At 38.4% G+C, this 72,089-nt stretch overlaps 3 protein-coding genes across 4 annotated transcripts; 1 reads left to right on the top strand and 2 right to left on the bottom strand.

Annotated features, from left to right (window-relative positions):
* Positions 1-14,869: 14,869 nt before the first annotated feature.
* On the bottom strand, positions 14,870-17,156 carry LOC136223808 (tubby-like protein 8). Its single transcript, XM_066011981.1, has 9 exons — positions 16,606-17,156; positions 16,401-16,518; positions 16,077-16,253; positions 15,927-15,982; positions 15,737-15,833; positions 15,558-15,647; positions 15,369-15,467; positions 15,224-15,291; positions 14,870-15,132 (listed from the first exon to the last, which is right to left on the bottom strand). The coding sequence occupies exons 1-9, from the start codon at positions 17,022-17,024 to the stop codon at positions 15,057-15,059; spliced, it is 1,200 nt and encodes a 399-aa protein (XP_065868053.1). The 5' UTR covers positions 17,025-17,156; the 3' UTR covers positions 14,870-15,056.
* Positions 17,157-37,013: 19,857 nt separating this feature from the next.
* On the top strand, positions 37,014-38,545 carry LOC136221744 (uncharacterized). 2 transcript variants are annotated; one of them, XM_066009179.1, is made up of 5 exons: positions 37,014-37,429; positions 37,491-37,708; positions 37,778-37,906; positions 38,062-38,193; positions 38,268-38,545. In XM_066009179.1, the coding sequence occupies exons 1-5, from the start codon at positions 37,105-37,107 to the stop codon at positions 38,379-38,381; spliced, it is 918 nt and encodes a 305-aa protein (XP_065865251.1). In that variant the 5' UTR covers positions 37,014-37,104; the 3' UTR covers positions 38,382-38,545. The 2 variants fall into 2 exon arrangements, with proteins under 2 accessions (XP_065865251.1, XP_065865252.1); XM_066009180.1 differs by having other exon boundaries at positions 37,230-37,429; positions 37,508-37,708.
* Positions 38,546-39,146: 601 nt separating this feature from the next.
* LOC136222089 (nudix hydrolase 3) lies at positions 39,147-59,465 on the bottom strand. Its single transcript, XM_066009562.1, has 21 exons — positions 59,233-59,465; positions 58,629-58,808; positions 58,157-58,234; positions 57,061-57,157; positions 56,558-56,691; positions 56,059-56,140; positions 54,825-54,911; positions 53,847-53,953; positions 52,196-52,367; positions 51,820-52,070; positions 51,660-51,741; positions 45,802-45,867; positions 42,836-42,913; positions 42,630-42,725; positions 42,435-42,541; positions 42,166-42,334; positions 41,810-41,893; positions 40,048-40,142; positions 39,878-39,968; positions 39,658-39,804; positions 39,147-39,459 (listed from the first exon to the last, which is right to left on the bottom strand). The coding sequence occupies exons 1-21, from the start codon at positions 59,316-59,318 to the stop codon at positions 39,409-39,411; spliced, it is 2,340 nt and encodes a 779-aa protein (XP_065865634.1). The 5' UTR covers positions 59,319-59,465; the 3' UTR covers positions 39,147-39,408.
* Positions 59,466-72,089: the final 12,624 nt, after the last annotated feature.

The following is a 72,089-nucleotide window of genomic DNA, read 5'->3' on the forward strand; positions in this document are numbered from 1 at the left end:
TTCAGCTTTCCGATTTGTTTGCTCCTGCGAAGAGTACGTTCAAGTTCAAGGTTAAGAGGGACACACGGTATTTTCGCTGATCTCGTAGGCATACGCTGAGAAGAGATAAATACAAGAAATAAATGAAAGCGGAAGGAAAATCATACACATCATACAAGGTTGCACAGTTTTGTACAAGTATTGGTTTATATTGATATTGACAAATATGGGTTGATGTACATGGCATAGTTTATTAGAGATAAACAAGTATGCATATGAACAAATATAAATGTAAGAGTGTACTAGTATAAAAACGGTATAAACAAACACATATAGACACGTATAGATGAAGTTGTCAAGTATAAATACACGTTCGTACAAACGAATATAAACAAGCGTAAGTATAAACAAGTATGACTATTATAAACAAGTATATATGAACAAGTATATGAAAACAAGTATAAACGATATAGATACGTATAAACAAGTATCATGATTATAAACAAGTATATAAACAGACAATGATATGAACAAGTATAAGTATGAATAAGTATAGTTATTATTGACAAGTATATGCTATAGGCAAGTATGAATGATATAAACAAAGATATATTCACAAAGAATGCCTAAACTAACAAATCGACCTTTGGTTCGATATTGCAGAAGAAATAAATCCCCGGCAACGGCGCCAAAAACTTGACGCGGCCTCGCGCGGTTGTGGAGCGAGGCCGATCTTAGGGATAAGTGTACCCCGTCGTTATCAAGTAATAAATTTCTGGTTTAGTCCAGGTTATCGTCCACAGGATTTATTTCTGCAAGTATCGAGTTACTTGGTTTCAGGTGTTATCTAGGCTTAAGGGGTTTTGAGTTGGTTTTTCTAAGTTAATCTACTCCTAGGTTGAATTATACTATTCCTAGCTAAGTTATCTGATTCTAACTAAGTTATTCTATGCCTAATTAAGTTACTCTACCCCTAATTAAGTTAAACTACTCCTAAGTGATCTTTTACCAATGCAATTATCCGAAGGAACATGAAGGGATACGATGATAATGAAAATAGATTGTTTAAGCAATTGAATTAAAACTTAAGTCACTTGTGTCCGAGGCGATTAACCCGACCTATCCTCCTAAAGTCCCTAGTTCGTGATTCCCTTGTAAGGCCGAAACTAGCTCTAAGGCTCAGTAATTTGGGCTTAATCTTCTATAGGGTCGTCAATCCTATAGGCATTGACTAGGTCAGATTCAGCTCGCAATATGTGCCAACTTGATTTTGGGATTATCGAATGAGTTAAACTAATCAGACAAAGCGTAAGACAAAGATTAAAGCATTAAAACAATTGAATGAACAAGAACTATAATATATATCAAAGATGAAAGTATTGTCACGAAGTTACAATGAGCCTAGGATTCATAACATGTATCAGAGGCTAGACAGAATATAAAAGAAGAAAAATCCCTTTCAGGGAACCTGTCTACCAATGCAGGCGTCTTCCTAGGACTTAAGGATGGGGCTTGAGCAATCCTCGGTGAACGGAGCTTCGGAGGTGTCTTCAATGGAGGTTTGAAGGATATGGAGGAGGTGGAGAGGATTTCTCAAGATGAAAAGCTAAGAAAATTACAAAGATAAAAGATACTAATTTACATTGGAAAAACTCTATTTATAGGCGTGGCTCGGCCCTCTTTTTGACCTATTTTCGTGTCCTTATGCAGGTAGGAATTCGTGGGGTCCGTCGTGGCATCGTGGGGGCGGAATTGGTCTTTTTGACCAATTCCCGCAGGTCTGCACGCCGAGCAGGGCGAGCTGCTCGGCGAGCAGGCGCTGCTCGCGGCGAGCAGCGCCCTGCTCGGCGAGCAGGCCTCCAAGGGCCTGCTCGGCGAGCAGGCATGGCCTATGGAGTCCCGCTCGTCGAGCATTCTTGCCTAGTATGCCCCCGCGTGCTTGCCGACTGCTGTCGATGCCTTTTTCATCCGAACTTATACCTACACATGTACAGAAACTCCAGATAACATTAGTCCAAAGGCTAAATTGACCCGCCAATCACTTATTTTGAGCAAACGCTTCGTTTGGTGCGACTTTTGACGGACCAATTAGCTTCAAAAGATAACGGAATTATACTATGCATGCTATTTTGGCCGTAATTGCCTAAATTGGTCATAAAACGAGGCTAAACAACGAAAAATAAATAAAACGTTTCCAATTCCTAACTAACTCACACAAAAGCATTTAAATGCGAGAAATGCTCGCTTATTAACTAAATAATGCTAAAACCCATCCTAAAACCGTACCCAAAGATAGGGGTTTTTGACCCCTATCACTCATCATGGGCGGTTCTGTAAGAAACCGTTTGATCCCCTCGAAAGCCTTTTCACAATCCTCATTCCACTCGAATTCCTTTTGCTTCTTGATGACCTCATAAAAGGGTTGACATCTACGAGCTGAATAGGAGATAAACCTGCCCAAGGCCATGATCCGCCCGTTGAGGCGTTGCACTTCCCTGATGTTCCGTGGTGCCTGCATTTCCAGAACAGCCTTAAGCTTGTCGGGATTTGGGCTCACTCCTTTTTCACTAATCATGAATCCCAAGAACTTTCCATATGTCGCACCAAAGGTACATTTTTCCGGATTTAGCTTAATATTGTGGCGTCGGAGTACGGCCAGTACCTCCCTTACATCATCTGCATGCTTCTCCACAGTGGTGCTTTTGATGATCATGTCATCTACATAGACAGAGTAGTTATCACCTTTGTTCTCTGCGAATATTTTGTTCATCATCCGCTGATAGGTGGCACCTGGGTTCTTAAGCCCAAAGGGCATGACTTTGAAGTAATAAGTGGCTTGGTGAGTCACGAACGAGGTCTTGATTCTATCTGAAGGCTCCATGGGGATTTGATGATAACTCGATTTTACGTCTGTAAAGGAGTACATAGCATGTCCAGCGGTTCCATCTACGAGTATGTCAATACACGGCAAAGGATAGTTATCTTTGGGACAAGCTTTGTTGAGATCCGTAAAGTCAATGCACATGCGGTAGGATCCACCTGCCTTCTTCACCAAAACGACATTCGCCAACCATTGCGTATAAAACACCTCTTCAATGGCATCCGCCCGTTGGAGCTTGGTGATCTCTTCCTCTATCACCTTCTGCCTTTCAAGGCCATGGTTTCTCCGTTTCTGAGCTACAGGAACTGCATCTTTGTCGATGTTAAGTTTGTGAGTGATCACGTCTGGACTGATCCCTGGGAGGATCTCATCCTTCCATGCAAAGACGTCTTCTGCTTCATGGAGAACCTTGGTGATTGCTTCCTTAACTTCACTTTTGAGCCCTTTAGCCATTCGCACCTGCTTTTCATCCGCCATGAGGTACATTTCTGTCTCGCCCAAGGCCATTGTGACGAGTTCCTCTTCATCTTCGTCTTTAGATTGAGGGCGAATCATTAGTGATGCCGAATACGTCTCTTGAGCCACCTTTTGGCTCCCTCTGATCATTACACCTCCCTTGGCCGTGGGGATGTAAAGAGTTAAGTGGCGTATGGAGATAAGGGCTGCTGCTTCGGAGATAAAGGGCCGTCCGAGGATAATATTGTAGGCCAACTGACCATCCAAGATAGAAAATTCCAGATCGCCTTTCCATACCTGATCCTCATCTGTTAACTCACAATCCAACGTTACCTGGCCTTTTGTTTGGATGGTATGTCCTGTCACTCCTAGGATATCCACTACGGTTGGTTCTACTTGGACTGGATCAACCCTGAGTTTGGCGAAAGCTCCTCTTGTGATGACATTGCACGAGCTCCCAGTATCGATCATCACTCTTTTCATCTCCTAGCCTTCTACCATCATAGTAATGACCAAGGCATCTGCATGAGGAGAGATCTCTGGACCTACGTCTGCAAAGGGGCGATTCAACGATGTCCTGTCAAGAGCAGTGGTCTTTGCCTTTTTCAGTACTGGTTGGTACCCAGGTCTGCCTGCTATGACATTGATAGTCCCCTTTCCTTTCTTCTTTGGGTCATCCCTGGATCTATCACCCTCTCCCTTTTTGCCATCATTTTGGATGAACCGATCCAATTTGCCCCTCTCAATGAGACGCTCTATTTCTCAAGCTAACTCCCAGCATGCATCTGTGTCGTGACCATTTTTCCTGTGATATTTACAATAATTTTTAGGATTTTTACCAGTATTGGTGTACTCCCCCCTTTTGGTTCGGGGTATGAAATGCTCCGTTTGTGTTGACTGTTCTCGATCCACATAAGCACTTCACTTTTAGAAGCATTGAGAGGTGTGAAGGAGGTGACAAATGCCAATTTGTTCTTAGAACCCCTTCGCCGGCTTCTAGAGGAGGAATCCTGGTGCTTGTCCTTTTCTTTATCCTGATGGCGAGATTCGCTTTTGTCTCTTCTAGGCGGAGATGGTGATTCACGGCAAATGTCATCTACCTCCATAAAGTCTTTGCAGCGCTCCATCAGTTCTGCCATGTTGGTGGGCTTCTTTCGAATTAGATCCTCCTATAAACTCTTACAAGTGGTGTTCTTTACCAGAGATTCTACTCCCATGGAGATATCCACATCAACAATTTGTATACACAATTTGTTGAAAGAGTTTACATACTCTCGAAGGGATTCGTTCGCCTTCTGTTTTAATTCAAAAAGCTTCCTTGACTTGACCACTGGAGGGATACAGCCGGCGAATTTAGCATAAAATTCTCTGCTTAGTTGGTCCCAACTGTCTATCGAGCCAGGAGGTAGAGATTGGAACCAGCCATAAGCGGGACCTCCTAACATGGTGACAAACATTTTGCAGAGCACGGGTTTAGTTGCACGGTTGAGGCGAAGCAGTATTCGGTATTTTCTGACGTGGGCCTCTGGATTGTCAGCACCCGTGTATATAGCGAGATTAGGTATTTTAAAATGCCTATCCATTTCCTCTGCCTTGATCCAAGCCGTGAAGGGCGAATCTCGATTGGCGAACGGGTTATGCCTTGCATTCTCCTCATTCATGCGGAGCACCGCAGCTCGAACTCTGTCGTCAAAATTCTCCGGACCCGCCCTTGGGCGGCCCCTCCGTGGAGATCTGCTTGGAGAAGATGATGAGTTGGATCCCGAAGACGGATCCGAGGGTGATCGTCCGCCTCCACTTCCGTGTCCGCCTCCGTTTCCACGCCCGCCTCCTCCTCCACCTCCACCTCCACCTCCTCCGCCCGGGGGAGCTTGACCGCTACCCCCCCAGAGCCTCTTGAAGGAGTATGCCCATCATTCCCTTGGTGTGGTGGTGGTGGTGGTGGTCCACTTGAATGTGGTGTCTCTACTGGCCTTTTGCTCCGTCTACGTCCAGTAGATGGGGGTGATCTGCCTTTGCGGGAGGATCTCGGTCTTCGGGGCGAAGGTGATTCAGACCGCCTACTTTTCTCTTTTCTACGCTTTTTGTGTTTTCGCCCTTCCGATCCACCCAAGGAGAGATTCGACCGTGGTCGCCTTGGGATATCTGATCCGCCTAGATTGATCCCATGGTTTGCAGATCCGCCAGGAAGAGTTTGATTGTTCCTTTGACTTCCTCCTGCGCCAGCAGAGAATAACTCTCGATTGATCGGTCGTTCTCCCAACGCCGCTGTGGTAGTTACCATGGATTCCGTATTGTGGGCTTAGAGAAATGAAGAATTGTGGGCGTTTGGTCCTAGAGTCATATGGGGCCAAAAAGATATCGTAGATGTAGGCGCTAAGCTCCAAAACGGAGGATGGTCATGAACGACCGTAGGCGATCACCTGTTTCAGGGCCAAACTTTTCCCCTATTGCTTATGTACACATGTTGATGAATGCGTCCAGGGGCATACTACTTTCAGCTTGTGTTGTGGGAGCATTTGGATCAGTGCGGCCAACACTAGTTATTGGTTGACTCGATGGTGTTATTAGTGGTGTTTCAACCCCTGAGGAGGGGTTATGTTCTCCATTTGTCATATTCCTTTTAACGTGAATGGAAACCCTTTATTTGTTTAAGGATTCCACGCTCACCGCACCAATTGATGACACGTGGAGAAATTTTGATTAACTTCCGTCCCTGTGGGGGCGTCGTTGGGTTCGACGGGGGGAAGCTCCGATGCCAAAGTCAGTAAGGAAGAACAAGAGAGCAAACTGAATTGACAAAGGGTAAGTGAATGTGTACCTTGATAGCCTGAGACGTAGGCTATATATAGCTAGAAAGTTGTAACTTACAGTAACTAGAAAGTCTCCATTAATGTTCCATTAATGGCGGTTACAAGTTACCTTTAAACCGGCGGTTAGCTAATTGATAGCTCATTAATGGTCTTTATGGCCAGGTCGTCCCAGCCGTTCTAATGGCGAATGAGTGTTCAAGGAGATTCGCCTCATAGGTTCTCTGACGGGTCTCTTTTGATGGGACCTTGGTGATCCGGTGATCCGCCAGTCGGATCTCTTTGGAGGATCAATACGTGGTGTTCTTTAGGTGAATATCCCTCTTGGTCCTCGGGATAATATCTCAATGTTATCAATTGTGTTATATGTTTATATGAAAGTTATATAGATAGTAATAAAATCATACATGGGGCTAATTTTTTCTGAAAGTCTATTGATAAAAAAGAATTAAAAGGCCTATCAAACCTTTATACTTTAGTTAGTAAATTTTATATTAAAGAGACCTTTATTGCTTATTTTGCTTAGGGCCCCTAAATTATCAGGACCGATCTTATATGCATGTCATGTGTCAAAAATTGTGACATATGGCAAGAATTAATAATTCGGTTAACTTTTCATCCAAAACGAATTAAATATCACATATTAGAATATCTCAAAAGTCAAATGTTATTAAATGATTTACCACAAGGGACAAACAAAATTTTGAATACTGCAAACGCCAAGAACCCTTTATGCCTAAAAATGAAATATAGAAAAGACAATTGGTTTTTTTTTTTTTTGAGATAAAGATACTTGCTTATATTAGAATGAATGAATCAATGAATTACAAATAAATGGAGGTGGAGAATGATACCATTCCCCCCTACATAACGGATTAGACACTGATCTAGTTAGGAAATGAGCCAAAGAATTGGCCGATCTCCGCACATGACTCAAAGAGCAATGACCAAGAATATGTAACAGTGAGATACTGTTATTTATAAGGATTTCGAAAGGAGATGACAGACCAGTTGTCGGTGCTATCGATAGTACCACAATCTGAGAATCTGTTTCCAGCAGCACATGATTCCAACCATTGAGCCGAACCCATCTCAACGCTTCTTGAAGGGCCAGGGCTTCCGCCATATTAGCTTCCATCAGGCAATCGGATACCCCCGCTTTGGCAGCCACAAATTTACCCGCGGCATCGCGTAGGATGAGGCCAAATCCTATTAGCTGGATGCCCTCAAAGATAGCTGCGTCGATGTTGAGCTTCAGGAACCCCAGGGGAGGAGGAGACCAGGACTGACTGCTGCTATTATGAGGAGCATCAGCAGGACCACGATGCAATTGAGCATCCCGCCAACTTCGGAAGAAAGAGCCCGCACTCTCAATAATTGTTTGTGCCCCTGAGATGCGATTATTCCAAATCTTATCGTTGCGATTCAACCATAACTGCCAGCAGAGCATGGCTGAACATTCCCTGATGTGTTGTTGCTGGCTAAGGACAAAAGCCCAGAAATCCCCAAAGCAGGTGTAATTGGCGCTGATATCGCCTAGAGGGGAGAGAAGCCAGACGCGTCGCGCCATACGACAGCCGACGATCGCATGATACGCATCTTCCGTGGAGTTTGAGCATTGAGGACAAAGGTCCGACATAGGGACGTGACGATCGACAAGTGCCTGATTTGATGGTAAGCACCCTGCAAGAATTCTCCACAGGAAATTAGAAACTTTTGGCAGTACCTGTATATTCTATGTAGCTCACCACATAGTAGTGAGTTGTCCCGGGCCCAGTTGCGCAGAGAAATTCTGTAACCACCGATAGCCGCTCTTTACCGAGTATAACCCGCAGCGTTCTTTACTCCAATACCACGTATCTGCTACCACTTCTTGGCTGAGCGGTATCTGAAGGATCAAGTTCTGATCCCGGGGGGAAAAGAGGCCCTTGATCAAATTAACATCCCAAGAGCAACCATCCTCCAGAATTAAATCCGATACCTGGTTTATATCCATATCCGCCAGCTCTGTACTTTCCACATACGGGTGAGAGTTGTCCGGGAGCCATGGGTCATGCCAGATATTTATCTGTTGTCCCGTACCCACCAAGCGTCGAACCGAGGCCTGAAGAAGAGGCTGTGATGCATGGATACTGCGCCAAATGAAGTTGGGGTTGTCCTGGATAGGAGCCTCCAGAAATGAGCAATCCGGATAATAGCGGGCCTTGTACACCCGGGCAACCAGTGATGAGGGATTAGATAGCAGGCGCCATCCCTGCTTAGCTAATAAAGCTAGGTTGAATTGGTGTAGTCGACGGAATCCCAAGCCCCCAAATTTCTTAGGCGCACATAGTTTGTCCCAAGACTTCCAATGGATACTGCTTCTGTCACTCCCATTTGAACCCCACCAAAAGGAATTCATACGTTTCTCCAGATCAGCACATAGAGTTTCAGGGAGCAGGAAGAGACTCATCGCATAGGATGGTAGGGCCTGAATGACTGCTTTGATCATAACTTCTTTACCCGCTCGTGAAAGAAACCGGGCCTTCCAACTCCGCAGCCTTGTCATTATCATTTGTTCAAGGTAATTAAATACTTCAGTTTTGTTACGCCCAATGACAGAGGGGAGACCCAGATACTTAGCAGGTAGGCTTACCGAGTTTACACCAAGAATCGCAGCAGTTAGGGAGCAAGCCTGACCACTGCAGAATTTGCTGAATGAGATAGATGATTTTGCAAAATTGACCTGTTGACCCGACGCTCTCTCATAATCGGTTAGGCACTGTTTAATTGCAATTGCTTCCTGTCGGTTAGCCCTGAAGAATAAATAGCTGTCATCTGCAAAAAAAATAAGTGTGAGATGGAGGGAGCAGTACGCGCGACCTGACAGCCGTGAATAGTGCCTTGTGTTTCTAGCTGAGACAAATACAGGGAGAGACCTTCAGCACAGATAATAAAGAGGTATGGCGAGATAGGGTCACCTTGTCTAAGACCCCGTTGGGGAATCACTGTGCCAATGTTATGGCAACCACTCACAATGTTATATTTCACCTTGCTAACACATTGCATTATCAACTGAACCCATTTAGTATCAAAGCCTAGTCGTAACAACATCTCCTTGAGAAAATCCCATTCGACCCGGTCATAGCCCTTCGCCATGTCTAACTTCAAAGCCGCCACACCCGACTTCCGCTTTGATTTCTTGTGAATATAGTGGTTCACTTCGTATGCTAACATCACATTGTCAGAAATTAATCTTCCTGGGATGAAAGCACTTTGTGAAGGAGAAATAATAGAGTTCAGAACCTGTTTGAGCCGATTTGCCAGAACTTTTGAAACAATTTTATAAACAACATTGCAGAGCGCAATAGGACGCATGTCAGAAACGAACTCTGGGCGGGATTTCTTCGGTATAAGAATCAATGTTGTATCATGTATGTTGTCGGGTAAATTACCTCCATTTAGCCAGCTGAGGCATGCCTGCCCTACCTGATAGCCCACAATATCCCAGTGTCTTTGGTAAAAACCAGGATTAAAACCGTCCGGACCCGGACTTTTATTGGGATGCATAGCAAAGACTGCCGCTTTGACCTCAGCCATATTAAACTCCTTTAGCAGCTCTTCATTCTGGGTCGGGGTAATTTTTGGAGCTACATTTGATAGAATCGAGTTAACCTCACAGCCCTGCGAAGTGAACAGATCTTGATAATATCCCTGAATCAGTGGGCTCAGACCCGAATTCCAATCGACCCAATCTCCAGCGCTATTTTTCAGTCGATCAAGGCTATTCTTCTTCCTCCTATTGTTTGCCGCGGCATGAAAGAAGCGGGAATTTAGATCCCCACCTTGTAACCAAAGTTTCTTCGCACGTTGTTGCCAATACTGTTCCTACTGTAGTAAAAGAGAATCCATCTGTTTTCGTACTTCTAGAAGCTGAGCCTGTGCTCTATTGTCCGAGAAGCCTTTTAGGCGATGCAGTTGACCTGCGCACGACCTGATATTCCTCCTAAAATGCCCCCTTATTTCCTCGCCCCACTCAAACAGTTTTAGCCCGCAGCTTTTCTGTCGTTGAACCAGCTCAACCCCTGCCGGAGCTTCCCAAGCCTCCCTCACTTTATCTCGACAGTCCGCCTCTCCTAACCAGGCATTCTCAAAACGAAAACGACGCTTCCAGGCAAAACCAACTTGGGCTAGGGAAAAAAATAGCGCCGAATGATCGGAGCAGTGTGCCTCTTCATTGATCACTTTAGCTTGAGGGAATAGATCATGCCATGCTGAGTTGGCTAATGCTCGATCCAACTTTTCTTCAATACACTGGGCAGTCCCTCTACTTTTCTCCCAAGTGAAGCCGTGCCCTATCATGCGCACTTCAAACAGACTACAATGTTGAACCACTCTGTTAAAACCCAATACCAGACCCGGGGGGTGGCTACGACCTCCACGCTTTTCATTTTGAGAGAGGATATCATTAAAATCACCTATAGTTACCCAGGGGAGGGTTGAACCATTATGAAGAGCCTGTAACATATCCCATGATGCCGAGCGCCTTGACCGTTCGGGGAACCCATAGAAACTGGTTAATCGATACTCCGGCAAACCTGAAATGTTAACTTTTGCGTTAATAAAATTCCAAGAATAGCCAATTAGATTCACAGAATTGCTAGCCTTCCAAAGCAGAGCCAAGCCCCCTCCACAGTTCACAGGATCAACAAAAAACAAGTTGGCGAAACCAAGCTTCCTCTTAAGCAATTCAATACGTTTGCGCTGACATTTAACTTCCATTAGAAACACAATATCCGGGCAGAATTTAGAAACCAAGGCAGAAAGCATCTGAACCGTTCGAGGGTTGCCCATCCCCCGACAGTTCCAACTGAGAACGCTCATGACCCCTGGCAGGCCTGGAGACCAGTACCCGCTTGTGGTAAAATAGTCGCACCCGCAGCCAACTACTCCAACTCCATCATATATTTTCCTTCTCATGTACTCCTTTAGGGGTCATCTGACTCAGGTCCTGGCGCCGACGCTTTATTTCCGTGATCACAACACCCTCATCCCCTATATTGGGCCCTTGAAGCAAATCAATCCCTGAGAAAGTTCGTACTAGTGATGGCCCTCCATCCACCTTATCAACAGTTGGTATCGAAGCATTTACTGGCGGAACCGCGGTGGCCTTGGGGGCAGGAGGTACAAGGAGAGACCCATTAGTTTCAGCATGTTCAGAGCCTTTAGCGGTAACCTCGTGTATCATTGTCGGGGGCATAGAGAGGAGGTACTTAGATTGAGGAACTATCGAGTTTCTTCTGTTCTGTGCTCTCAATCCAATCCCGTAGACTCTCTCGGCTTTATCCGGATTGGCTATGTCAAGCAGATCCTCACAGAATTTATCAGAATGGCCAATCTTACCACAAAAGAAGCAAAAAGTCGGTAGACGCTCATATCTGAAGAAGTCCCAGGAGAAGTCTCCCCCTTGTTTGCTGATTTTCATCTTCCGTTTCAGAGGCTGAGTGATATTCAAAGAGACCCGAATACGCATATAGGACCTGCTCATATCATTAAAGTTATTTGGGTCCGATTCGATATACACCCCTAAGAAATTACCGATACCAACTGCTAATCTTTCCGACATGAAACCCCTCGGGAGGTCCACAACCTGCACCCAAAACTCAGCTGAATTCAATGTGACGACCGTCGGGTCCTGACCCTCCTGGAGAGGGGCAGTGAGGAGAAGCTGTTGCTCGAAGGTCCAGGGCCCACCTTTAACAACCCGATCACGTTCCAGGGCGTGGAAGAACTCAAACTGAAATAAGTTTGGGCCTAATTCGATGATACAGAGACCCCGGGCAGGACGCCAAAGGTCCGCAAGCATATTCTTCATCATAGGAATCTTGACGCCACGGTCTGTCAAAAACCTACCGATTAGGCTCCAGGAAGGGGGTCGGACGGGAACCGGTATGTCCGCCTGAGGGACTACGAGATCGGAATTGTGTTCATCGTCCAGTGTGAAATTAGCAATTAGGTCGGCAATAGGCTCCATTCGAAAACACAGGGGGCAGAGACGTACCAGGGGAGACACAAGAAGGCACAATCAAACACCCTAACAACAGGGCACAGAGGGAAGCGGTACCTTCCACCGTAAATTCACAGCGCCGCCGGCAAAGGAGAGGAGAGCAGGGGAAACCTAACACCAGGGATAAAATCGCACACCCATCAATAGCGGGACCTTCTAAAATCGCACTAATCAGGTTTGAAAAGACAATTGGGTTGGTTGAAGGAAAAAAAAGGGTAATTAATTTATTAGTCCCTATATTTTGACAAAACACACTGTTTAGTCCCTGTCTTTTCAAAAACACATGGTAAGGTCCCTAACTTTTTTTTCAGTGAACTGTTTAGTCCTTCCGTCTGTTTGTTAGATTTTTTACCGTTTATGATATTCGGAAATGACTAAATTACCCTTTACTATTTACCTTCAAACTTCAGAAGAGGAAATCCAATTTAGAAGAAGAAGTTATTTGTATGAAGAACAACAAAAAGAACAGACCCAATGCTTACGAATTTGAACGATTAAGAAGAAAGTCAAGAAGAAGAACACTCAAAGTTGATTTCAGATGCATTAGAATTTAAAGGAAGGGAAAATAAAGGAAAAGAAGGACGCAAATCCAAATTGACTAACAGAATCTTCATGAGAGTCTAACGGCAGGGACTAAACAGTTCACCGAGAAAAACGTTAGGGACTAAATAGTTCACCGAGAAAAACGTTAGGGACTTTACCATGTATTTTTGAAAATATAGGGACTAAACAGTATGTTTTGTCAAAATATAGAGACTAATAAATTAATTAACCAAAAAAAGATAACTATTATTTTGCTCTTAGTGTGCTTTCGTATTAGCATTTATTTTTACTTTGTTTAGAATTTATATTTTTATAGGTGGAAATTCTTTTCCACTTATTTGTATTATGTCATCCATAATTTTTTCATTTATTTCTTTTCGAGTTCAACACGAGTGATTTATCTAGATAACACATGGTTATGCAAAGTATATTATTATATCTATGTGATTTGAGTATAATTAATACATATTTGTTTACTTGCAAATGTTTCAACGATGAATTTAGAATGCAGCTATATTTTATATGGATCTTGATTTGAAAAGTATGGTATTTCATTCAATATGTTTTATTTTTTAAGGTTTGCTATCAGAGCAAGCAACTCTAATGGTTGGAGGTTTATACACCTTTCAACCATTCTATCTCACCTATTTCTAATATATCCAAACTTGAGAAATTGAAGCTCACGCACTAATCGTAAGCGTGCTTTTCAATTTCCTTTCTTGCGTGACCACCAATTTTTGATAATTTTGGACTAGAGAGTCTTCTATTTCAGCGATTCTCATGATGCTGACCATTCTAATTTTTGGTTATCTGATGGTTAGAAGTGTCTGGAAAATTACAAACTGGTCCTCCATGCTTTTATAGATTTTCTTGCTTTTTGTGGTATATGTAAGAAACAAACGAGGGTTACAGAAAAAACCGAATTGAAATTAAGAACGGAAATCGAACTGTGCCGTGGCGGAGGCCACTGCCTTAAAAGCGATTTCGGAAGACCGAGGTGCAATCTGTAACTCCGGTCGCTCCCCAAGGTTAACACAGAAACCTTCGAACCTGTGCACTCAAAGTCGAAGATTGTAGAACAGCAAAAGAGTATTTTAATTGCCCAGAAACTGTGTTTCCAAAGCTGGAAACTGGTTGCATTTATAGCCTTCAGAAATATGAACGTTAGAACGTTCATATACACGTTAGAACGTGGAGTAAGACCAGGAGAAAAATAAGGTTCTGTTTTTTACTAAATAAAAAGTTGAAGAAAAATTCAAAGAAGTTAAAACGGATAAAAAGAAAAATAAAATTCAGACCCAGTCCGATCGGGCCGGCGTCGCGCGAACGAGCGCGCGCGCGTGTGGTATATTTGCTAAAAACCACTTAACACAATTTAAAGGCTACTAAAGTCCAACTCTATATATACCCACTCAAACCTTTGTAAGTTTCCTATGTGGGATTGTGAAAGTGCTCTTGAAAGCAAAGTCCTTAAAGACAAATATACCCCCCACTTCAAATCCATTTTATTCAATCACCAAAGCCATTTATTCTAACAGTATATATTGTTCCTTTAATGGATTTTGCACGGCAGTTGTAGTCTGCATATGTATGTGATTTTATTCGTCTTTTATATTTCTATTGTATTGTTTAATTGAATGATCCTATTTAATTTGGCCGATTTGCAAAGACGAGTTCATAGTTTGATAGTTTGGAAACACGGGTACGAGGTTTGTTAAGTTTGAAGTTAAAGGATGAGTGAGTTAATTTTTTGATCAAACAATATTAAGCAGTCACCACAACAATTTTTTGAGGGAATGATTAAATTTTCAAAGTAAGCCTTTTTTTAGTTGCTTCAAACATTTGGGATAAATAATCACCACAATGATTTTTGACGGAATGACTAAATTTACAAACTGTGCAAACTACAAACCTCGCTTTTTAAACTGTAAAATTATCGAGAACTTCACTATACACCGGGTGTAATTCATGGGTACCAATTCATGGGAGATGATTTGTGTTAAGAAATAAACACATACAAGTGTCACACTTCAATTGGTCAGGTGTATTACATCGGGAATATAGTAGAATTTATCAAAATTATATTTGCAAATGGGTTGAACAAAACGTGAATATACAAAATGGTATCTTTAGTTGCAAAGCAATTCCATTGATAATCTTATATGTATGTGAAAAATGAAGGTTCCACAATACTGAAGTGATATTGCATATCCATCTATTGAGCATGTGATTTGTTTACAAAATGATATGATTCCTATCATTTGATCTTCTTTCAATTGAATACAAAATAAACAAGATTGTGTTCAGAGAGAGATTGAACTGAACTCAGCTTCTCATTAAACTAAACTGTGCAACAAAGTTTTGAATCAATTGAAGCCAAACATATGCAAAATGCTTGATAACCGCTCAGTGGATATCTGTCAAATTAACACAGACAGAGATTGTGTCATTTTTACTTCTACTTGCAAATATTTCATTTATAAAAGGAAAAGAGAATATAATATACACCTGAAATCCATGACAAACTTTGATTTCCCAACCTTTCCAAGCTGCAATATTGTTTGCTTTCCATTTTCCTACTCAACAAACACTAATCAACAACCATAACTGATCATCCTATTGCTTTTATAAGTGTTGCAATTTCTATATATACCTCCAATTTCAGCTGGAAATTCTTCACTGATCTTTCGATTTTAAGACCAGCTCTGCCCCTATCTCTATCTCTGTAGTCTAGTTCATATTGCCTTGAAATCTTGATAACACAAAATAAATCAATGCATGAAATTTACAAACAATAACTGAATTTCACTAGTTCTCTTGTAAAAATCATCAGAAATCTTACATTATTGTAATGTGGAGTTCTTGAAAATAACTTATGTACTTTGTCCATTTTTCCCATCCAATCCTTGGGCAGCCCATTAATGTGTTGTATCTGATACACATAACATAAAACAGAAAGGTATTAATCAACACAAGTCCAAATATAAATTAGAATGAAATCACATAGAGTTGTTGCTCTACTTGTGCATTGTTTTTGAATTGCATAGAATGGTGCTTGGGTATGAACACCCTCATGCTTCTGTAACTGCCTGTGCAGGTGACTACGGTAGGCACAAACCTGGAGAAAATGGGTTTCATAAGAATGAACACATTCACATTCACATTCACAGTCAAAGAAAAGCAAGAAGGAATTAGATCAATTCTGCCTTACGTAACAACAGCCAGAAGTGGATTACGCTGCTTAGTTGGAGAATTTGACATCCCAACCTGTAATCAAATTTAAAAGGAGAAATTCTAATAATTTTCTATAGTATTTAATAGCATAGTATTGTATTGTATTCATCTGAAAGTGTAGGATTACCTGATCCCAGATATGGTACTGGGAACCCATGAAGTTAGCTGTTACATTCCCAACGAAACTATCATCTGAATTAGATGTAATTCCCTTCAAATTCTGGGCTATGCTAAACACTGACTTCCCTTTTCTCCGTTTATGATGAGCTATAGCTAGTTTCCGATTCTGTCTTCCCTGTCCTTCCTATAATATTGAGAATGATCAATGATCAATTAAACATGTCTAACAAATCAATTCCCCCAATTAGAAATGAAAACTGAAAAGAAGATAAAGTTAGAAGCAATCACAAGGAAACTAGAATGGATGTCATAAATATTGCAGAGATCTTACATTGGTATAAAGTGAGTATATAGAACCCCCTCCTTTTAATCCTTGTGGTGATTTTTCCTTAACGATTATACAAGTACATCTCCCTATATCCAATGGCAAGGGCCTGCATAACAATGTCCTAGAAGAAAAAGAAAAGAAAGAAAATTGGTGAGCATATAATAAATAAATAATTGAAGGGTAATTTATATGGATGAAGCAAAGGAACCTGTTAGGCAATGTAGACCAAGAAGCAGCAGGAGCAGCCTCAGAATCAGAATAATCCCAAATCTTCAAGGAACAAGTAGAGTTTTCAGACTCAAAATCCCATAATATAGACTTGAAACCCTTTTCAGGCTCAGCCATCTGCATACAGCACTGAAGCGAAGTTGGCTTCAGGGCTCTACCGGTATTAGTAGACAAAGATTTCATTTTTGAAAACCTGTTGTTGGGCATATCAGTGGGTTTAGTGTTTTCTTTGTCATAATTTCCAAAGATTGGATTGTTTTCTTTGTTTTCAGAGAAAGCTGCTCCGATAAGAACCCCGTCGCTGCCGGAGTGGTGGTGCTTGGATTCAGTAAGCGGATTAACATAGACGGAATTGTAAGAAGATTCGGTTAGAGGCATTGATTTCTTGAAGCCGGACATTCTTTTTTTGTTTTGCTTGAAATGAAGTTTAAGGAAGGGAAAGCAGCTCTATTAAAACTAATTTGATGAAGTCATGGTGATCTCAAACTCAAATACAGAAAGAGTTCTGATTTTGCCACGTCGTTGAAAATGGCGAAATCAACAGGATAGAGATATAAATGAACGTTTTGGGGAAGAATAAAAGATTAGTGGAAATGGTGGAGATGGGTCCCGCAGATTTGAATTTGAAAGTGTTAGAAAAATGTGTTATTTTTGTCTCTAGTATATGGGGTTAACGGTAACTAATGGAAATGTGGTGATGATCCTGTTGCTTTTTACTCGGATTACAATTACGAGCGGGAATATGGTTTGAATAATTTCTTATATATATAGGGAAAATTACAAAACTGGATCAAATGGCAGGCCCATTTACATATTTAACCCATTTACTAATCTTACTACATATTTAGACTGATTTTGTGTGACTTTCCCATAATACCCTCAATATTTACGCGCGGCTCGCTCTATCCCGTCTGACTTCGCATATTCGACCATATGCGAAGCCTGCGAAGCTGATGTTTGGATTTACTTAATGAATTTAGTTCGCATATGCGAAGCTTGCAAAGCTGAAGTTTGTTTTGCTTGATGAATTTAGTTCGCATATGCGAATGCTGGATATGACTTGAAGCTAATTCGCGAAGTGGTATATAACAAAAAATGGCAAACAACAACGGATTCTAACATTAAAATCATAACATTATCAAAATTTATAAGAAGATTGTCACAATAACAACATTCAAATCATAACATTATCAAAATTTACAACAAGATTGCCACAATAACAACATCCAAATCATAACATTATCAAAATTTACAACATGATTGCCACAATGAACTCTCCTAACGAATCATTTCAAAGTGAACCTAACTAATCTGGTACCAATCTTAAAATGGATGAGTAATCTTGGTGGGTACCGTGAGACACATCCATCCCAAAAGGTCTGGATTAAGTTAGGTCCACTTTGAAGATTGGCACCATGGGATGGACGTGTCACATGGTGCACCCCAAGATTGACAAAACCTCTCCTAACCAACCACTTTAGGAGTGAATGTGTCAGTCTTGGGGAAGTTCATCCCTATACAGGAAGGAAAATCATCTCTTATGGGAAAGTCACACAAAATCAGTCTAGATATGTAGTAAGATTAGTACATGGGTTAAATATGTAAATGGGCCTCCTATTTGACCCAGTTTTGTAATTTTCCCATTATATATAATCGTATTCAAGTGTTCGGTTAGAAGTCCTCGAGTACTATTTTGGAGCATTTGGTATCTTATTGGATAGAGATAAAAATAAAGGTTGGAATAGGGATAAAGATAAATGGTTGGGATAAGAATAAAAATATGATAGTCGAGAATATTATTCAATGTTTGGTATATGGGATCAGGACCGGTCCTGACAATTTAGGAATCCTAGACAAAATAAGCAATAAGGACCACTTAAAGTGTAAAAGTTGGACAGATCTTTTAAAAAAAAAATTATCAACGGACTTTCAGAAATAAATATGTCCTCCTATATTATTTTATCACCATTTATATTATAAAAAAATTAATTTTCATATATACATATTGTTGAAACACCTTTCCACATGATTTTGATTTGACAAAATTATTTGAGTATATGATTAAAAAAATATTCTAAACACACTAAGTTTAAATGTTTTGATTTATTACACTAATGTGTTTGTTCAATGTTGAGCTAAATTGTTTATAAGACATAAAGACTAAAAGGCTAAAGGCCCAGAGGAAAGTCAAAGGCCCAAGACAACTCGGTCCGTGTAAACAAAACGCTGTCGTTGTGAACAAAACGCAGCTCAGCATGAAGAAGGATCTGGAAGACTTTCTTTATCTACTTCGGAACGAAGCTGCTGAGTTGGACGACAAATAGTACAAGACAGCAGCTGAGCAAGGAACAACTTCAAGACAAAGTATTTCTACTTTGGGTAAAGTTCAGAAGACACAGAAAGTTGTCTGGAAGACTTTGCCATAAAAGGCGAAACATTCTGTCCGTCTGTCTAAAAGCTGCTCAGCACTGACCAAAGACAGAAGATACAATAATCTGATTGGCCAACGGCACTGAGCGTGTACTGAGTGACAATGACATCAAGCCATTTCCCTCCAACGGTTATTTCGAAATTTGAAATAACCGATACCTCAAGTGTCACTATAAATAGGCCTTTCAGTTGCTTCATTCGATGCAGATCTTCAACAAGCCATTACGCTGACCAAATTTCTATTCGAAGAATCTGTGTGAAAAAGCAAAGCAAATACTTACACCAATTTCCATATTACTGTGTAAAAGTCTAGAGTGATTATCCAATCATCTAAAGTGTCTTAGCGATTGTTGTTTAGGACAAACTTATTATCATTTCTAGAATTAGAAAGGAGAGGCTGAGTACTCGGTTATAGTACTCAGCAATAGAATAGGAGTGAGTAGAGGTATAGAGGAAGGTACTCTTGTTATACTCAGCTTCTTGTTGTAAAAGGTTTGAGGCTCTACCGTTAAAGAGCTCGGTAGAGAATTCGAAAGCTCGGAACGTGTTCCGGGGACAGGACGTAGGCATAGAGGCCGAACCTGGATAAATCTGCTGAGTAACATCGTTCTAACCTTAAACTCCTTTAATATATATATTGCTTTCTTAAACAAAACTGACCAAGTAAAGAGGTCACGCTGAGTTGTGTGCATTGAGTATCTGAGTTCGGGAATAGACTCAAGTGCTATCTCCTGACTCAAAGAAAGAAGCTGACTTAGTCACCAGTTGACTAAGCTAGTGTCTTACTTCACTCAGCACGCTGTGTAATTCCTTTTTAGAGAAGAAGAAGTCAGCCTTAACGTACTAAAATTTAAAATAGTTCCTATCCCCCCCCCCTTTGGAACTAATTCGTTACGTTATAAGGGACCAACAAGTGGTATCAGAGCTTAAAAGCTCACTGTGAAAGGTTTAACTACCTTGAGCTGATCCCCACTATGGCTGAAAACAGCACTCGGTTTCTCCCAGGAAACCAGACAACTCAGATCTTACCTGAGGGGCTGTCCATTACTCGGCCTCCCCTATTCTTCGGATCTAACTACACCTTCTGGAAGAATAGGATGAAAAACTTTATTCAGGCAACAAATATGAGTGCATGGCTTTCAATAGTCCAAGGCCCATTTGTTCCTGTTGAAGTTGTGACTGGCCAAACAGTTGTCAAAGCTGAGGCCAAATGGACAGAAGATGATCTCAAGAAGCTACAAAACCACGCTTCGGCTATAAACATGCTTCACTGTGCGCTTAATGCTGCAGAATATAACAAGATTTCAGGTTGTGAGTCAGCGCAAGAGATCTGGAAGAAGCTGGAGGTCACCTACGAAGGAACCAACAAAGTGAAGGAGTCCAAGGTGAACCAGCAGATGAGACTATACGAGCTGTTCGAAATGAACGATGATGAAGGAATCTCTGACATGAATGCAAGGTTTACAAACATCATCAACGAGCTCAAGAGACTTGGGAAGATCTTCACTAAGGAAGAACAAGTCAAGAAGATTCTTAGGAGTCTTCCTAAAAACTGACAAGCAAAGAAGACCGCTGTTGAGGAAGCTCAAGACTTAACCACCTATAAGTATGATGAACTCATCGGCTCACTGCTGACCCATGAGATCTCGATGAAGAATTTCGAGGTGAAGGAAAAGTCTGAAGATAAGAAGCAAAAGTCTCTTGTCATGAAAGATGACTCCACTGATGGAAGCTCAACAGACGATGAAGAGATGGCTATGTTTACCAGAAAGATGAAAAGGCTGTTAAAAAACAATGACAGATATTCTAAGAAGCCTTATAAAAAGTTTGATAAGTACAAAGCTGACTCCAGCGACAGCAAGTACAAGAAGGACAGCTCAAAGCTCATTACTTGCTTTGAATGTCATCAAACTGGCCATATCAAGTCAAGTTGTCCCTCGCTGAGGAAAGAAAGAAAGAACGGCAAGAAGGCAATGGTGTCAACCTGGAGTGATAGTGATGATTCATCATCATCTGAAGCTGATGCCACTGAGTCAGCAAAGATTTGTTTCATGGCTGACGAACTTGCTGAGCCATGTGCTTCTGAGCATGCTGACCCCTCCATTGCATCTGATGATGAGGAACATTCAACTGAGGTAATATCACTACCCTTGCTCAGAAATGAAATGGTTAATGCCCTGAGTAATCTTTACACACTTATCAAAAAGTGTAATAAAAAGGTTAGAGCACTCAGCAGGCGATGTGACGAGGTTGAGGAGGTCAAACTGAGTGACCTTCGATATCTTCTTCAGGACAACTCAGATTTGCATAGTAACATTGGAATTATGCAAAAGTTTGTCTCTAAGGTCCAATCAGATTCTAAGAAACTGAGAAAGAACGTCACATCCATTCAGAACCAACTAAAAGTTCCAAACAAAAGAAATATTCCTCTGAATACTCAGTACCGAAGTACTGGTCAGCAGAGATGGAATCCTCAGCGGAATGTCCAGTGTGACTTCTGTGGGAAGAAAGGACACACCACAAAGGTGTGCTGGCACGCTCAGCATTGGGGTGCTGACCAGTTAGTAAGACATCCTAAACGGAAGGTCAGCTGTGACTTCTGTGGAAAGAATGGCCATACTGTCCAAGTATGCCGCCATAAAATAAAATATGATGCTTTACCTGTTGAACCTAACAAGCAAGGACCCAAAAAGAATTGGGTACCTAAAAGTAACTAGTCACATTGCAGGTAAGCCTGAGGTGTGCTGAGAAGTCAAAGATGTGGTATATTGACAGCGTATGCTCGAGGCATATGACTGGTGATGAAAATCAATTCATCATATTTGAGCGTAAACGAGGAGGAAGCGTAAGTTTTGGAGACAACAAAAAGGGTAAGATAGTAGGGTCAGGAACCATTGGAGGTAATCCTACTACTGAGTCTGTCTCCCTAGTCAGCGGACTCAAATATAACTTACTCAGCGTAGCTGAGCTATGTGACAATGGGAGAAAAGTTATATTTGATGACACTGGATGTAAAATATTTGAGGGTAAAACTAATGAGTTAATTTTAACTGCCCCTCGCATTGATAATGTCTTCATGCTAAACTTAGAGAAAAGGTTTTCAAAAACTGTATGCTTAGTTTCAAAGGAAGAAAATTCCTGGCTATGGCACAGGAGACTTGGTCATGTAAGCATGGACCTCCTGGCCAAATTAGCAAGAAAGCAATTGGTTGAGGGACTGCCAGAACTTAAATTTGAAAAAGATCAACTATGCCACGCTTGCCAAGCTGAAAAACAAACCAAACAATCTTTTCATAGCAAAAATATTGTCTCAACTAAGCGTCCGTTAGAGTTACTACACTTGGATCTCTTTGGTCCAGTCAAGCCGCTGAGTCTGGGTGGAAGAAGATTTTCCTTGGTCATTGTAGATGACTTTTCTCGGTACACTTGGATCATCTGCTGAGTAGCAAGGATGAGACCGTTGAGACATTTTCAAATTTGGTTAGAAAACTTGAAAATGATAAAGACCTAAAGCTGGCTCACATCCGAAGTGATAATGGTGGAGAATTCAAGAACCAACAGTTTGTTGAATTCTGTGAAACCAACGACATTGACCATAATTTTTCTGCTCCTAGAACGCCTCAACAAAATGGGGTGGTTGAAAGGAAGAACAGAACCTTGGTTGAAATAGCCAGGACAATACTGAGTGAGCATAGGCTTCCAAAGTACCTTTGGGGAGAAGCTGTCAACACAGCGTGCTATATTCTTAACAGGGCTCTTGTTAGACCTATACTAAAGAAAACTCCCTATGAACTTTGGAAAGGACGAAAGCCCAATATTGGATACTTTCGTGCATTTGGCTGTAAATGTTTTATTTTAAATACCAAAGATAGCTTAGCTAAGTTTGACTCAAAAGCTGATGAAGCTATCTTTTTAGGCTACTCAACAAACAGCAAAGCATACAGAGTTTTCAATAAACGAACTCAAGTTTTAAAGGAGTCAGTACATGTTGAGTTCGATGAAACTAACCCTGCAGGAAGATATCTGCCGCTGACCGAGGATGATCCACACTCAGTACCCGCTGATCAAGATACAGCCGCTGAGTCATTCCCTCAAGGGCTGACCAAAGGTAAAAGTGAACCTCAAATTGTTTTCACTGACCAGTCTACACCTGCAGAGATTGTTGAAACACAGACAGCACAAGACATCAATCTACCAAAGGAGATAAGGATACCAAGAGGACACTCAGAGAGTACTATTCTTGATGCTGCTGAGAATACCCTGATGATGAGAAATCAACTCAGGAGATACCTCAGCAATGTAGCCTTCGTCTCAGTTCAGGAACCAAAGAACTTCGCTGATGCTGAGCACAATGAATTCTGGATGAGCGCAATGCAAGAGGAACTTGATCAATTCAGAAGAAACGATGTATGGGAGTTAGTGCCACATCCAAGGAGTCAGAAGACCATTGGAACAAGATGGGTCTTCCGCAACAAGCTGGATGAACAAGGAAATGCAGTCAGGAACAAAGCAAGACTTGTAGCTCAGGGCTACAGTCAGCAAGAAGGTATTGACTACGGTGAGACCTTTACCCCAGTGGCAAGGCTAGAGGCTATTAGAATTTTATGCACTTATGCAAGTTATATGAACTTTAAACTGTTTCAAATGGATGTTAAGAGTGCATTCCTTAATGGAGTTATAAACGAGGAAGTTTATGTTAATCAGCCTCCAGGGTTTGAGGATCCTAAATTCCCAAACCACGTTTATAAACTCAAAAAGGCTCTGTACGGCCTCAAGCAAGCACCACGTGCTTGGTATGAGAGGCTAACCAGTTTCCTGCTGACTAGAAATTATGTCAGAGGCAAAGCTGATACAACCTTATTCATTAAGAGAAAGGGTAAAGACACCCTGCTGGCTCAAATATATGTTGATGATATTATTTTCGGTGCTACTAATGAGTCAATGTGCAAGGAATTTAGCAAGCAAATGCAGACTGAGTTTGAAATGTCAATGATGGGAGAACTCAACTTCTTCCTTGGACTTCAAATCAAACAAGGGAAAAATGGCATCTTCATCAGTCAAGCTAAATATGCCAAGGAGATATTGAAGAAATATGATCTTGAAAATTGCAAGCCAATATCTACTTCTATGGGCACTGACACTGTCCTTTATGCTGACGAGAATGGTAAGTCGGTAGACAGCAAATTGTATCGAGGTATGATAGGCTCTCTACTTTACTTAACAGCGAGTAGACCGGACATTCAGTTCTCAGTATGCTACTGTGCTAGATATCAATCTAACCCTAAGGAATCTCATTACATAGTTGTAAAAAGAATCCTTAAATATTTGCAAAGCTCAGTGAACGCAGGTTTATGGTATCCCAACACTCATGATTTTACACTCGTTGGATACACTGACGCTGACTATGGACGAGACAAGCTTGAATGAAAAAGAACCTCTGGAGGATGCCACTTCCTAGGAAGCTGTCTTGTATCCTGGTTCAGCAAAAGTGCAATTGATCTATCAAAGAACTCAATTCAGCACAGCAGGATGAAGCATGTCAGCATCAGACATCACTTCATTAGAGACCATGTACTCAAAGGTGAGATCAAGCTGACCTATGTCCCAATGGATGAGCAGCTTGCGGATATCTTAACGAAGCCACTGGCTCATGAGCAGTTCAGCATACTGAGAGAAGTCATTGGTATGTTTAATCCTCTTCAGTAAATTCCAGTTCTAAATATAGATTCATGCTGAGTAAATTACCATGCTGAATGATTTATGCTACTATTTGCTGAGTGAATAGATGTATGTTGAGTGTTTAATGCTAAATGAATGAATATCACATACTGAGCAAATATGCGCACTGAGTAGTTATCTCAAACTGAGCAACCAACTACTTAAACCATCTGTTTGTATAAAACTGACTACTCAGAATATAGAACGTTTAGGACTCTCACACTGAGTAAATCGATCCGTTGCACTTAATGCTAAAGCACGCGAATAGCCACCTAGGATGACGTATGCGCCGAATGTGTCATAAATGCCAGTATCCTTATCGGTTGACAATCCCAAGGACAAACTGACACATGGATACGATAAGATCCACCTCTCACCTCTATATATAATGGGCAAATCCCCATTTTTATCTCTTTACGCTTACAGAATTCTTTGGCATAAATATTTTCTCTCTCAAAATCTTCAAATCCTTCAAATCTTCTCTGCGAAAATGACAAACGACTCTGTAAACATCTCTGATGCCGGTCACCAAACTGCTGGAAACCCTAAGTCTCCTACCCAGCATGATCAAACCAAAGCTACCACACCGAGCAAGAAAACCCAAACTAAGCAAGGTAACTCTTCCAAGGCGAAGCAACCTAAGCAACGAACCTACACTAAGGTCTATGAGAACGTCAGGGAGTACAAGATGGACTAGTCAAGGTGGTTCTCGAAAGAGTTTGTGGAAACTGAAAAACCATTCTGTGAGTGGATCTCTAAGAATGGGTGGACCGAGCTGTTTTCGATCAGCTACAATACCTACCCTGACCTGGTAAGGGAATTCTACCACAACCTTCGTGTTGCTGATGATAACCAGGACTATTTAGCCACCAAGGTGAAGGACAAAACCATCTTCATAAATCCCAAATACTTAGCCAACCTTCTGAAACTCAAGAATGAAGGAGTCATTCTTAGAAAGTCTGAAGATCAGGACGTTACTAGGTACTCCACTACGTTCTGTAAACCAACTGGCCATGCTGGTGAAATCTCTAGCACTTCGATGGGGCAACACCAAAAGATGGCGCAGTACCTGCTGACCAATTACATCTACCCTAAGATAAATTGCACCAGCTCAGTGACAAACTTCGAGCAATGCTTCATATGGCATATGCTGACCTACAAGCCCATCAACATGCCAGTATTCTTGATAGCCGGTTTTCAAAGGAGCACTGGAACTCTAAGACTGGGCTCACTCATTACCAAAATCCTCCTTGACCACCGAGTAGACCTCACGGGGGAAACTAAGGGACGAGGATCAGAAATAACTGCTGCTGCTCTGTTCGCCCTAAAGTTTGATCAGCCAATCAAGAAAGCAAAATGTGCTCCTGACCCAAAAGCTGCTACTGACCCAAACGCTGAGGGGACAGTAATCAAAAAGGGCAAAAGAACTAAGGCCCCTGCTGACAGGAAGAGGAAAGCTGTGCATGGCACCTCTAAGGAAGCTGTTCCCGCTCCTAAGAAGATAAAGATTGTGTCCAAAGGAACGATTGCACAAGCTGAGCCCAAGTCAGCTGAGAAAAGACCTAGGCAATATGAGCCTGAGGCAGATGAAAGGGAACATGTTGATGAAGAACCTCTGAGTAAGAAGCAGAAGAACTCTTCGGAGTTAAGTCCACTCGATGCCATTCCTGCTGGCTTCTTTGTTCCCGACGACTCTCACTATGCTCAGAGTCAAGGTATTGCCGCTGAGCAACAGAACGATGAAGTTGAACTGGATGATCAGTTCATTGAACAGGTGGAAGAAGAATTAGATGAGGAAGATCAGGATGATGAGCAAGAAGGAGAAGGAGAAGAGAGTGGTCAAGATGACACTGAGGAGACAGCAAGTGAAGAAGATGCTGAGCCAACTCACACTGAGTTGACTGCAGAAGAAGAAGTTGAGCAAACTGAACAGCAGGATGCTGATCAAGGAGTAAATTCTCCATCTCATTCAATTCAATCAATTCACGCTGATCCCACTCCTCCAAGGACCCAGGAAAAAATAAGAAGACTTGTCAAGGCACACCCAACAACTGTGCTTGACGTCATGGATGACTTATCGTAGAAAAGACCAACCACCGATCCATCGACTATAAAGCTAAAATTCTTCAAGAAATCTTCTACTACTCTGCCAGAGCACACTGAAAAGCAAGCCTCTGTTTCTCTTCCACAGGAACAAGCCGACTTAGACGCTTCTGTGAACCCAACCAACACCGAGCCAATTCTAAATGCAGATGCTGAACCTAGCCCTCTGCCGGCTAAGGAAATTCCTGCTTCAGTCAGCACTGAACCTATCCAACCTTCAACAGAAAGTCAGCTTCAGCCTGACTCTGAACCTGCATCTAATGTTGCTGTTCAATCACCTCTCCATTCTACAGAATAAGTGCAGGATGAAACACTACGACCAGTCACTGACCCCACTGGCACTACAAATGATGCATTGAATCTCACTCCTCCACCCGCTGGTCAAAATAATGAAGACTCATTCAATCACCTCACTGCCACTGAGTCTGGTAGAAGGATAATTAACTCGGCTCAGGCCTTGATCCAAGACCTTCATCAAACTTCTGACACTGCTGCTGGGTCTTCCGATAATGAGTCCACTCAGCTTCCCCAACTCACTCAACTTCTCAACGAGGTTCGAGGTTTAAAAGACTTGCTGAGTGTAATGATCAATACCCAAGCCCAACAACCAAAGCAGGCGTCCATAACAAAGCTGGTTGAACTCCAGTTGACCATGGTTCAACATATCAACTCCCTACAGGGACAATTTCAAGCCTTGTTAGCTGCGAACTCAGGGTATGCAACTTCTGCCGAAGTTCATCAGCTATTCACCCAGCTTCGAACTGAGAAAGAGAAGACAAACCATCAGCTTTCCTCTTACTCTCAATGCTCAGTAGAACAGATCGGCGAATCTGTTCGTCTTCTGAATCTAAACAAGGCAGAGATGGACACTGACCAGATGAAGCAGAATGAGATTCTTCAGTATACACATCAAATCTTTACCCATGTCCGTCATTCCAACATTCAGCGTCAGTTCTATGACTCATCTTTACTCAAGATGTTTCATCAAGCTTATGCTGCGGCGACTGATACACTCACTTGGATGGGTAAATCTCAAGCCTACGCACTGAGCATCCTCAGCGCTGCTAAAATTGGTGTGCCTCAAGAGGTATTCGACGATGGTGTTGCTATCTTTGATGGCATAAATGAAAGCACTTTCAAGCTTAAGGAATTCTCATCTCAAATATCTGAAGCTGCTCAAAACAGCACCTTCAGGCCTCCTCCTCCTCTCGATGCTGCTAAAACGGGGGAGAAAAAACAAACAGGAAGAACTCAGCAAGAGGCTGCTGGAAGTAGTCAGCTTAAGGGAAAGGGCAAACTAAACTTTAAGAAGAAATAGCTTTAGTTAAGATAGCTAGTTTCTAAGTCTTAAGTATCCCTATTTGTTTTGTACAATGCTGACTACTTATTAATACTATGCTTGCATCAAATTTTTCAACTTGATTAAAATCTTATGTGATGCTGAGCTATTATATATGTTTTGCCTACATCAATTGTGTTTATCATTCTTAATGACTTCTGATTGTATGATGTTAACACTGTCTTGTATGATTAAAACATTGTCTTATAAGTCTCATTGAACAACAAAATACTCAGCGCTCTCTGATAGTTAAAACTTCCGCTTAAAACTGAGTTAATAGAATATGTTTCATGAGCTGACCTTTATTTGAAAACTGACCTAGGACTTACTCGACTAAACCTTAAAATGTTTAGAGTAAAACTGAGTCAGTAGCTCAACCCTTACGGGGGAGTTTATTAAGTTATAAAAGGTCAACTATCATGGGGGAGCTCAAAACTGAGTTCTTCACTGAATAGTTTTGCTAACATCAAAATGGGGGAGTTTGTTGAAACACCTTTCCACATGATTTTGATTTGACAAAATTATTTGAGTATATGATTAAAAAAATATTCTAAACACACTAAGTTTAAATGCTTTGATTTATTACACTAATGTGTTTGTTCAATGTTGAGCTAAATTGTTTATAAGACATAAAGACTAAAAGGCTAAAGGCCCAAAGGAAAGTCAAAGGCCCAAGACAACTCGGCCCGTATAAACAAAACGTTGTCGTTGTGAACAAAACGCAGCTCAGCATGAAGAAGGATCTGGAAGACTTTCTTTATCTACTTTGGAACGAAGCTGTTGAGTTGGACGACAAAGAGTACAAGACAGCAGCTGAGCAAGGAACAACTTCAAGACAAAGTATTTCTACTTTGGGTAAAGTTCAGAAGACACAGAAAGTTGTCTGGAAGACTTTGCCATAAAAGGCGAAACATTCTGTCCGTCTGTCTAAAAGCTGCTCAGCACTGACCGAAGACAGAAGATACAATAATCTGATTGGCCAACGGCACTGAGCGTGTACTGAGTGACAACGACATCAAGTCGTTTCCCTCCAACGGTTATTTCGAAATTTGAAATAACTGATACCTCAAGTGTCACTATAAATAGGCCTTTCAGTTGCTTCATTCGATGCAGATCTTCAACAAGCCATTACGCTGACCAAATTTCTATTCGAAGAATCTGTGTGAAAAAGCAAAGCAAATACTTACACCAATTTCCATATTACTGTATAAAAGTCTAGAGTGATTATCCAATCATCTAAAGTGTCTTAGCGATTGTTGTTTAGGACAAACTTGTTATCATTTCTAGAATTAGAAAGGAGAGGCTGAGTACTCGGTTATAGTACTCAGCAATAGAATAGGAGTGAGTAGAGGTATAGAGGAAGGTACTCTTGTTATACTCAGCTTCTTGTTGTAAAAGGTTTGAGGCTCTACCGTTAAAGAGCTCAGTAGAGAAATCGAAAGCTCGGAACGTGTTCCGGGGATAAGACGTAGGCATAGAGGCCGAACCTGGATAAATCTGCTGAGTAACATCGTTCTAACCTTAAACTCTTTTAATATATATATTGCTTGCTTAAACAAAACTGACCAAGTAAAGAGGTCACGCTGAGTTGTGTGCATTGAGTATCTGAGTTCAGGAATAGACTCAAGTGCTATCTCCTGACTCAAAGAAAGAAGCTGACTTAGTCACCAGTTGACTAAGCTAGTGTCTTACTTCACTCAGCACGCTGTGTAATTCCTTTTTAGAGAAGAAGAAGTCAGCCTTAACGTACTAAAATTTAAAATAGTTCCTATCCCCCCTCTTGGAACTAATTCGTTACGTTATAAGGGACCAACACATATAAGGTTAGAAAAAAATTTTGGGGCCCCCTCCAGCCCTGGGCAGTAGGCCGTCGCACCCAGGGCCTATGCCCAGGGCCGGCCCTGTGTGGGATGAGGATAGGGATAAAATAATACATTTTACTATTTTAACATTATTTAAACTACATAATATTAATTTGAGGAATAAGAATGACTTTTCAATCTTATTAAAATCGCATGAGTTTATCCCACCTCCTTATACCACCCCTCTTGGGAACAGGATTTGAGGGATAAGAGGCTCTCTCATTTATCTCACTCTTCTATCTCTCAAACAAACACGAGATAATTATCCCGTGTTTTTTATCCATATCCCACCTCCTATATCATTTTTAATAAATACCTCGTTTAGGTGTATATTTTAACTCGTGAAATACTTTTTAATAGATCATCTTCAATAAAAATTAATTACTCAGTTCGACATACGTTAAACATTCTTTATATATCTTCACTCAAAAAAATTATACAAGATAAATTTGATGCATAACATAATAATATTAAAAAAAATATGATGTAATATAAAGGCTTAATAGAAGGTCAACCACAAAAGTAAAAAAACAAGTCAAATTTTTTTTCCCGAAAATACCCCTTTGATTTAACAGAATTTTTGCCGTTTTCTTACATTTGCTAACGGTGACAACCTCGAGGTTGTGTTTGAAAAAAAAAATACCACAGGTACCACATCGCAAATCGGCCAAACCACAGGGTAGTTATTTGTAATTAACCTTTTAAATAACATATCACACACTTATAGTTGGAAAACCTATCACACACCTAAAGTTGGCTCATTCGGACCTCCGACGCACACAAAATTGTTGATCTGTCATCTTTGACATATGAAGTAACATACAGAACGAAGTAATACGTTTTTCTTTTTCCTATAGCACGCACAATGACCTCGTCTATCAAAGATGACAGATCAACGATTTTGTGTGCAAGATGTCCGAATGAACCAACTTTAGTTGTGTGATAGGTTTTTAAAACCAACTATAAGTGTGTGATAAGTTTTTAATGACAAACTGTAAGTGTGTGATTTGTTAGGTAAAAAGTTCAGGGTGCCAATAGGCAAAACTTACAAAGTTTAAGGGTGTAAATATGCATAAAGCCTAATATAAATTAGATTAGATATCATTTGTTAAACACTCTAAAAAAATATTATACAAGTTCTTTTTTTGTTTAATGCATATTTATACTCTTAAACTTGACAAGTTTTACCTAATGGCACCCTCAACTTTTAAAATAACCTATCACACACATATACTTGGCTTTAAAAACCTATTACATAGCTATAGTTAGTTTTAAAAATCTATCACAAACCTAAAGCTAGTTCATTCGGACCTCCTGCACACAAAATCATTGATTTGTCATCTTTGACAGATGAGGTGGCATACAGAACGAACTCACACGTTTTTCTTTTTTTCTATAGCACAAATGTCACCTCAACCGCCAAGGATGACAGATCAACGATTTTGTGTGTAAAATGTCCGAATGAGCCAACTATAGGTATGTGTGATAGGTTTTTTAAGTCAACTATAAATGTGTGATAGGTTATTTTAAAAGTCCAAGTACCAATAGACAAAACGTGTCAAATTTTAGGGTGTAAATATGCATGAACATACAAGTTAATCACTTGTTAAATTAGATTAGATATTATTTATTCCTAATTATCACTCTTAATTATTGATTAAATTAAATATGAGAGAGCTTATTATTATTGTTATTATTATCTGAAAAATTAAACAAATTGCAATAAGTAGAATTCACCGAAAAATAGGTTTTTGAACATTTTTTAGTGATTTAATTCAAATAGTCTATATCAATTCAATAATATTTTATATTTTTTCTTTTATTAAATTTTCAAATATTATTTTAATCAATTGAATATAGACTGGTAAAACGCTACTTTTTCTTTAAATGTATTGATAAAAATATTTTTATGTATTAATAAAGACCGAAACTATAATATGTGTATAACGTTTTTTCGGATGTGATTAAGAATATGACATATTAAAAACTAATTTATTGCAAGAAAATTGTTTGTAATCGTATTGATAAATACAAATTTTTATCCATTTGCACAAAGTTATATTTGTCAATTAGCAACACACCATTTAAATATGAATTATCAAAGTACATATATATATTGCGGAGAAAAAACGTTCTCTATGCTTCCGACCAACAAACCTCAGTGTCTGATCACGACGAATACAATGACAGAAGACAATGAGGATGACTCCGACTATGTATTACACAGTACTAAGAAATCCAAAGGTCTCAGTGGCCATCCCAACTCTATCCCTAATTTCAGCTCTGGAGAGTTTGGGTCTCCGGCTAGGAAAAAAATCTTCTTACAAAAGAACTGCTTGGACACGACGATTTGGATGCCAATTTCATTCCAGATATTGACCTCTTCATAGAAAACCATCTTCATGTAGATTTTGACATAGAGGATGAAGATGAAGAGGATCCTAGATTCCCTCGAATCCTGTGGAGGGAAAAACGAAATTTAGCATCCCTGGAGAACTTTCCTAATATTCAAAGTCTTAGGGAAAAAAGTTGGTTATAAGTATATGTTTCAAAGGCTCTCCTCTCTTTGGGTTAGACATGGTGTCCTCTCTCTTATAGATCTAGCAAACGATTTCTATATCACACAATTTTCAAATGTGGAGGTTTATGAACGTGCCTTTTCTGGGGGTCCTTACATGATCGATGATCACGTCTTGGCTATCCAATCATGGAAACCTAATTTTGACCCTACAATAACAACATGACATGTGGGTACGCTTCCCCTGTCTTCTGATAGAGTATTACAACTCAAGCTTTATGACCAAATTGGGACAAATGACTGGAACTGTTCACTCTATGGATAAGCATACTAAGTCTATGGAAAGAGGGAAATTCGTCAGGGTGTGCGTTGAGGTGGACCTATCCATCTTTTTTCTCTCTAAATATCGGTTGAGAAGGGGAACATATTATATCGAATATGAAGGATTTCATAACATATGCAATGGTTGTGGACTCTATAGACACACTCAGGAACTTTGCCATATTACCAAAAGTAATCATATTAACGATGACCCAATTTTGGACATTGTCCATCCCCTAGAAGAATAGCTAGCCAAAACAGAAGTTTTAAATGATTATGGCCCCTAGATGACTGCTAAAACTAGGAGGAAAACTAAGGTAAATGACAATGTTGCAGTTAAGATCATTGATAGTTTTAGAGGATTGGATTGCATTCGTACCCATTGAGTTGATAGATGGGGAAGCACATAGGTGTTTTGGAAGCCTCGAAATATCCATATTCACACTTTGGATATTCATTATCGGATCTTTAGAAATGGGAAACATATCTACTTACTATAGTTTTCTTTAAATGTGGTTGGAAAACTCTATAAGCCTTGGACATTGTATTGTACCCCATAAAAATTCCAACTTCTGCCTTGTTGTTAAGCTTTTCTCATTTAATCTGTGGCACAAAGACAAAACACAAACAACCAAAAATCTTGAAAATTTTCATAGATGGTTTATGCCCATTCCAGGTTTGAAATGGAGTCTTTCCTTCCACTACTTTTGTTGGAAGTTTGTTAAAAAGAAACACTGCAGTATGTGTAGCTTCAGCCCAATACTCTTTTGGCAAGTTATTCTCATACAATAAGCACATCGCCATATCCATTATTGTGCAATTTTTACGCTCACTAACTCAGTTTTGTTGTGGAGTGTACGAAGCTGTAAGTTGGTGTTCAATGCCCGATTCTTCACAAAAATGATCAAACTGCTTTGAAGTGTATTTTTTGCCATTATCAGCCATCACAGTTTGAATCTTGCACCCACTTTGAGTTTCGACCCATTGCTTGAACTTCCAAAATACACTAACAACCTCTAACTTGAATTTAAGAAAATAAATCCAGCACATCCTAGAGAAATCATCAATAAAGATTAAAAACTATCTACTCCCATTGAGAGAAGGAGTTCTATAAGGTCCTGCTACATTTGCGTGTATGAGTTGCATTTTGTTTTTCAACTCTCCAAGTTGATTGCTTGAAAGGAATTCTTGTTTGATTCCCTTGATGACAAGCTCTTCAATCTAGAATTTGATATTCAAGGTGTGGTAATCCTCGAACCATCTCTTTTCTTTGCAAATTCACAACAGCAACATGATTGAAATGCCCAAGTCTTTTGTGCAAAACTTCTTAATTAATTTGTGTTGCAGTAAACACTATTTGTTCCTCCTTTAATGGATTCAATGCAAAGCTCTTGCCCTTCATCTTCACTTTGAACACATCTTTGTCTGCTGAATCCTTTATGATGCAATGATTTATTTCAAAGAAAACTTTGAAAACTCTTCTCAAGAAATTGGCCAACACTCAACAAATTCTGACTTATGTTAGGCACAAATAATACATTTATTTATTATTTTTGTACCTGATGTGCTCTTAATAGCCATTGTACCTTTTCCCTTCGCTGGAATGTATTCTCCATTTCCAATTTTCACTTTGGAAATTGCCAATGTATCTAGCTCTTTGAACAAACCGCGATTCGATATCATGTGGTTTGTACATCTGCTATCTACAAGCCAATTAACACTTGAATTTCCAGCAGCAAATCGTGAAGCCACAAAAAGATGCTCCTCTTCTTCTTGATCGGCAACTTGAGAAACAATTTTCTTCTGCACATTGACATGGATTTCTGACTTTTTATTGAGTGTTGCTTCTGTAGATCTTTTGATGATGTCCCATCTTTTGGCACTTCTCACATTGTTGAGATCTTCTCCAACATTTAAAAGGTGGATGGCCTTTCTTCTCACAATGATGACAATGAGGAAGGTCAGATTTAGTTCCTCTATTGGTGTTAGAAGAATTTGAAACTTTCTTCTTATTCTTCTTGTACTTCTTCCCTTTTCCTCCTTGACTGAATTAGGCCTTTGTAAATAATGCACCTTCAACAAAACCCTCAAACCTTAAAAGTCTCGTCTATTTTTATGCCTGCAAAGCATTCAACAACTCTGACAAACTAATTTTTGACAGATCTTTAGTGTTTTCTAGAGAAGAAATGGTTTCGTCAAACCTTTTAGGAACAGTCACAAAAAGCTTTTGAACTAATCTAGAATCGGAAAATTCAGTACCAAGTAATCCTACTTTGTTAGTAATGGTAAGCAATTTGTCTGAATACTCTTTGATAGTTTCCGAATCCTTCATATTTTGAAGTTCACATTCTTTGATCAAGTTAAGAGCTTTCATTCCCTTGATCTTCTCATCGCCTTCAAATTCCGTCTTCAAGAAATTCCAGACTTCAAAAGCTGATTTCATTGTCATGATTCTGATAAAGATACTAAATAAGATTACAGCAAATAATGTACCTCTTGCATACGACTTTCTTAATTTCTTCTCCTTGTGATTTCTGATCTCTGTCATAGTTGGATTCTCGGATAATGGAGGAACTTCGTAGTCCTTTTCCACAGCTTTTCAGAGATCATTAGCCTCTAGATGTGCCTACATCCTTGTTGCCCAAATATGATAGCCTTCACCATCGAAAATAGGTGATGCTAATGCAGTAAATGGAGTTTCTGATGAATCCATAAAACAAGAAGAGAATTAAAGTCACATGTCCTCAAGAAGAGAGATCTGATACAAATTTGCTGGAATTTCATATTCAATAAAAGAGAATGAAGGAGATAATTTGTTGTAAAAGGTTGCGATATTATTGATTTGATAATGAGTTTAAATACAACAGGAATAGTAACAGAAAAAGAGAGAAACATAGCACTAAATCAAACATTATCTGCTGAATAACCACTTTCTACAAATCAACAACTAATATTGATTAAATCAAACATAAGAAAATAACATAAAATATTCTAAACATATCAGAAAAATATTGCAATAACCACGAAAGCACAAATTCAACATTTTCTTTTGAAGTGATTCTCTCAACTGGGGTTTATCCATTTTCTTCCTTTTTTTTCCTCGTGCTTCATCTTTTTGCCTGTGGATCAGCTAGGTTATAGCTTTCAAGTTGAATTTTCGATGGAAGTGGGGATCCTTCAGAGACTTAACATACAGATACAATTTTGGTCGGGTTTGTCGCCTCCACCAACTTTCGACTGGAATGTTATTCTAATGGTTCATGTTTTGTCAGATCTTTTCAATTTTGGGTTTGGGTGTACTTAGGGGCGGAGACAGGGGTCTAGAGGCACCCAACCCCCCTCCCTCCTGCGACCGCCATAACCACCCCTACCATAAATGGTTTCGACCCCTTGTTTTGTATAAATTAAGGTTGAAGGTGATTGATTAGTTCATTGAGTTTGTATTTAATTACAAAATTCAACTTGATTAATATATCATAGATGATTGATTTCCCTAAGTTCGTTCAAAACCACCCAAACTTACTTTTGTAGTTTAAATATAGCTTAATTTTGAGAAGTTTTACAAAGGTACGGAAAAAATAATTCTTGACCACTCAGATCATAACATGTGCATATACAATAAAAAAAAATTGAGTGAGTTCAACTTAGAAAAAAATAATAATTTTATACACGCAGGTGTAAAATTGCATCAATCTTGTTTTCGCCATTGGATGTACTTTTAGGGATGACTTTAGTAGATTCATATTTATACTTGGTGTCTGTTTTTCACGTATTTCTGTATGTTTCTAATGGAGGACTTGACAATGTTAATTACTATTTTGTACTTTAAAGTATCTTTCTTTTCAAGGTCAGCGAATCGGATAGTCTTTTATCTCGTTTAGATTTCCTGCTCTAATTTTGACCGTGTTTATGAGTAGTCTTCCTTCTTTTATCAATAATGTAAATGGATTTATCTACTTTACTTTCAATAAATAAATAAATATTTGTTATATTATTTCGTTAGATATTGTAAATATATTTTCGTAAAATGTTACTCTAGTAATTATTTACCATTTTAAAGATATTTACATAGAAATAGGTGAGGATTGAGTGGCCGTTGTCGCCTCTTTCTTTGTTTCTCTTGTGTCTCTAAAATTATACCCAGACGCAGTTGTTGTACCATGTCATTCCCCATCCTCATAATCATCCATGGCCACTTTTATTCTCTCTTCTCCCTCTCTTATTAAACCCACTTCGAAATTGACCTTTTTTACTTCCAGAGCTCAAAAGACTTCAGTTTTGGCTATGGCTTCTCGTCCTGGTTCGACTGCTACTGCTGCCAAGGTTGCCCCTGCTGTGATTGTCGGCGGTGGACGGGTAGGAAAGGCCTTGCAAGAAATGGGTAGCGGTCAGGATTTGCTCGTCAAGAGAGGGGAACCTGTTCCACTTGATTTCGAGGGTCCTATTCTTGTTTGTACCAGAAATGATGATCTTGAGGCCGTTCTTGAAGCTACTCCTAAGTCCAGATGGAACGGTACAATTACCTGTTTATTATTTTATGGATAGATTATTAATTGGTGTTGAGAATGTAGCAGATTTGGTGTTTTTCCAGAATGGGATGCTGGAGCCATGGCTTGAAAGTAAAGGTATTGGAGATGCAGACCAAGTGCTTGCTTATTTTGCTGTTGCAAAGCTTGGAGAAGCTCCTATTGATGGAAAGACTGATACTAATCCTGAAGGTTTGACTGCTGTCTATGGAAAATGGGCTTCCGCAGTGGCTGCAAGATTACACTCTGCTGGCCTCTCTTGCAAGGTCTTTTTCTATTCATTGTACAATTGAGCTGATCCTTTGATATCTTAGTTGATTTTATTCTCAATATAGGTACTTGATAAAGAAGGTTTTGAGAAGCAAATGTTGGAGAAGCTGATATGGATTTCAGCATTCATGCTTGTTGGTGCTCGTCATCCAGGAGCAACTGTTGGTGTTGTGGAGAAGGATTACCGCTCCGAGGTAATATCATGCATCAACTTTTGTATATTGCATTTCATCTTTACTCAATAAAGTTTCTTTACACAATCCTCACATTATATTTGGTGGTGGATGAGTTTTCCTTGTTCAGTTTCAATGTGCATACCAATTCAATATTGAGTTTTGTTAGTTTTCAGGTGTCGGGGCTTATTGCGGAACTTGCGTGTGCATCAGCTGAAGAAAAAGGAGTAGTATTTGAAGAAGCAATGGAGGAAAGATTATGTGCTTACTCGAGAGCTGTTGCGCACTTCCCAACAGCGGTTAAAGAGGTGAAGTTTAGTGTTCTATCATTTCCTTGTTATGAAGTCATTTGATTTGATGAAAATGTAAAAAATGGTTGCAGTTCAAATGGAGGAATGGGTGGTTCTACTCTCTGTCTCAGAAAGCAATCGCTCAAGGGAAACCTGATCCTTGTCCTCTTCATACAGCCTGGCTCAAGGACTTGAAAGTTATCTAGTCACTTCATCCTTGTAAACAATAATTTTGGTTGTATTCCTTCTACTGCATATTCCCACCATTTTTAAAGGTTTTTCTTCTTTCCAAATTAGCAAGTTGAACCGGTGTGGATTTGCTTACACACATTTGAAAGAATAAGTAAGAATGGAAGGATGGATTATTTTATTTCACTGGTCCAGTGCATGTTTTATTGGTAAGTATCCACACATATTAGAATGTACAAGTTTTAGAACATGTTATTAGTATATAGGGTTAAAAACATATGCTATAGAACATGATATATGTTTCAGAAGATTAATATTTAGATTATATAGCTTACATTTTTATTGTTCAATAACTTTCAAAATTTTACATCCTTACTAGATATGCTACTTTGATCGATTGCAAAAAGGAAAAGTAGAGACGCGAAGGCAATTTCCTCTCATTTCTCATTTTCTTTCTTCTTCCAACAGCGCAAACACAAATGCAAACCATAGGGTTTAATTTATAACAACAAAAAAAACCACAAAAACCGATCTGCCAAAGCTTGTAACCACATGGTATAAGAGAGGGTAGGGTGACTTTATTCAAATAAAACAGTACCCTTTCGAATACTCCAATTTAAGAAGTTGAGAAATGATGAGTTTCACACCTTATTTCCCTTTTAATGCTGAAGCACCGTACCATTAGTTGTAAAGCTAAAATCAGTAGACAAGCTCAAGTAATTGCATCTTTACGCGCACCAAAAAAAAAGGTAAATAGGAAAGCACAAAAAAAAAGGTAAATAGGAAAACTAATTCATCGGGGAAGGACATGTCGAGGCATCCTTTGGATCACATCCCAATCCCAATTCATTTATTGATGGATTGGTATCAGTATTCACTAGAATTTAATTTTAGTAAATGATGTTAGATACATGTTTCCTTATGGTACAAAAATGATGTTGTATTGATTCTTACATGGTGTCTCATCAAATCTTTCCACTAATTAATGAGAATTGGCAAGGGCAAGCAGAAACCAGCAGGACAAGGGAGATCCATACACTTCCATTAGACCATCTCATCCGCTACAGGAAATGTGGGAACTATATCCACAGGCACCTGAAAAACACAACACAAAAATGAAATAGATCATGGAAAACTAGCATAATTCAAATATGTTGTTGCTATAGAATCATTTCCAACCTATGTCTACATTATAAATTTAAAACTATCCTATTGTCACTTCAAACATGCTACATTATGCATTATCAAATAAATACTAATTATGCATTATCGTGTGATTGATTTAGTTCATACCTGTATGGTCTCTAATTTATGCAATGCAAGTTTTAATGGTTCTGTCATTTTACAATATTTCTCAAGCAGCATACTTGCAGCCCCTTTGTCTCCTTTTGCCTGTATTGTTAGTATCTCTGTACTAAGGCTTTCAACTGCCTCTTCAACCTTTCAAATGACAGCAAAATTTAGATGTAGTTCAATCAAAGAGTATTAGTTGTAAAAGTTGGAACAATTATACCTTAGCAAAATCAACAGAAAACTTCTCATCGGGATGTAAAACAAAGGCTTCTTTCTCGAATAACCAGTTAAACTGTACTGCTTGTCCTTTTCTAAAATTGTTCAATAAAATATAGAAAGATCAGTAAAGCCTATACAACTGCATTAAAGCAAATCAAAAATTTCGCTTACCCATGAGCTTCCTCTAAACCAAATCGAACTGAGCGAAAGCATCCGGCAAGGAAAGACACATACATAGACTTCACCAAACTTTCAGGCAGCAAACCCTGCACTCCGTAGACGCATATCCATACATTAAAAAAATATACAAGGGAAAGAGAGTCTCCCTAGGTCCTTATGATATACTGCATTTCCTAGATTACACAAACAATCATGTTTAACCATGAGAAGGGGTGATACTTGCTTTGTGAAGGAACCATTTCGAACCAAAAGCTTAACCTGGTAATTAAGGCCTAAAAATAGCTTTTATTATACTCTGACACATCCCCACACACGAATGCCACCTGGGCTTGATACCATATCAAGCAACCATTTGAACCAAAAGCTTAAGTTGATAGTTGAGGCCCAATATAGCTTTTATTATACTTTGACACACATGAACCAGAAAAAGAACCTAAACTAACTCAAAACTCAAAAATCGAAATATAAAGACCAAGTAATTGGTAACCTGTTAAACTTAATCCATTTAGGCTGACCCAATCCAAAAGAACTAAACAGGTCATTTTTTTTTCAAGTGAAAAATGGACATTTCAATCTTGAATCTCATGTAAATATTAAATATTTAATATCCTTTATAGGATATATACAAATAAATACAATACCAAAACATAAATTATTCGATAATATATATAAGGAAATAGAAGTATAAAACTGTAATTATTTATGCTTTGAAAACCAAACTTAACAAAATTATAAAATTCAAAGCGAAAAACGAAAAACTCATTGTTGTAATTTTAGTTTATGGTCTTAACCATTAGAGCTTATACTGCAAGCAAATGCAATTTTATATGGTGTTATAACTTCTACATATTTTCTTCTCTCAACATTAGAACTTCTATGCAATTTTATATGTAATTTGTTATTATTTATCTTTTTTTTTACATATTTCCCTCCAAAACAGAAAAAAAAAGTACTAGTGCAGTCAGTAGTGTTCACCTAGACCCTGAATGACCAAATGAATTTAGTCATTCACCGTTAGATTTAGACTCATTAAATCTGCACCTTAAGATGTTTTGGATTTGCACCATAGGATTATAATGAGCCTAAATCTAACGGTGAATGACCAAATTCATTTGGTCATTCAGGGTCCAAGTGAACGCTACTGGCAGTGCTTAATATTTCATTTCTGTTTGGAAGTGGAAAATAATAAATGACACATCATATTTAAGATATTAACATTTTAAGTTACCCTCGCTCAGCGGGGACGCGTAGTGCGACCGGGCCGCCCTTTTTTTTAGTGATAACAATAGGAAGAAGTGTGAAAAATTATTGTCATTATTATTTGTCTTGAATCCAATATGTTATCAGTGACTAAATTTGAGGCGAAAAAACTCCAGGTAAATTTGGCCAACTCGATGGATAACGAGAAAATGAACCAGACAGAAAGCATAACAATCTTTGATGAAAAAAGTCCACCTCAGCTGGTTGCAAACTAACACTTTTATAGAATATTGGTGCATTTTTTCTTTTCAAACTTTAATTGGTTGAAGTTGCATGATTCATTTCCTGATTTCCTGACAGAAATAGGATGTCATTATTTTCATAACATATGGAAGAAAAGATTATAGTGAACTAAACTAATTGTTTTCATCCTTGCTATTTGGTAAGTTGACCTAAAACTTGATTACTTCATGCACATTCACAACAGAATGAATGTGAATTTAGTCTTTGAAGATATGCTTTATACGTAGCTCATGCATACTCAGTTACTAACCTGGTCAATTAAAAACTTGAGTGCCCAAAGACCAACTATATCAGCCTTTGCTTCTTCCAAAGATGAGTGGAGTTCTTGCAGCTCCTATATCAAATTATAAGCAAGAAGAAACAGCAAACGCAGATAATTTCAGTTTCAGACTGTAAATAAAATCCCAAACAACTTTTCAACTCGCAAAGTTGAAAATATTTCCATGTGCTATCACTAACAGGTAACTAACTTGAAACAATACAAATAAGATGTCAGGCATGGAAAATAAAGAAATTGCATGTTTTTTCATGTAACAATATCCCAAGGCCTGAAACCCTATGAAATCCACAAATGATAGAGAGATAGCATAAAGTCGAGCAATGAACCTTTCTCACTGTAGACTTTTGGCCGTTTGGAAGTATTATAGTATGTGGCCCAATACCATGGCAGCATTCATGGCAGATGGTATGTGTAAAGAAAGAATCAAAATCCACAAGTTCCTTTTGTTCCTTAGTAATACATGCATCAGCTATAGGCTTCAGGATATGCTTGAATCTGGTTATGACAGCCATGCCAGTAGGTTAAAATTTTGGGAAGTAACAAATCACTCTGAAGAAGAAAATGACAATATGAACATTCAGGAAAGAGCTTGTACTTGGCCTCCGAAACGTTCTTAAGCATGACCATTGAAGTTCCTCTTTCGTTTACTATACGCTCATCATTGGGCAAATTGAAAGCAACAGTCTGTGGACCCTTGACATCCTGACCATAAACGAGAACATGTTAACCTCTGTTTCTTACTCAATGAAAGATGCATATAAAAAGTTAGTGCGTAATTCTTGGCACTCACCCCTGAATTATAAATAAGTTGGATCACACGAATAGGAGCAGCACTAACACTAGTTGATTTGTAAGCATTGTCCATTGGAAGATTTTGCTCCAAAACCTAAAAAGCAGGACACATAAATTAGGTAGAAGAAAAAGCTAAAAACTTTCCTCCAAAAGACAAAGAAAAGAACGGGGTCTACAACTTTGGCTATAGATAATTCTGAACACCTGCAGATTATCGCCAAAGAGTTTAAGTTGAGATGTAGCTATGTCATCCCGGACTCCAATGAACGCTTCAAATGTAGCCTATGATCAACATAATTGCAACTCATGAGCATTCAAGGCGACTAAGATTGACTATGAGAAGATGTATAAAATGTGTTATGATCAGATATGATTACTAATTAAAGTAGACATCCATGCATAAGCGAACAAAACAGAGAAAAATGGGAAAACATATATTATTGCGTACAAGAGTACGTACAATTATTGTCAAAAAAACAAAAAGTTAAGTACAAGAATTCTTGTACAGTGCAAACAAAAAACATGCAAGGAGAAAGAAGAACCCTTGGTTTCAGTACACTGGTTTTACTCCACATCCTTCATATTTCGAGGATCTGGTATGCTTCAGTAAAGGTCAAGATTCTTATACTCAGCAAATAAACAATATTTAAGCAAGAGTTGGGGGGAGAGGGTCATCTCACTTTCAGTACTCTGGTCTGATTCCTCATCCTTCACATATCAGTAATATGGTATGCTTCTTTTAATCAAGCTTAAGGCTAAACATGTATAGTTTTAACATTTTTTGCTAATAAAGTGCCACTGGCTTTCAAGTCATGCTCATAGTAGAGTAAACCTGCCTCCTATCAATGAATAGCATTTTTTAACCCTTCATTTCTGGTGATATCTCAAGTTCACAACAGAAAAAAAAATTCCACCATCTGTGTCAGTACCTATGATACTCGGACTCTTCATTTTGGCTGCCATACCAGTGTCGACATGATATGACACTGATATGAAATCCGTGCCAGACACGGTTGAAGAACATAGGATAGGGTTATTTTTTTCAGAGCAGTTATTCTTTTATGAGAGCAGTTACTCTCTTTAAAGAATTTGAAGCCTCATGTAACTTTGAAGAATTTCAAGCGTCTTGTACCTTGGGAATCAAAAACAAACAATAAGTCTCTTTAATTCTCTAATTCTTTCTCTTCCCTCCTAAACTCTAATTGCTCCTACAGTATAAAATCTTCACCAAGAATAAAAAATCCAGTATCCCAGTATCCGTGCCCAAATTTAGGACGGTATCGCCTATCCAAAATTTTCAAGCTTGCCGTACTGGATACTAGGATCTGTACCAGTATGGGATACAAGTTCCCAAGTCCATGTAACATAGGTCAGTACGCATGAATAGGATTGGGTGTCCCGCCCCGCCTAGAACATTCATGTTTGACTGGGCTTACACCTATGGAGCACCGATACTTCTAAGAGCTCAACGTACGTGTATCCGATACTCTGAGGACGGGGATACGGCTAGGAAGTATCCCTTTTTTTTGTTTTTCTTTTTTTAATTAAGGGATACGCGGGGATACTTTTCATAATTAATTAGTTAAATTGTAGGGGTTTTTTTTTAAAAAAAAAAAATTAAAAATAGAAGGATTATATAACAAATTAAATAAAGTAATATCAACCCACCACCCAATAACAAATTAAAAAAAATAAAAAATATAAGGATTATGCGACTTAATAGTTAATATTATAGATGTTATTTGTGTTATGAATGTGATTTGTGGTTTATATATTTATGTATCTTTTAAATTTTTCATTACAAATGATATATATATATATATATATTATTTAATTATATAAAATTTGCCGTATCCCCGCCGTACCCGTATCTCATATTTTTTAGAAATGTCGTTTTCCCTACCAGTTCGCGTACCCGTATCGGTGCTTCATAGGCTTACACACATTCACTATGTCCATCGAGAACTGTAAAGTAAAATCAAGTTGAACAGATTTAAAAGGAGCCTTTTAGGACATTGCATGCCTAAAATGTCAGAATAACCACTGCCCTTAGGGCTTAAAAATATAGATTTTGGGCCAAATTAGAACAGACGCCTAATTCTGATACAAATATGTGAAGAAACAAGTGTAAAAAGGCGTTCATAATTCCTCTACCATTAAATAATAAAAAGACAAGACGACAACCGTTCAACTAAAAAAAAAGCTCAATCCCAGCTCTAGAATGTTGCATGGCCAACTTGACTCTATGCAATTTTAGAGCAGTGATGGAAAATCAAAATTTTAGATATTATCATATTGTTAGACGATGGATGAATAGGTTTTGCTATCTCATGTACCTTCTGCAAGTATCGTTGATGACTTTCACAATCAGCAAAGTTAAAATACATTCTAAATTGAACAATGAAAAACTATAGATATAGTACTCAGATGAAGACAGATGCAAGATGAAAAATGAAAAGTAGCGCGGAAGCAAGCTCCATAGACGATTTATCCATATAGGTAGGCCAAACTATGCAAACAAATATTTATCAGTAAAGAGAGGAAAGATTCTACAAAATTATAAGGAATAAATAAATCAATATTTCAGAGATGACAAAAGTTGTGCATTTTTGTTATGATTCAACATAAAAATAGGCAGGCCAGGGCTTACAAATATAAAATGCTACTAAACAAATTCGTAATCAGACATTTGTGAGACAAAAAAAAAAAAAATTTACATGCATTTCTTATCCTTTATATGCAAATAGGCAGGTCAAACTGTGCATATTCCAATTATGGTTACTAAAAATATGACGAATGATACTAAACTAAAAACGCAAACAAATAATTATCAGATGACAATTATTCAGGCATTGTTCTTATCCTTCAACATTATGTCATACCAAATGTAGGAAGAGTGACTTTTCTCAGTATATCATCCCACTACAAAAACGAATAAATTTTCGTCTTTACTAAAACCCAAATTTAGAATAACCTTCCAATTTAAGACTTTGCTAACAGTAAAGATCCGTTCATGCGGTGAAATAAATGGACCATATATCCCTAATAGGAAAGATCCAGATTATTACATATTATGTGTAGTGTACCATAATTCCAGTTCATTAACAGGCTCAGAAATGATATTTCTGACAACTTTAAAGGAAAGAGAACAGACATATGCTACACATTACCTTGTATCCAAAAATTGCATCTTCATATGTCTCGTATGGACCAATAGTAACATCCAGTTTAGAGTCCTACAACATGAGAGCGGTTGAATAAGTGCATGATAAGGACTTATTTCAAGTGATTTCTAGTCAAATTTAATGAAATTTCAATAATCAGGTAGTTTTTAGAATTTCATAGTAAAGGATCCAATTGCAGAAAGATGAATTGCTCTAGAATTGATGGTATAGCTCTAAATTCCATAGATTGCGTCTAAATCTATCAATGCTTCTATGCCTGCATATTTCATCAAAGGGTGATAGAGGATGAGCTGACGAGGATCAACTGTTGGATAAAGCTAGTAGCGGGCTGAGAATTTGGCAAGTTTATGCTAGAAGAAAAAAGAGTAGAGTATATGCTAGAAGAAAGAAGAGTATAAAGAATGCAGAAACTCGCCAGAAATGGAAGGGAAGTAAATTCTTCCTAGCAGTCTAGCAAACAGATAAGGTTGTGAGCTGGAGGTAAAGGTGGGATTAGGGCGGTAAATGAACAGAGCCGCTCATGAGCGGCTCGGTGATCGGCTCAACTCGGCTTGATTTGTAAACGAGCCGCTCGTGAACACGATTTACTGGCTCGGTTCGTAAACGAGCCAAGCTTGAGCAGACCAAAGCTCGGCTCGAAAGCTCGCGAGCTGGCTCGATTAGAACATTTATGAACAAATTTTAGTTTTGTGTTAGTTCACAAATATCTAAACTTAATATTATTTCATTTGCTATTAGATGAGTTCGTTCACAAACATAATAAATGAGTAATAGATGAACTATTTGTAAGCATCTTGTTTATTTATTCACGAACTTTGCTTGTGAGCTTGTTTATGTACATAATTAAAGAGTTATTTGCGAGCAAACTTCACAAATATAATTAACAATTTACTCACAAACAATTCATGGTTAGATAATTTTTTTAATGAACCAAGTCCAAAAGAGGATTTTGGGCTCGAAACAAGCTCGAAGCTCGGCTTAAGCTCGTTGAGCAAGCCAAAGCTCGGCTCGGGCTCGGCTCGTTAATTTTATAGCAAGCTCGGCTCGGGCTCGAGCTCGTTAATTTTATAGCGAGCCGAGCTTGAACTGGCCAAAGCTCGGCTCGGCTCGGCTCGATTACAGCCCTAGGTGGGATTATGGGGATATCCCCAAGTAGGAGTTCCAATTTCTGACACGATTTACTGATTGACAATACATGTTTGACGCGATCATCAATATTATCGCATTTCTATCATATATAATCGTATTGAATATAATATATAATCGTATTATGACATGACAACTTGAATTGCCACCCTTATCTCTTCGAAAGGTAGGGAGAAATGTAGTTAAAAGTGTAAGACACAACTGAAGCAATACATCCTTGTACGGCCTCAAATGCAAGGTGGAAAAAAGTCTATGCCACAAGCAAATCAAAACGCAATTTTGTCTAAAATATTACTGCTAGAAAATAACAACATAACTCTAATGTCAAACTAAAATAGCAAATAAGTTATATCAAACTATAACAAGTCTTAAGTAAGCTAAATTTCAAATTAAAACCAAAATAATGTAGGTGCAGCAAGCAAACAGCCTAAATCTTAATAGTAAACCCCAATAAGTATACCATAATTCTTAAACTTGACCTAAAACATGGCAAAAGTAACACTGGAAGTATAAAACCTATCAATCACTATAATCTTCATTTATTTCTTCGCCACACTCAACTCACCATCCTAAGTGCTAAATGTTAGTTAGAGTAATTTGCTAATGCGATAGTACTTTTCTTAGTAACTAGAATGCAATGCAGACACCATTGCCAATGTTGTTAAAAGCGCTAGGCACTCTTAAAGAAATGAGAACTCAAATTGCCTGTGGGGCCTGGTGCCACCTGTTACAAAATGTAAATAGTTGAATATGGGTGTGTTTGTGGAGTATCAGAGCCTAGTAGAATTTTGAGTTTCTCCGTTTTTTCTGGGTTACGTTTCCCAAGTTTGTTTTCTATCCTAAAGAACAGACCTTTGGGTTTCTTTAGTGAATTTTGTTTGGAGACACTGCCTATCTCACCCCCCAACCCCACCCCCCAAAATAGTTTGTACAGGTACCGATCGGCCTCCCCCAAAAATCAGGTTGTCGGATTCTCTGCAAGTACACCACAAATGCCGCCCCTCTATCTGACGCTCCTCCCACACACTGGCAGGTGGTGCTGCCGTTCTGCCTCCGGTCTCCATTTCAAGTGATCTCTAGCTTCTTCTAACCCCTCTGTTGTCACAGCACTATCAGGAAAGTCCTTTTTCTGATTCTGTTCTTGCTTTTGTCAATTTCCTGTGCACTGCTTTGTGGTTGTAATAAATTTAAGTTGTTTTCCTACTGCTATTGTATTGAGGGACTGCCTGTGGTATTTTTGTTGTTGGATTTTTTTCCGATCTTTATGTTTGTGGTTTATAGCCTGATTTGGATTAGTTTAACAGCGGAGGGCAGTGAAAATAAAATTGTCAATGCAATTACCTTATGCTCCTCTAAAGAGCCATAGTATGCCAATATATCAGTAGATTTGTTTACCAAGTGGATATTCCTTTTAATGTTGTCCGCTTAGATTCATATAAATGGGTGAGGAAGTATTTGAATTGCTTCAAAAACATGGTGAGCAAATAGAGGAAGATAGTGTTGTGCACGTAATAACTGATAATGGCTCCAACTTTAAATTGGGAATTAAATTGTTGGAAGCAAAGAGGCAACACTTGTATTTGACACCTTGAGTCACTCATTGGGTTGATTCTAGAAGATACTGGACAAATAGTGTAAAGAACACTGTCAAAAGGGTTACGAACTGTGATTGTTTACATATATAGCCACTCATTTGTTTTTCTGAATATGATAAATGAGTTCATGAAGCAAAGAGAGCTTGATGAGCCAGGAATTATATTTATTTCAAAATGTTAAACTACTACAGCATATTAAGCAGATTTTCAATTTCAGATCATCACTTATAAGCAAAATTTCAATTCTAAACAGCTGATAAAAATTAATCTTTTTATATTTATATTGTAGAAAAAATAGGAAGATTGAGAAGAATCTTGTATAGTATCTTAGAATATAACAATATAACAGGTATTAAGAATTGTGTTCTGTAACAGCTATGCTAACAGCTAATCACTCCTAACATATGTTGTAGAGATGATATTATGTCCTAGCTTTCCACAAACTAAGTGGCAACCTATTTCAATATGCTTGGTACGTTCATGAAACACAGGGTTAGATGCATATGGAGTGCTGCTTGGTTACACCATAATTTTATGGCGGTAATGATCTCAAATCCAAATTCAGACAAGAGATGACGAATCAACATAACCTTACAAAACCATTGAGACACTGCTTCTTGCTTTCCTAAGAAACTAAATTTCCTCCAACAAAAAACACAATAGCCAGTAGTAGATCTCCTATCATCCTTGAATCCTGCCAAATCTGCACTGGAGAAACATTCAATCTCATCCAGGGGTTCCTTTTAAGTAACATAGGATCTTTTCAAGCGCAATCTGGTGATCAATGGTTGGGAAAGACATAAACTGGCTAACAACACTGACAGAATATCACGCTTAACTACGGTAAGATAGTTAGGTTTTCTTACTAAACGCCTACATCTTCCAAGATCTTTAAACAACTCTCCTTCTGAGGTGAGATGCAAATTCAGAGTCATAGGCGCACTGCACGGCTTAGCATCTGATTTTCATGTTTTTAACAACAAATCAAGAACGTGTTTTCTTTGAGACACGAAGATTCCTTTCTTTCTTCTTGACAACTCAATTCCCAAGAAGTACTTTAGGGTCCTAGGTCTTTAGTATGAAAATAACAATGAAGAAAGGATAATAGAGATGACATTCTTGAAATGTCATATGATATAATAATATCGTCCACATAGACTAAAAGGAAAATGATACCCGAACTTCTCAACTGCTTGGCTAAATTTTTCAAACTATGCTCGAGGACTTTGTTTCAAGCCATATAAATATTTGTTGAGACAGCAGATGTTACCATACTCCACCTGAGCCACAAAACCTGATGTTGCTCCATGTAAACTTCTTGAAGATCCCCATGTAATGCATTTTTTATATCCAACTGATGCAAAGGCCAATTAAAACAAGTTGCCATTGAAATAAAGAGCCGAACAGAAGTCATCTTAGCTGCCGAAGATAAAGTGTCAAAATAAGCGATCCCATAGGTCTGAGCATACTCCTTTGCTACAAGACTAGCATTTAAACGAGCCACAAATCCATCAAAACTAACTTTAACAGCATACACCCATTGGCATCCAACAGACTTCTTCCCAACAAACAAATTTATCAGATCCCCAGTACCATTAGCATTCAAAGCATTCATTTCTTTTATCATTGACCTCCGAGACGGGACGGATTTAGGAGCAGGAGAGTCAAGGGAAGTAACAAAAGAACCTGAAGCAGAAGACAATTTATAACATGAAACAAAAGCAGGACAAGCACAAGATGGCTTACCTTTGCATAGTGCAATAGGAAGTTCAGAATTATCTGGACTAAAAAACTCACTACGAACATTTGTTCCTATTGAGTACGTTGCACTTTGATATCATTACTCAAAAGTAGCAATTCATTCAATTCTTCAAAAAATTGCTCAAGTTGCATGAAATAAGTCTTAACAGATTGACCATGTCGGTCAACATGATAAAAAGACTTAGAGACATTAATATACATGACACACTATTGCTGCTATGATATAAAATTGCAAATATTCCACCAGTTCTTTGACATACTCACAATGATTGACCAAGCCAACAATGGTTGTGTCAATAGAATTCTTAGTTTGAATGAACAAACGGGCATTATTGTAGCTTCCCTTGTGAGCAGCTTTCTCCTTGGTTCGATATTTTTGTTTTTTGGTTGATAACAGTCTGTCGCAGTGAGAAGACATTTGGGGACCTAGAGTTCCATGCCTATTTTAATCTCACCACCCACCTCCGACGACCACCCTTGCTCCCATCAGCGTCTCCATCAAATCCGACAACCGTTTGACACACGAGTGAGCTCACGTTCACCAGCAGTCACCATCGTTCCTCCACGCGCCGGCATGTGACAGCGCATCTTCCGCCCTTTCGACCTCTGATTAGTTCCTCCAACATCATTTTGTCATTTCCGCTCTCTCTATCTGGTCAGTTTCTGGTTTCTACAAGTTCTTCTGTGAGGGATTAACATGATCGTTTTGCTCTGCCTGCTTCTAGTTTTTCCACCTTAACTTTGTTTTGCTGCTATATTATATGAAACTCTAAATCAGTGGCCTGTGATTTACTATGGCTAAATTTGGGCAGTGTGACAGTTAGCTGATCCTATGGAGTAGAGGTAGAATTACGTCGGTATTTCGAAGAGGTAGGTCACGTTTGAGAGGTAGTTGGAATTTTGTTTGTTTGTTCTGCAGTAATCCAGTAGGCTCTGCTCAGTTGGGTAGAGAGGGAACTGTGAATTCCCAAGGGGATTTGGGCTTTAGGCTCAATTCTTTCTTTGTTTCTTTCACTTTCTATTTGTAGTTTTCCATTTCCAAACCTCTCTCTACATATCAATAAAACTATAGTTCTATTGGCTGCTGTGTGTGTCTGTGTTTCATTGGTTTCTATTAAAGAACTTCACCTCAAAATTGTAGCATAAGTTTTTTACTTTTTTTTTTTTTTTTGTATCATATATCCTGATAAAGGTGTAGAATTTCTCCATAAATATTTTCAGGAGAAAGAAACGGTGACTAGTTCATAGTGGAGGAGGCATGTCACCATGTATAAGTTAACTAATTACTATAAATAACCATGAAGATTAACAAGAGGAAGAAGAAGAACTCTGGATACTGACCAATTCCATCCATGCTATATCTGACTCATAGTAGTTGTTAGAAAGAAACGCATCAGCTCTGCTATGTAATAACCTCTTTAAGCTACAAAGTGAAAAGAAAGTCTGAATGGAACTGAATTTTTATTATCTGTTAAAAACAAAAATACTCTAAGCAATGTACCTAGGTGAGGTAGCAAAGTCCCCAGCTTGATGCAATAAGTCAGCAGCTCTTTTGAGGAAAGAACCATACTTTTTAGAATAGGGAATGATAAAGAGATCATGCATATCCATCAATTGATCTGTACCATCAGCTGTATGATTCGATTGAGAAGTGTCCATTTCAAATTCACTATGCCGTCTAATAACAGTGAAAAACCCCATTGCATCCTGCTGTTGATTGTCTGTCAAAGTGTCTTTCCATAATTCGAATTCCTATGCAACAGGAGAAACATATAAAGTCTGTTTGTAAAGCATGATTCACAACCAGTGCAGCAAACAAGATGCTAACAGTGGCATGGTAACTCGTTGAAGTGCATGATAAACATTTCCTACTATACCGTCTTATCCATGTCTGGAGGATAAAAATTTGCTCCAGGAGGTTTTGGCATAGGAAACGCAACTTTGTATTCCAGACCTTTCCAGCCATGAACTGGCTTTGTGGCTCCAGGAAGCAACTTTATGGCTGAATCTGTTGTTGTTAAAAATGCCTCATTTTCATCAAGGGAGGACCTGTTGTTGGAGAATGAATTGCAATTAACAAAAGATTTCAGTACAAACGTTTCTAGGCTGTTCACTAAATAATAAGATTCACAGACATGATGTAAAATTTGTCAACTAAGTTGGGATGCTTGGTTCAATAAGTCAGAATTTTAACAATTTCTGGTCATAAACCAATCATTTTCCATCAATACTTCAGTGGAAACTGAGTCAAGAACAACATGAAAAAAGATCAGAAACATCCAAAGGAATAGCAATGTTAATGTAGAAAACAGTGGGCTTGAAATATGTTACCTACTTTTACATTTTCAATTTAATTTTTTTTTTATTAAGATTGGAGGAATCTTGATATTGATGGCACTTGAAAGTAGCAAAATCTCTTTGATTGACCTCACCTTTACTACTAGGCTACTGATCTCATTGATCCAATTCTTTTTACATCTCATTGGTCAAAATTTTATTTATTTGAAAGGGGTTGCATGAACACGATGTATTGGATCAAAGGATAAAAAAAGAAGTAGGATGACATAAAAAGAATACTCCATCTTTATGGAAGAATATTATGTGGTATGAGTACGAGGGAGGGAGGGAGGGAGGGAGGGAGGAAGGGAAGGGGAAACACCAGAATATGAAGCAAGAATGATGACAATGTCATCAAATCTAACTCTTCTCGCAAAGCTTATGTGCGCTTGATTTTCCCAGATAAGTCATCCTTTCTATCAATAGTCCTCTTTGTTTCTGAACTCTTGTTATTACATGTTGATACATGAGATTTATATAGAAAAACTGTCTAGCAAGTCATACTCTTTAGCAAAACCACTACCTTATGGGAATTCATGAGAAAGAAAAAAAAGTTGGAGGCTCTATATCTTCTCAAAGAAAAAATGAAACACTTGCTTCATATTGAGTCATATATCAATAATACTAGTATTTCCATATACTTGCATATTGCAATTCAATGCATGAACGAAATACATATAGCTATGCTTCAATTTTCATCCTTTCATCTGTCTATATTGAAAACCTCAGCACATTCGGAATGAACTATGGAAGTATCTTGAGAAAAGCTAAGTGTTTAAAGACACCAGAGGAAAGTCAAAAAGAAAAAGGAAATTCAGAAGAAAACAAATTCACAAATCCTAGGGAATTTTTCCAGAGATTTGGAATTAGGGGAGATGATATCATCTTCAAGGGATGTCATATTCTCCGATTGTGATCTCTTCCTTTATAAAATCTTCTCTTAATACTAAAAATAAAGAATGACCTCTTATGTTATGGGAGTTAACAAACATATAGTGACCTATGCCACAGATTGTTTTTTTAAGCATCTCTTGAAACTAGTAAGGGTAAGAAACACCAACAGCTAAGGCTGTTTATGAGGCATTATGGAGTTGCCAATTAAGGTTTTGAAGATGTTTTTTAATCATGACAACAGGGACAGGCACACATACATATGCAGAAAGCTCACAAATGAAGCCAAAAAAGACGCACCATGGACTTCCATTTATCAAATAATACATCCATTTGAGCTTGTCTAATTCTGATGCACAAGCATGCTCTTTCAACCAGTCCCTCAGAGCTGGATTGCTATACCAAACCTGATCAAAAGAAAAAGAATGAATAGAGCCAACAGTTGCAATTAGTGAGCATTGTTAACAACAGTTGCAGAAGAAAGGCTCGTCATATTATATTTTTCACCCTGGCGGAAGTAAAAAAAAAAAAGGCTCACTGTAATATACACAATAAAATAAATTAGTAAACTGAAATTCCTAAATAATAGAAATATATACATATACAAAACATCAAACTTTTCAAATCTACCATAATGGAGAGCTATTTTTGATAGGCAATAAAAACAGTTATTGTGACAGTGTCAACAACACAAAACCAGAGATCATAAACAGCAAATCATTTGGCAAGTTAGAAGACAATAAGATATGTATTTTCCTAAGATCAACTGCAGTTAATCTATATTTGCATGGATAAGGTTCTGTCTGGTAAGTTCCTTCTGTGTGAATGGTTCAGTAATTACTTTCTAAGATGTATTAAATGATTAACCAAATTATAATCCTACATCACATTTTCGATGCAGACCTCTTCAATGGGTTAATGAGAGACCCTAAATAATTAAGGGCCTTTTCTTTCTCATGTTGTCTTTCCTAATAACCAGCACAACCAAAACAACACATCTCTGCTCCATCCCTGAAAAAACATGTAAATTTAGTATTTAAAAATTATAGAGCTAACTAAAGGTTTTGAGAATTATTTTAATCAGAATACGATAAATTTGTTTATTAACAGATCCATTCAAGAATATATTCAAAATTTTAAGTCAACCACAAGGTGCAAATCCAGCACACAAATGGTTAAAATGCAGAGATATAGCAAAAGCTTATTAAAAAAAAAAAATTATAGTCTACTTCCAAGCAAATGTCTATCAACAAACGAGAATCACAGAGATTAAAATACCTGCTGGTAAAAGATTTCATCCACAAGTTTTGCAGCCTTAATAAGCAAACCCAATGCTTTCATGTCTCCATCAGATAGGCCTGTCAACTGCAGGAGGGAGAAATAAAAGGATAGACTTTTTTAAACAATACTTGTATATGGACACCTACAACCAAAAGAAAATAAAAGAGAAGGAAATGCCGTAGCAACAATAATTAAATCAGTAGCATGATTACACAATAGGAAAGTGATTTAGATAGAATGCGGTTCAACAGAATATTCATCTTTATCCAAAACACTTCAAACCATTTATTACAATCTGATAAACACAAGGGAAATGAACTAACATCGGAGAAGGAAAATATAAGTTACTCTTGATGCTCATATGCTTATGTACAACTACACTGCAATTAGTTACAAATCAAAACAAAGGGCCTTGACATTATTATGTCATTGTTCTAGATACACCTTATGAAAATAGCAATGCTGCATATTCAATTTCAGTCTTGATCAGATCAGCCCCAGTTCCTAAACCATATAATTAGTAAAGCTTTCAGGTGCACAGAAATGAGTGCAATCTCTTGCAAATGGTTAATCTTTCTAATAATATCACCAAATGAGAAGTTCAGAAAGTCTGACCATATTTCGTGATGAATAACTGACTTTCTATTAAATGAGAAATAAGCAATATTTTTTTTCCTTTTTTTCTCATCACCATTCAATGGCTTCACAGAATTGGATACTTTTTTTCTTTCTCTGTTGATTGGACATGCTAACGCTCATTTTTCAAATTAAGCACTTGGACTTCCATTTGTTGATAATATGATGAAAAACATGTCACCACCAAACATGTTAGAAATATAAAGTCGTGTTACCATATATTCAGCAAGTCTCGCCATAAAAATAATCAAACCAGAAATAATAGGTTATAAGTAGTCAAGAGATTGGTAAGCGGATGCTATACCCCATATGTCTGACATTGAAATCTTTAAATATTAACTAAATACATATTGTAGCAATTAATGTATTTAAGAGTGTCATGAAACCAACTGAACTAAAAGCTTAAGCTAAACATATCCCCACACGTGAATGCACATTGGGGTTGAAGCGTGTACAATACACGCCATCATACTATGTGTTGAAATTAACACGCCATGAAACCAACTGAACTAAAAGCTTAAGCTAATAATTAAGACTCAATTCATATTAATATCTGACAAAGAGATCAGGGTAAACAGCAAGGTAAGGTCACAACCTCCGCACTGAGAGAAACGGGAGCGTATCGACTGAGCTGCTTTTGTAGAGTCAAACTACGTGCTACCTTGTTCTCATTATACCTATGCCAAATCAGAGAGACCAGGAAAAAATATCAGAAACTAACATGTCTATGTCATCAAGATGGCAATGTTCAACTGATATTCGTTTTGATTAAAACATTTCAAAATAAGTGTGCAAGCAAAACAACAAATGGATATTTTGGCTATGGCACCCCAAGGACATACCATAGTTTTGAAGAGGTAAGAGGGTAACTTCAAGGTATCCTTTTCTAACAGAAACATTTATTCATTGATTTTATCTTGTAATGTTTCACATAATATACATCTTAAGGATGTAACCAAATGCCACCAAACAATTACAAAAGAATAATCCTTGAAGGACTTAAGAGAAGAAAATTCTTTTCAAGTGGACAAGAGAAAGTTCTTTACTCCACTCATAAAAGATGTTATATTTGACCAAAACAATTACTAACATACCTTTGCTTAATTATGTCAAAGAGCTGGCCGTATTGTCCATTTACATCATAGGGGACATAATCAGGATGATCTTTGGCAAGTAAGCCTTTATACTCCTCGCAAGAAATATATTTGACAGCAGATACCTCTGTTGCCTATCATAACATAAAGCATAAACATGCATTCAGAAATTTTTTACACTTCAAAGGTGGAAAACATTCATTTAAGAATTTTTCAGATCTGCCAATATCAGACCAAAAATAAATAAAGAAAGAAAACAGTTGAATAGCTGTTGCAGACTAAAGCTAAAAATTCAATGATATTTAGCAAACATAATTAAGCAGATTATTGTGTTCTAAATTTCCAAGATATAGTTCAAATAAAGCTGGTCATAGCACCAGAAATTTACAGCGACTTGTGGAACACCCAGCATTATGGTAATGTCGGAATTTCCATCAAGGATGCCTTGTCAACATGTTAGAGCATTTGAAACACAAAGTGAATTATTAAGTGCAGGTACTGACCTGAAGAATAAATGCCTCCAGAGGAATTGGATCTACAGTTGTTACAAGATATACATCATTATATTCATTATTGATAAATTTTCCATCATTTATTATGCTGCATGAAATACAAAGTTAAAAGCAATCAATACAAGGTAACAATGGAGTCAGATTTAAGAAAGTAGTTGATTAGCGCGCACACAAAAATAAAAAATATTTTCATATTTCACGTCATTAAACATGAAATTAACCAAAACAACAACCTTAAGGAGAAATCTCAATGAGCATGGAATTTGTTGTCCAATTAAAAATACATGGCCGTTATCTATATACTTATGAATATGATATTAGGAACCATGATAGTGTGTTACCAAAGCCCAAAAATTAGGTAGAAAAAATATTTGATGGTGAATATTTCAAAAGAAAATTGCATATAAACTAGAAAGAAAACTTATAATCAAAAATTTCAGACTCAGCCTCATAGAAGATCAATTTTATGTAAGTTAGAAAAAAATAAGTTATTAATAGACAACAACATGGAAATTTGCAATTGTCACGTTTATGTTGTCAAATACGTGCACTTGGACCAGGCTCCGCATGGATAAGAACCTACTTATCGGCAGCCAGCACTGTTAAAGTAAAGTTCAGGCATTAATTGGAAGAAAAATAATACTCCCTCTGTCTCACACGTATAGACACAAATATACTTTTTGATACCCCATAAAACAGGCACAAATCCTCTTTTAATTACAATTCACCACTAATTTTCTACTATAACCCTGTTTATTATGGTTTGAAAATACTAAGTTTAGAATGAACTAAATGTTTTTATTCATTAAATCACTTCATTAATAGAGGCTATGTTGGAAAAATTGCACTAATATTTAATGGTTTCTTTGTTTTGTGTGAAATCATATTTGTGCCTATATCGTGGAAGAGAGGAAGTAGTAAGAAAATAATGTGGCACCAGAGTCTGAAAAATCAAAGGGACAAATAAACGGAAAACCTGAAAGTACAGGAAAAGTAATAAATTTTCAGAGCAAATATTGACAAGAATCATCAAAGGAAATTTTAGCACATTGTAAGGGAGAAAAAAAAAAGTATTTGACTTACTAACCACTCTTGAAGAAAAACGAAAATCAGCTCAAACGCATCCTGTGGAAGGATAATGCCTAGCTCTTCATGCAGCTCTCTCCTGGATACAAGCTAAACGTTTCAACAAGAACCATGTGCTATTTTTTAAATGTCAGGTTTATCGTTTTAAATTGTATGTATTGATTCAAAAGAATTACAGGAGCATATGACTAACTCTTTATATTTCTCCTATTTACTCCCTAATTTGCTGCTGTAATTGCTCCCTAATTTGCTATTGTGATTGCTTCCTTATTTTCTTCTATTACAACTTAGTATGTTTACGTTCAATTCAAACATATAATCTACAGCTAGCCATGTACACATTAAGAAACTTATTCATAATTTACAGCTGATAACATCACTAATTCCCACATTACATTACAACAACAACTTTCCTGACAGCTTAGGAAGGTCCTGCAGAATTAGAATCAGCAAAAATTGGTTTCCGCTCACACCTGGCAGTTACAAGTGATGAATCACCCGCAGAAATATGGCCAGCACTGGAGATATCCCACTGCCCCGGCCATGAATCCTTGGAATCAGCACGCAGTTGAAGAAGCAGCTCATCAGTACTCTCAGCATAAATCCAAACATGAGCAGCTCTGTGATAATCTCCATCTTGATGAACCTTTCCCCTATGTTCGCAGCAAAAAAAATCAATTTACTCTAATCTGATAAACATTCCATATATCTGTCAACATCTACCCTGAGATTGATTGTTTTTCTAATAGTAATATCAGACATCAATAACAACTCTTAGAACAACAAATTTATCATCATTGATAAACGCCAGTTTTAAAATTAGTCAATACACATTGACAACGAAACATCCTTTTCTTTTCCTTTCTCAAAGAGCGGCCAAACAAATAGTAAACAATCAAAACAAAAGCGTTATAATCAGCATAAACGGAATTGCGGCAAAAAGAAAAAAAAAATCGATCGCTAGAACGGGAATAAAAGAGGAGCTGAAATGATTGATTATGATGCGAAATCCCGTTTTAAAATCCATCGTTTTAGAATGAACTTTGACAGAAAAAGATGAGGGAGATTAAAGCTTGCCTGGCCTTGGAAACGCCGGTTTTCTCACCGGTTTTAGTAAGAACATCGAGTCGTTCTTCTTGTATAAAGGAAGCAGTCGCCGCCATTCCCTTTCTCTTTTGCTAACTAGTCTCCGTTTTAATGAATAGAACCAGACTTGTGTCAAACATTAGTAGTTCAGTGTCTTCATTTATTACTCCCTCCCTTTCAATTTTTCACTATTTTGCTCTTATTAATAAATTTAATATTAATACATCCAACGGCGAATTTTGCAGTTTCTCAGAAAAGATAAAATGCTCCGCATCTTCCTTTCCATTCTTCTCCTTTTCAAATTGTCCACTTTTAAAATCTAATTTAAATAGGAATAAGGAAAGAAGTTTGTCTTACTTTTTCCTACCCTACCGGATTATTTATTATTTTTTTATTTATATTATTTTCGAATTTAGTAAGTATAGAAATGGTTTATCTAGTACGTGGATCAATATATTTACGTGGTTGCATTAAATGAAATAACTCAGATCCGAATGTTCGGAATTGCCTAAATGCTGAAGATTTGATTGCATCTACTTTTCTACAGATTTCGATTTACGATAAATATATGTTTTACGGTTGTTTTGTGTTTTTTTTATGCTTTTATGACCTTTTTTTATCTCTGTAATCGTTTTAGTCTCTTTGTAGATCTGATAAGAATTGATTTTTTATTATTTTCTTATTGTACTTGTGTTTTAATCTAATGAAGTTATATGCATTTTCATAAAAAAAAATAATAAATTTAATATTAATGTAATTTATTTATTTATTTTCATTTTATATTTTATAAAAACTAATTGACTTTAATTAGTGACATACAAACTAAAGAGTATTTTACTTTATTTTTTATAAATTTAATAAAAATCAACCCTTTGTTAATTTTTTTTTGGTGGGAAAGAGAAAGAAAAGAAAACAAAGAGTCCAAAAACCTAGCTAGGGATTAGCTTAGGGAAGCTAACCCCCACGACATCATCCCTAAGAAGAGAATTAAGATAAATAGGAGGATAAGAAATGGTAGTGACGCCCATCATGCAATCATACCCAGCAGTCGCCAGACGATCAGCAACCCGGTTCTGCTCTCTGAAGATATGACTGAAGCCAATGAAGTCAAAAGAAGAGCAAAACCTACTAATACCTTTGATAAGGTTATGGCTATTTAGACAAATAGCATTTTTTCTGGAAATCATTTCGATAGCCTCAAGGTTATCAGATTCAACAATCAGATTTTTCAAACCCAGATTTAAGGCGAGTTTAAGGCCAGAAAAGATCCCCCAAAGTTCCGCCAAAAAGGAAGAACCTAAACCAATATTCTGAGTAAACCCAGATATCCAGGCACCCCCATCATCCATCATAACACCTCATGCAGCAATCTTACCATCCTTCAGACAAGATCCATTTGTATTCAATTTCACCACTCCTTCCCTAGGCCTGCACCAACCAAGGAGATGAACAGTCTTCTTCTGGGTAGACCTTGCAAGAGAATCTCCATTGAAGCTATCAGTAATATTGATCATTTTTCCCGTGAAGAACTCTATTAAGTTAGGAAAAGAAACAATTTTCTTCTCAAAGATTTCTTCATTCCTCCACTTCCAAATCTGGTAACAAACAATAGCAAAGAAAATATCACCATGCTCAAGGATACCCAACAACTTCCCACTAACTCCATCTATAAACCAATCCTGATCGGAGCGAGCTAAGAAAGTGGGAAGCAGGTTGTGAGGGAGAATTTTCCTCCACACCTCTTTACTCCTAGCACAGTCCCTAAGAGTATGGCAAATAGTTTCCACATGCCCTCTACATCTGCTGCAAGCACCTGAGTCCACCAGATGCCGTCTATTTCTATCTGAGTTAGTGAGCAGCCTGTTTTTAACAGAAAGCCACAGGAAGCTCCTAATACGGTAAGGAATTTTCAAAGCCCAAATGATTTTCCAAACTTCAGAATGAGGATCCGGACCATTAAGGTTGAAAGCCTCAAAGGCAGACTTGCAGGAATACGCCCTATTGTTTGACAAAGCCCAGCAATGACTATCCCTATCTTCCTCCCTATTACTTGTCTTAACCCCTCTAATTCTTAGGAGAGTATCCAGGTTCAAAAAGGAATCAAATTTAGCCCAAATCCAATCCCCTTCAGAATCCACCACATCAGCGATCTTCCAATTTTGAATATTACTAGGCGGCTGGGATCTACACACCTCTAATAAGGATTTGCCTCCAATCCAGATATCATTCCAGAAGCTGATGGACTTCCCATTCCCTACCTCCCAACCTATCCCAGAGCAGAACTCTGAAAACACAGAACTGAGGCCTTTCCAAAGAAAAGAACAATTGACCACTCTCTCCTTGGGACCCCCAAAAATCTTATCTTTTCTATATTTGCCACAAAGGAGACGAACCCAAAGAGAAGAGGGGGATTGCCACATTCTCCACAAAAGCTTCATTAATAAAACTTTGTTATTATCCTTGGCTTGTCTAATCCCAAGGCCTCCCCTGATCTTAGGCTGGCAAACCTCCTTCTAAGGAACGAGGTGGATCTTTTTCCCCTCTAACGAGTTCCCCCAAAGGAAACACCGATTGATCTTATCAAGATCATTGAGGACCGGCTCCGGCAATCTACAAGCTTGCATAATATGATTGGGAGCCTCACTATTGACAGATTGAATCAAAGTAAGACGGCCAGCAAGAGACAGAGTATTAGCTTTCCAAATGGCACAATTCCCACTAGATTTGTCAATAATCTCTTTAAAGGAAGCTTTAGAAACCCTGTCACTATCAAATGTAACAATTATTTTGAAATAGAATAAGTATTATTTATACACTTTAGATTAGGTTGAATCGATAACGTAATTTCGCAAACTATGTGTCCATGAACAAAAAATATAGGCACTCATAGTAACATAATCAATTAAAGAGTACATTAGAATTTGTTAATCATCTATTTAATCTATTATTGTTATTAGGGATGCAAATGAGATGGGAATTTCCTGTCCCCATTGGTGACCCGCCCCGATGGGAACGGGAAATCCCCGATAAGGATCCCCATGAAATAGGAATGGTGATAGTTTTGTCCCCTGTGGTGGGGATGGAGCGGGGATGGGGAAAGATATACCAGCCTCGTGGGTATCCCCGTCCCCGCCCTCTTAATCTCCGATAGAGGATCCCCGGCTATTTCTTGTGATAATTGATTTTTTTATGATTTAAGTACATTTTATTTTTATTTTTTGGTAGGGATTTAAATACATTTTATTACATGATTGGTTGTTTTCAATTTTTAATTTTTTATGGTTTGGAAAATTTGAAAATGATTCTTGATGCTTGGTATCATTAAAGCTACCACTTCTTAAAAGTTTTAGACTTTATTATTTTTTAAAAAATATAAATGGTGATTTCTTGCGGGAAATGGAGAATGGAGAACAAAGAAATAGGCTTTGAGATATCTGTAAATAGGGAATGAGGATCCCCGTCAGGACGGGGATGGGGATAAATCTATCTCCGTTTAACTCGTCGGGACGGGGATGGGGATGGAAATGCATTCCCCGCCCCGTCTCGTTATCCATTAATCATTAGTTATTGAATTGTTTTGAAAAAATAATAATAATATGTAATTATTCATTTTAAATTAAGATTTTATTATTATAAAAAAGGCATGAGTCTGAAAAGCATGAAAAGAAAGCAACAATAAAGGAGAAAAAAAAATTGTTAGGAACCATTCTTTTCACAGGGAGAGAACCTCTGAAATTCATCATCTAGTTAGTAGATAAACGTGCACAAAACAAAATCCAAATCCCACAATCTTGGGCCCCATTTGTTTGGGGGGAAATATTGTATTCTGGAAAATTTTATGCAGGGAAATAAAATATTTTTCTGTGTTTGGAAACAATACTGGAAAATATTTTTCGGTGTTTGGCTACAACACTGGAAAATATTTTCCAACCACTAAAAACGTGAAAAAACACACAAAAAACGTCAAAATTTTTTAAAAACCATAAAAGTGAAAAAATGCGAAAATCACGAAAAGTAAAAAAAAATGTTAAAAACATGGAAAAAAAGTGGAAAAACAGAAAAAATGTGAAAAAAATTAATGTTAAAAACATGAAAAATGTTTTTTCACATTTTTGGCATTTTTTGTACGTTTTCTCGTGTTATTAACGTTATTGTGTTTTTCTTCATTTTTTCGTGTTTTCACGTTTAGTTTTTCGGTTTTTTCCTTTTTCACGTTTTCGTGTTTTGTTTGCATTTTTCGTCTTTTCATGTTTATCACGTTTTTTACTTATTGTCACGTTTTTTGTTTTAGCATTTTTCGCGTTTTCGTGTTTTTCCACGTTTTTATATAATTCGCGTTTTCTCACTTTTTCGCGTTGTTTATGTTTTGTGCTTTTTCAAGTGTTTTTTTTTGCGTTTTTGTGTTTTTCATGTTTCTGCGGGGTTTTTTTTTTCATAATCTCGTGTTTTGTAAACGTTATTCATGTTTTTTCGTGTTTCATATTTTTGTATTTTTATATTTTTTTTTAACATTTTCCCTATTTTTCACTAAACGCGTATGTTTTGGGGAAAATGTTTTACCCTTTTGAAAAGAGTAAAAAATTTTCCGTTATTTCTTCCTTCATTTTCCATTGACTTTGCCACTTATTTTCTTTTGAATTATTTTCCTGCCCAAACAAACACCGGAAAATTGGAAAAATATTTTCCTGCAGAATATTTTCCCCCAAACAAACAGGGCCTTGATTACAAAGCTCTTGACGTTTCAAGATGAGCCAAGCTAGAGGATGATGAACTCCAAACTAACGTGTCATGAAACCTAAAACAGATTGGGAATTTATTTCGACAATAATCTTTTGATAACCTTTTATCCCCAATCAAGGGTAAGACCAAAGAATAAGCCCCAAAACTCAGTTAAAAAAGTTGTATATATACCCAAATTCACCGCGAACCCACCAAGTCAGCAACCATTATGATTCTGAATTAAACCTCCAGCTGAAGCAAAACTAAGGTTGTCTTTACTCGCCCCATCTATATTAACTTTTACCCAAGAAAATCAGGAGGATTCCAACTAATCCACTAACTCTCCTTTTGATTCCTTGAACCATCACAAGCAACACACTAGCATTAACAATTTTAGTTGCTCGAGCCACAATGAAGTCCGCTCTCAAGCCATTAAAATCAGTTCCCTCAAAAATCTTAGTGTTCCTCCATTTCTAAATCCACCAAAAACAAAAATAACAGACCAAGATATGTCCTTACTAACAAAATGTGCATGGAAATTCTCATGCAACCAATTATTGTTGGTCCCTTATAACGTTACAAGTATAGTTCCAAGGGGGGGGTTAGGAACTATTTAAACTTTTTTTACAGTTTAGGGCAGACTTCTTTTCTTAAGAGAAAAGGTTTTAATAGCGGTGCTGAGTAAGCAGCAAGATACTGGCTTAGTCAACTGGTGACTAGGTCAGTTTCTTAACTTGAGTCAGGATATAGCACTTAGAGTCTATTCCTGAGCTCAGATGTTCGACGCGCATAACTCAGCTTGACCTCTTTACTTGGTCAGTTTTTGGTTATTTAAGCAAGCAATATATATAAGGAGTTTAAGGTAAGAAATGCGTTACTCAGCAGATTTATCCAGGTTCGGCTTCTAAGCCTACGTCCTGTCCCCGGAACACGTTCCGAGCTTTCGAATCCTCTACTGAGCTCTTTAAAGGTAGAGCCTCAAACCTTTTACAATCTTAGCAACTGAGTATAACAAGAGTACCTTCCTCTATACCTCTATTCAATCCTAATCTCTCGCTGAGTACTATAACCGAGTACTCAGCCTCTCCTTTCTAATCTCTAGAAATGATAAGTGTTTGTCCTAAACAATGATTGCTAAGACACCTTAGATGATTGAATAATCACTCTAGACTTTTACACAAAAGATATGAAATTTAGTGTAAGATTGCTTTGCTTCTTGCTTGCAGAACTTCCGTAGAAATTTGGTCAGCGTAATGGCTTGATCAAGTTCTGTGTGGAATGAAGCAACTGATGGCACTATTTATAGAGACGTCTTGAGGCATTGGTCATTTCGAATTTCGAAATAACCGTTGGAGGGAAACAACTTCCTGTCGTTGTCATCCTGACTTGCTCAGAGCTCTCGGCCAATCAGATTTGAGTATCTTCTGTCCTCGGTCAGCTTTTGGTCAGCTCGGCAGAATGTCTCTCCTTTTATGGTAAAGTCAACTGGACAGCATACTGTGTCGTCTGAACTTTACCCAAAGTGGAAACACTTTGTCTGGAAGTTTTCCTTAGCCAGCTGCTGTCTTGTATGCTTTGTCGAATCAACTCAGCAGCTTCGTTCCGAAGTTGTTCCCTGAAGGTCTTCTAGATCCTTCTTCCGCTGAGTTGCGTTTTGTCCATAACGACAACGTTTTGACATTCGCGGGCCGAGTTGTCTTGAATCGTTTGACTTGGGCTTTGACTCTTGTATTGGGCTTGGGCCTTTTAATCCTTATGTCTTATAAGCAATTTTTAACTCAACATTGAACAAACACATTAGTAGAATAAATCAAAGCATTTAAACTTAGTGTGTTTAGAATATTGTATTTAAACAATTTTGTCAAATCAAAATTATGTGGAAAGGTGTTTCAACAAACTCCCCCATTTTGATGTTGGCAAAACTATTCAGCGAAGAACTCAGTATTGAGCTCCCCCATGATAGTTGACCTAATATTCTTAGCAAACTCCCCCGTAAGGGTTGAGCTACTGACTTAGTTTTACTCTAAACATTTAAAGGTTTAATCGAGTAAGTCTAAGGTCAGTTTTCGGATATAGGTCTTCTCATGGAACATATTCTATTTTACTCAGTATTAAGCGGAAGGTTTTAACATTCAGAGAGTGCTGAGTAATTTGTTGTTCAATGAGTTTTATAAGACAATGTTTTATAAACATATAGGTCAATGTCAAACATGTTATCAACATTTGGTTCAATCAATAAATTTTATAAGCTTTAAACATAGCTGATTCAATTGAAGATACATAATGACTTAATACACAACATCGTATATAAAAATAATTCATAACTCAGGGTTTGAATAAAAGATGCAAGTATTGATATTGATATAGGTAGTCAGCATTTTCAAACAAAAGAACAAGACAAGCATAGAGACTACATACTTAGCCTATACTGAGCTATCCTATATCTATTTCTTTCTTTTCTGTTTGGACTGACTAGACTCATGCTATGTTCTCGCTACTTCTTTCTCCCCCGTTTTGTCAGCATCGAGAGGAGGAATTCTAAAGGCGTCGGTTAAGACGGCTCTGGTCAGTTCTGTGGACAGCGCTTTAAGTCTATCGGCGCTTTCATTGACACCATCAAAGATAGCCACTCCATTATCTGAGACCTCGGAGGGTATATTAAGCTCAGCAGCGCTGATCATGCTGACTATGAAAGCTTGAGATTTACCTACCCAAGTAAGTGCATCAGTCAGACCAGCAACGACTTGATGGAATGTCTTGAGTAAGGAGGTGTCATAGTATTGACGCTGAATATTGCTGTGACGTATATGGTTGAAGGTTTGTCTGGTGATAGACATCATTTCATTTTGCTTCATAGCGTCAGTATCCATCTCTTGCTTGTTCAGATTCAGCAATCGAACGGCCTCACCAATTTGCTCCACTAAGCACTGAGAATAGGAGACCATTTGCTCGTTGGTTTTGATTTTCTCGGTGTGAAGCTGAGCAAAGAGCATTTTAACTTCATCAGAAGTAGCATAGCGTGTGTTCGCAGCTGACAAAGTCTGAACTTGTTCTTGAAGAGCGTTGAGATGTTGAACTGTTGTCAGCTGGATCTCAGCCAGCTTTGCGATGGAATCCTGCTTAGCTTGCTGTGCTTGAAAGGTAATGATGATACTCAGCAAGTCCTTGAATCCCCTAACTTCGTTGAGAAGCTGAGTTACTTGGCAGAGCTGAGTAGTCTCAACAGTAGAAGACCCAGCAGGAGGAGGAGTAGTTTGTTGAAGGTCTTTGATCAATGTCTGCACTGAGTCGATGATTCGTTTACCAGACTCAGTGACATTTATGTAGCTTTGAGCGCCTTCATTAAGTTGTCCAGTGACATCAGTATGACCGGTTGGAAGAGGATTAAGTGGGATGACCTGGTCAGTGACTGGAGTTGTGTTTTTAATCTGCACTTGGTTAGATTGAGAAAGAGTTTGATCGACAGAGATGTTGAGTGGAGAGGAAGTAATCCGGATGCTGTCGGTGCTAACTGAGACAGGAATGTTCTGAGTCAGCACAATGCTTGGATTGACAGCATCAACGGGAATGGATTCCACTTGACTCGTAGAATTTGCAGAAGCATTCAAGTCGGCATGTTCCTTTAGTGAAGAAACAGAGGCTTGCTTTTCTAGAGAGGCCGGTGGAGTAGAGGATGGTTGCTTTCTGAAAAATTTCAGCTTAAGTGCAGAAGGGTCATTGGTTGGCTTCTGAATAACAAAGTCAGGAAGGGTTGGTTGTTGAACAGGAATGTCACTGACTGTCTTCTGACTTGCCTTAACCAATCTTCTTCTGCGAGGAGGAGGGTCAGCTTGAATAGACTCTCCTAAGTGAGATGGAGAAATTTCTTCTTGATCAGCTTCTTGATCAGCATTAAGCTGGTCAGCTTGTTTTTGTACTTGATCAACATTGTGTTGGTCATGTTCTTGTTCTTCTCCAGCAGCCAACTCAGTATTGGCTTGCTCAGCTTCAATCTCACTAGCTGTCTCCTCGGAGTCAGAATCATCACTATTTTCTTCTCCCTGTTCCTCATCTTCTTCATCCTCCCCATCCAATTCTTCCTCAACTTGTGCAATGAACTGATCGTCCAGATGCACCTCATCTTCTTGATGCTCAGCTACAGTTCCTAGACACTGTGTGTAGTGAGAATCACCAGGCACAACAACGTCAGTAGGGATAGCATCAATGGGAGTCAGTGTAGAAGACTTCTGCTTCTTTTGAGGCTGCACATCAGCATCTGTTCTTTCCTCAGTTTCAGGCTCATCTTGCCTGCTTCTTTTCTCAGCTGACTTAGGCTTCTTTGCCTTAGGCTCAGCCTTCTTTGAAGGAGTCTCAACAGCTTTTCTCTTACGGGCAGCTGGAGCCTTTGTCCTTCTTCTTTGCTGGGGAGCTGTTCCCTCAGCTTGTTGTTCACCAGCAGCAGCGGCTTTTGCTTTCTTTAGGGGCTGATTGAACTTTAACGCCCTCAGCGAAGCAGCTGTGATCTTAGATCCTCTAGCTTTAACTTCATCAGTCAGGTCTATTTGATGATCAATGAGGATCCTGGTGATGAGCGAGCCCAGCCTGAGAGTTCTAGTGTTCCTCAGGAACCCAGCAATTAGGAATACTGGCATGTTGATCGGCTTGTATGTCAGCATATGCCATATGAAGTATTGCTCAAAATTTGTTACTGAGGTGGTGCAGTTGATCTTAGGATAAATGAAGTAGGTCAGCAGATAGTGAGCCATCTTTTGGTGCTGACCCATAGAGGAACTGGAGACTTCTCCTGAGTGGCCTTCAGGTTTACAGAAGGTGACTTCGTACCCAGTACCTTCATGATCTCCAGATCTTCTCAGCTTTGCTCCCTCATTTTTTAACTTCAGCAAGTTTGCCAGATAGTTAGGGTTTATGAAAATGGTCTTTTCTCTTACCACAGTTGCCAGATAGTCCTGGTTATCATCAGCAACTCGGAGATTGTGGTAGAACTCCCTTACTAGGTCAGGATAGGTATGATCTCTAATGGAGAACAGTTCTGTCCACCCATTCTTCGATATCCATTCGTAGAAGGGTTGTTCGGATGTCACGAAGTTCTCAGAAACCCATCGTGAGAAGTCCACTTTCCATTCGCTAATGTTATCAAAAACCTTGGTATAGGTTCTGGCCTTGGTCGGTTTTCCTTTGGAGGAGGCAGCTTGCCCAGCTTTGCCTTTGCTCGGCGTAGTGACCTTGGCAGTTTCAGGCACAGAAGTTTGCCTGGAGGGTTCATCAGAACTGGTCTTAGGGTGACCGGCACCGGAGATGTTGACGGAAACTTTAGTCATAGTTTCAGAACAAGTTTGGGAAGCTTTGAGAGTTTTTAGAGAGAAAGCTTTGCCTTAGAATTTGGTAGGTGTAAAGAAAATAAAGAATGGGGATTTACCCATTATTTATAACGGTGAAGAGTGGATCTTATCGAATCCATGTGTCAGTTTTGCCTTGGGATTGTCAACCGACAAAGATCCTGGCTTTTATGACACATTCGGCGCATGCGTCATCCTAGGTGGCTATACGCGTGCTTTTGCATTTAATGCAACGGATCTAACACTTAGCGTTTAGAATACTAAGCGTTTTGGATTCTGAGTGGTCAGTAGCATATGAAAGGATGATTTCTCAGTTTAAGATTACTACTCGTTGTGCATATTGACTCTGTATTGATATATTTTTTTTTGTTAAGTACTCAGCATAACAATCACTCAGCATGCATTTGCATAAATCATTCAGCATAGTAATTCACTCAGCATAAATTTACATTTTAGAATAGGAATTTACTAAAGAGGATTAAACATACCAATGGATTCTCTCAGTATGCTGAACTGTTCATGAGCTAGTGGCTTTGTGAAGATATCCGCAAGCTGCTCATCCGTTGGGACGTAAGTCAGCTTTATCTCACCTTTGAGTACATGGTCTCTAATGAAGTGATGCCTTATGCTGACATGCTTCATTCTGCTGTGTTGAATTGGGTTCTTTGATAGATCAATTACACTTTTGTTGTCGCATTTGACCTCAATTGTCTTTGTTTGAACATCATAGTCTTCAAGCTGTTGCTTAATCCATAGGACTTGAAAAACACAATGACCAGCAGCAATGTACTCAGCTTCAGTGGTAGACAAGACTACTGACGCCTGCTTTTTGCTGAACCAAGATACAAGACAGCTTCCTAAGAAATGACATCCTCCAGAGGTGCTTTTTCATTATAGCTTGTCTCGACCATAGTCAGCGTCAGTGTATCCAACGAGTGTAAAGCCATGAGTGTTGGGATACCATAAACCTGCGTTCACTGAGCTTTGCAAGTATCTAAGGATTCTTTTTACAGCTATGTAATGAGATTCCTTAGGGTTAGATTGATATCTAGCACAGTAGCATACTGAGAACTGAATGTCCGGTCTACTAGCTGTTAAGTAAAGTAGAGAGCCTATCATACCTCGATACAATTTGCTGTCTACTGACTTACCATTCTCATCAGCGCAGAGGACAGTGTCAGTGCCCATAGGAGTGGATATTGGCTTGCAATTTTCCAAGTCATATTTCTTTAATATCTCCTTGGCATATTTAGTTTGGCTGATGAAGATGCCATTCTTTCCTTGTTTTATTTGAAGTCCGAGGAAGAAGTTGAGTTCTCCCATCATCGACATTTCAAACTCAGTCTGCATTTGTTTGCTAAATTCCTTGCACATTGATTCGTTAGTTGCACCAAATATTATATCATCAACATAAATTTGAGCCAACAGGGTATCTTTACCCTTTCTCTTAATGAATAAGGTTGTATCAGCTTTGCCCCTGACATAGTTTCTGGTCAGCAGGAAACTGGTCAGCCTCTCATACCAAGCACGTGGTGCTTGCTTGAGACCGTACAGAGCCTTTTTGAGCTTATAAACGTGGTTTGGGAATTTAGAATCCTCAAACCCTAGAGGTTGATTAACATAAACTTCCTCATTTATAACTCCATTTAGAAATGCACTCTTGACATCCATTTGGAATAATTTAAAGTTCCTGTAAGACGCATATGCACATAAAATTCTAATTGCCTCTAGCCTTGCCACTAGGGTAAAGGTCTCATCGTAGTCAATACCTTCTTGCTGACTGTAGCCCTGAGCTACAAGTCTTGCTTTGTTTCTGACTACATTTCCTTGCTCATCCAGTTTGTTGCGGAGGACCCATCTTGTTCCAATGGTCTTCCGACTCCTTGGATGTGGCACTAGCTCCCATACATCATTTCTTCTGAATTGGTCGAGTTCCTCTTGTATTGCGCTCATCCAGAATTCATCTTCCTCAGCATCAGCGAAGTTCTTAGGTTCCTGAACTGAGACGAAGGCTACATTGCTGAGGTACCTCCTGAGTTGATTTCTCGTCATCAGGGTATTCCCAGCAGAATCAAGGATTGCACTCTCTGAGTGCCCTCTTGGAATCCTTATCTCTTTAGGTAGATTGATGTCTTGTGCTGTCTGTGTTTCAACAATCTCTGCAGAAGTAGACTGGTCAGTGAAAACAATCTTAGGTTCACTCTTACTCTTGGTCAGCCTTTTAGTGAATGACTCAGCAGCTGGTTCTTGGTCAGCGGTTGCTGAGTGTGGATCATCCTCGGTCAGTGGCTGGTATCTACCTGCAGGGTTAGTCTCGTCGAACTCAACATGTACTGACTCTTCTAAAACTTGAGTTCGTTTATTGAAAACTCTGTATGCTTTGCTGTTTGTTGAGTAGCCTAAAAAGATAGCCTCATCAGCTTTTGAGTCAAACTTTGCTAAGCTATCTTTGGTATTCAAAATAAAACATTTACAGCCAAAGGCACGAAAGTATCCAATGTCAGGCTTTCGTCCTTTCCAAAGTTCATAGGGGGTTTTCTTTAATATAGGTCTAACTAGAGCCCTATTAAGAATATAGCACGCTGTGTTAACAGCCTCTCCCCAAAAATACTTTGGAAGCCTATGCTCATCCAGCATTGTCCTGGCTATTTCAACCAGAGTTCTGTTCTTCCTTTCAACAACCCCATTTTGTTGAGGTGTTCTAGGAGCAGAGAAATTGTGGTCAATGTCGCTGGCTTCACAGAATTCAACAAACTTTTGGTTTTTGAATTCTCCACCATTATCACTTCGGAT

This window comes from Euphorbia lathyris, chromosome 3, assembly GCF_963576675.1.
Source record: "Euphorbia lathyris chromosome 3, ddEupLath1.1, whole genome shotgun sequence".
NCBI lineage: Eukaryota > Viridiplantae > Streptophyta > Magnoliopsida > Malpighiales > Euphorbiaceae > Euphorbia > Euphorbia lathyris.

Bases quoted from the DNA above. Each gene is read 5' to 3' on its own strand.
- LOC136223808 (XM_066011981.1), bottom strand. From the start codon at position 17,024: ATGTCCGGCTTCAAGAAATCAATGCCTCTAACCGAATCTTCTTACAAT. The intron at 16,519-16,605 runs GTTCCTTTGCTT...TTTTTCTTCTAG, and splicing joins TGGTCTACATTGCCTAACAG to GACATTGTTATGCAGGCCCT. The intron at 15,292-15,368 runs GTATATATAGAA...TTTGTTGAGTAG, and splicing joins ATTTCCAGCTGAAATTGGAG to GAAAATGGAAAGCAAACAAT.
- LOC136221744 (XM_066009179.1), top strand. From the start codon at position 37,105: ATGGCCACTTTTATTCTCTCTTCTCCCTCTCTTATTAAACCCACTTCG. The intron at 37,709-37,777 runs GTCTTTTTCTAT...TTCTCAATATAG, and splicing joins CTGCTGGCCTCTCTTGCAAG to GTACTTGATAAAGAAGGTTT. The intron at 38,194-38,267 runs GTGAAGTTTAGT...AAATGGTTGCAG, and splicing joins TCCCAACAGCGGTTAAAGAG to TTCAAATGGAGGAATGGGTG.
- LOC136222089 (XM_066009562.1), bottom strand. From the start codon at position 59,318: ATGGCGGCGACTGCTTCCTTTATACAAGAAGAACGACTCGATGTTCTT. The intron at 56,692-57,060 runs GTCAGTACCTGC...ATGTTATGATAG, and splicing joins TGGAGGCATTTATTCTTCAG to GCAACAGAGGTATCTGCTGT. The intron at 40,143-41,809 runs GTTAGTAACTGA...TACGGAGTGCAG, and splicing joins TCAAGTTTTTAATTGACCAG to GGTTTGCTGCCTGAAAGTTT.